This window comes from Hemitrygon akajei, chromosome 6 (genome assembly GCF_048418815.1).
Source record: "Hemitrygon akajei chromosome 6, sHemAka1.3, whole genome shotgun sequence".
Lineage (NCBI taxonomy): Eukaryota > Metazoa > Chordata > Chondrichthyes > Myliobatiformes > Dasyatidae > Hemitrygon > Hemitrygon akajei.
Window position 1 is genome coordinate 110587724 of NC_133129.1, and position 72089 is coordinate 110659812.

Consider the following 72089-nt stretch of genomic DNA (forward strand, 5'->3'; position numbering starts at 1 on the left):
ACGTTGTAGGCTAATGCCCAAGATAGAGTTGAGTAGATTTACAACCTTCTGTAGCTTCTTTCGGTCCTGTGCAGTAGCCCCTCCACACCAGACAGTGATGCAGCCTGTCAGAATGCTCTCCACAGTACAACTATAGAAGTTTTTGAGTGTATTTGTTGACATGCCAAATCTCTTCAAACTGCTAATAAAGTATAGCCACCGTCTTGCCTTCTTTATAACAACATCGATATGTTGGGACCAGGTTAGATCCTCAGAGATCTTGACACCCAGGAACTTGAAGCTGCTCACTCTCCACTTCTGATCCCTCTATGAGGATTGGTATGTGCTCCTTCATCTAACTGACATTGAGTGCCAGGTTGTTGCTGCAGCACCATTCCACTAATTGGCATATCTCACTCAGGTACGCCCTCTTATCACCACCTGAGATTCTACCACCAATGGTTCAGCAAATTTATAGATGGTATTTCAGCTATGCCTGGCCACACAGTCATGTGTATACAGACAGTAGAACAGTGAGCTAAGCACATACCCCTGAGGTGCGTCAGTGTTGATCATCAGCAAGGAGGATCTGTTATCACCAATCTGCACAGACTGTGGTCATCCAATTAGGAAATCAAGGATCCATTTGCAGAGGGAGATACAGAGGCTCAGGTTTTGCAACTTCTCAATCAGGATTGTGGGAATGATGGTATTAAATGCCATCACCAGCCAGAAGTCCCTCAATTCTGAGGCTCTAGCCTCAGATCCCTACTATATGAAACATACTCTCCATATCCACTCTATCTAGGACTTTCAATATTTGACATTTCAATGAGATCCACACTCATTCTTCTAAACTCCAGAGAGTACAGGCCCAGAGCCGTTAAAAAAAAAACTCCTTGTATGTTAACCATTTCATTGCTGGGATCATTGTCATAAACCTCCCCTGGACTCTCTCCAATGCCAGCATATCTTTTCTTAGATAAGGGTCTCAAAACTGTTCACAATACTCCAGGTGTGGTCTGACCAATGCCTGAAAAAGCCTCAGCGTTAGATCCTTGCATTCATGCACTAGTCCTCTCGAAATGAATGTTAACATTGCATTTACCTTCCTTACCACCGACTCAACCTGCAAATTAACCTTTAGGGGATGAGCTCCCATGTTCCTTTGTACCTCTGAATATTGAATTTTCTACCCATTTGGAAAATAGTCCATACCTTTATTCCGTCTGCTAAAGAGCATGACCATACACTACCCAACATTATATTCCATCTGCCACTTTTTAGCCATTCCCCCAATCTGTCCAAGTCCTTCTGCTGACACCCTGCTTCTTCAACACCACCTGCCCCTCCATATACCTTCGTATCATCTGCAAATTTGGTCACAAAGCCAACAATTCCTTCATCCCAAACATTGACATTCAACGTTAAAAAGGTGGTCCTAACACTGATCTCTGCAGCACTAGTCACTGGCAGCCAACCAGAATAGGCCCCCTTTATTGCCACAGTTTGCCTCCTGGCAGTCAACCAATCTTCTAACCATGCTAGTACCTTTCCTGTAATACCATGGGCTCTTATCTTGTTAAGCAGCCTCATGTGTGGCACCTTGTCAAAGGCCTTTTGAAAATCCAAATAAACAACATCCTCTGACTCTTCTTTGTTGAGCCTGCTTGTTACTTCTTAAAAGAATTCCATCAGATTTATAGAAAAAAACATAGAAAACATACAGCACAATACAGGCCCTTTGGCCTACAAAGTTGTGCCGAACATGTCCCTGCCTTAGAAATTACTACGCTTACCTACAGCCCTCTATTTTACTAAGCTGCATGTACTTATCTAAAAGTCTCTTAAAAGACCCTATCGTATCTGCGTCCACCACCATTGCTGGCAACCCATTCCTCGCACTCACCATTCTCTGAGTAAAAACCTTACCCCTGTCATCTCCTCTGTAACTACTCCCCAGCACCTTAAACCTGTGTCCAGGTAACCTGTCTCTCTCTTCTATATTATGTATTGCATTGAACTGCTGCAGCTAAGTTAACAAATTTCATGTCACTTGCCGGTGATAATAAACCTGATTCTGATTCTGATTCTGGTGGTGTAGTGGCATCAGCACTGGACTTCAAGGCAGATTGTGGCAACCTTTACAGCCCTGGGAAAAAGCCTCTGACTACCCACACGATCAATGCCTCTCATCATCTTATATACCTCTATCAGTTCACCTCTCATCTTCCTTCACTCCAAGGAGAAAAGGCCGAGTTCACTCAACCTATTCTCATAAGGCATGCTCCCCAATCCAGGCAACATCCTTGTAAATTTCCTCTGCACCCTTTCTTTGGCTTCCACATCCTTCCTGTAGTGAGGCGACCAGAACTGAGCACAGTACTCCAAGTGGGGTCTGACCAGGGTCCTATATAGCTGCAACATTACCTCTCGGCTCCTAAATTCAATTCCACGATTGATGACGGCCAATACACCATACACCTTCTTAACCACAGAGTCAACCTGCGCAGCTGCTTTGAGCGTCCTATGCACTCAGACTTCTAAGATCCCTCTTAGATCCCTCTTAGAAGTGTGTGTGTGTACCCTTAACTCCTGGTGGAGTGGTCAGGGTGCCGTCATGACAAGCTTTCTGCATCCATCTTTTTTTGGTGATTGCTCATCATGCGGCGTGTCTTGGGCATCTGAAACCTGGCGTAGCCTATCCCTCTCCAGGTTTTTGGAGCCGGTTGCATTCAAACTCGTGGACCTTCGCTCTGAAGTCCGGTGCTGATGCCACTACACCACCAATTGTAGGTCCGTTTAACTGGCCTATAATTTTCTTTCTTTTGCTTCCCTTACTTCATAAAAAATGGAGTGAACATTTGAAATATTTCACAACACTTTAAGTAATGTCACACTAGTGCCATTTCTTTGCCCATTCTCCTAATCTGTCCTTCTGTAGCCTCTTTACTTCCTCAAAAACTCCAGACCTGGGCCTCAATACCCCCTTGTGCAATTGGATCCTGGATTTCCTCACTTGTAGACCCCAGCCAGTTCAGTTTGGCAAAAACATCTCCACCACAATCTCCACCAGCACAGGAGCACCGCAGTGATGTGTACTATTTGCTTTACACCTATGACTGTGTGGCTAAGTAGAGCTCCAACACCATATACAAGTTTGCCAATGACACCACTGTTGTAAGATGTATCAAAGGTGGTGATGACTCAGGATACAGGAGGGAGACTGAAAAGTTCGCTGAGTGGTGGTAACGACAATTTCTCACTCAATGTCAATAACAGCAAGGAACTAATTGCAGACCAGGAGAGGGAATCCAGAAGTCAATAATCATCAGAGGATCAGAAGCAGAGAGGGTCAGTAATTTTAAATTCCTGGGTACCACTATCTCAGAAGAACTGTCCTGGACCCATCACCTAAATATTATTGTGAAGAAAGCACAACAGCACCTCTACTTCCTTAGGAGTCTGTGGAGGTTCAGCATATCATCAAAAACCCTGGCAAACTTTGATAGATGTTTGATGGAAAGTGGCTGCATTACGGCCTGGTTTGGGAACACCAATGCCTTTGAGCGGAAAATCCTACAAAAGGTAGTGAATTTGTCCCAGTCCATCATGGGTAAAACCCTCCCAACCACTGAGCACATTTAAAGTTGCCATCCATCATCAAAGACCCTCACCTCCCAAGCCAGGCTCTTTTCTCACTGTTACCATCAGCTTGAAGGTACAAGTACCTTAGGACACACAACACCAGGTTCAAGAACAGTTACTAGGGGGCGTCACGTGATGACGTAGGATCGAGACGTTGGGAATCCAGCTCCCTCTTAAAAAGTAATGAAATAGGGTTTAAGTGAAGAAGAGTTAACAAATACCTACTAGTAACTATTTATAAGCAACTCAGGATTATTTTTAGATATGGCTCCTAAACTGAAACAGAAGAAAGCTACTACTTCAAAGTCGGCGGGGAAAAAGGCCTAACCGTTTCGGCGAAGCCTCGTACTCAAGTTGGATCTCCTCCCGAAGAAGTGCATGGCACTTCTGATGGTTCAGGACAGGAAGTTGCGGCAATGTTGGCAGTCTCTAAGAAGAAACGGCAAGAACAACGCATGCGTGAAGAAACAAGTATGCATGAACAGATATTAACAAAACTACAAATCCCAACTGTGGCTGGAAGTGAATCGGAAGTGGAATCAGATTCTTTGGGAAACACAGATGAAGAAGAAGAGGAAAAGGAGGAGATTAAAGGAGACATAAGAGATATCCTGATATAAATGATGAATAAATTAAAAGCTATAAGAACAGATATAAGAAGGATGCAGATTACACTCGATAATGTGGTGGAAAAACAAAAGAAGATGGATAATAAAGTTAAAGAGATGGAAGTAAAAATGGAAGAAAACACTGAAAGAATAGATAAGATAGAAGACAATAATCTTGCCTGGACAATAGAAAGAAAACGGATGTTGGAAAGAATAGATGCGCTTGAAAATTCTAGTAGACGAAATAATATTAAAATTGTTGGTCTTTTAGAAGGTACAGAGGGAGAAAATCCAATAAAATTCTTCCAAGAATGGATTCCGAAAATTTTGGAAATGAAAGAAGGAAGTCAAGTAATTGAAATTGAAAGAGCACACAGAGCTTTAAGACCAAAACCTCAACAAGATCAAAATCCAAGATCAATTTTGATAAAATGCTTAAGGTACCAAGATAAAGAAATGGTCTTGAAGGCAGCTACTCAAGGTGCTAAAAAGAGAAATGGGCCATTGATAATAGAAGGGAAAAGAGGTTTTTTTTTTATCCAGACATAAGTTACGATCTTCTGAAGAGGCGGAAGGAATTTAATCCAGTGAAAAAGTCTTTATGGGAAAAGGGCTATAAATTTTTATTGAGCTACCCAGCAAAATTGATCATTTTCCTGGATAACGAAGAAAGAAGATTTTTCGTTGACTACCGGAAAGCGGAGAGATTTGTACAAGAATTACCTGATGTCCACGAAGAGGAGTAAAGAATTATAGAAATGAGGTGGACTAATGATGAAGACTGAAATAAGGTTCGACTTGACGGACATTTATAAGGAATAAGAAGAAAAAAAATAGTTGAGGGGTATTAATTGGAAGTAGAGACATTAATTATTTTCTTTTCTTTTTTCTTCACTAATATATTTTTTCTTCTTTTTTGCAGGGGAGCTGGAGGAGCTCCTGATCGATGGCTGTGAGTTTCACGTGTACAATCATGGCGATTGCCATGACCCGTAAAATGGGGGGGGGGGTAATGTTGTGTTTCTTTTTATTCGCAACGTTAGTGGGGGGGTATTTTGTTTTTGTTTTTTTTTCTTATACTTTAGTTACCTTTCTTCTATTTTTCTTCTTTTTTGCCTGGATGGCTGGGGAGAGACACATAGCAACATGGAGAATTTTAAAGAGTTCCCAAGGTATTATAAATGATTAATTTACTTATTTTTTTAAGTTTTAATGTTAATGGACTTAATGGACCTGTGAAAAGAAAAAGAGTTTTAACATATATTAAGAAAATGAAAGGAGATATAGCTTTTCTACAAGAAACACATTTAACAGAAACAGAACATAAGAAATTAAAGAGAGATTGGGTTGGAAATGTCATTGCAGCTTCATTTAATTCAAAATTGAGAGGAGTTGCAATTTTGGTTAATAAAACTTTACCAATTAAAATACAAAATGTAGTAATTGATTCTGTGGGGAGATATGTGATTATATATTGTCAAATTTTTTCAGAATTATGGACTCTTATGAACATTTATGCACCAAATGAAAATTATGCAAAATTCATACAAGAAGTTTTTTTTGAACTTGGCTGATGCACATGATAAAATATTAATAGGTGGAGACTTTAATTTTTGTTTAGATCCAGTTTTGGATAGGTCAACTAAAGTTGCTACAAAATCAAAAGTAATAAAACTAACTTTATCATTAATGAAAGATTTAAATCTGATTGATATATGGAGAAAAATTAATCCAAGAGAAAGAGACTGTTCATTTTATTCAAATAGACATAGAACTTACTCAAGGATTGATTTTTTTTTATTATCAAAAGATATTCAGGATAGAGTGAAAAGTGTGAATAAAGCAAGAATACTGTCAGATCATTCCCCCTTGATAATGACAATGATAATGATGGATAAGGAGGAATCGATCTATAGATGGAGATTTAATTCAATTTTATTAAAATGTCAAGATTTTTGTGATTTTATGAAAAAACAGATTCAATTTTTTTTGGATACAAATTTACATTCAGTTGAGGATAAAATTGTATTATGGGAAGCGATGAAAGCATACTTAAGGGGTCAGATTATAAGTTATACATCTAAAATTAAGAAGGAATACATGGCAGAAATAGATCAATTGGAAAAAGATATCATAAAGTTAGAAAAAGAATCTCAAAGATATATGACAGAAGAAAAACAAAGACAACTTGTTAATAAAAAATTACAATATAATACACTCCAGTCATATCATACAGAAAAAGTAATTATGAGAACTAAACAGAAATATTATGAATTAGATGAAAAATCACATAAGATTCTTGCTTGGCAGCTGAAAACAGAACAGGCTTCTAAAACAATAAATGCAATTAGAACAAGTGCAAATAAGGTTACTTATAAACCTTTAGAAATTAATGAAACTTTTAAAAAATTTTATACTGAACTATATCAATCAGAATCACAAAATAAGATTGCTGAGATAGATACATTTTTATCACAAATAACCCTTCCAAAATTAAATTTGGAAGAACAGGAAGGATTAGATATGCTCTTTACATTAAAAGAGGTTGAAGAAGCTTTAGGATCACTTCAGAGTAATAAATCCCCAGGAGAAGATGGTTTTCCTCCTGAATTTTATAAAAAATTTAAAGATTTATTAATTCCTCCTTTTATGGAATTAATATATCAAGTGGAAAGAATGCATAAACTCCCACAATCTTTTTTAACAGTGATCATAACTGTATTGCCAAAAAAAGATAATCCTTTAAAACCAACATCATATAGGCCTATCTCTTTGTTGAATACAGATTATAAAATAATAGCAAAAATTTTATCTAATAGAATATTTAAATATTTACCAAAATTAATACATATGGATCAAACAGGTTTTATTAAAAACAGACAATCAATGGATAATATAACCCAGTAACTTAGTATAATTCATTTGGCACAAAAAAAGAGAGGAAATGAGTGTGGCAGTTGCTTTGGATGCAGAAAAAGCATTTGATAGATTGGAATGGGATATTTTATTTAAGGTATTGGAAAAATATGAGTTAGGAAAAATTTTTATACAATGGATTAAAACCTTAAATACTAATCCTCAAGCTAAAGTAGTTACAAATGGTCAGATTTCAACACTATTTTGCTTAACGAGGTCAACTAGACAAGGCTGCCCATTATCACCTGCTTTATTTGTATTGGCAATAGAACCATTAGCTGAATTAATTAGAACAGATCCAGACATTGGGGGCTTTAGAGTTAATCAAGAAGAATATAAGATTAATTTATTTGCTGATGATGTTTTGATTTATTTAACAAACCCATTGCAATCTTTGCAAAGACTATCTTTTAGATTGGAAGAATATGGGAAAGTATCAGGCTATAAAGTAAATTGGGATAAAAGTGAAATTTTACCCCTTACCAAAGGAAATTATAATCAATGTCGATTAGTAACTCAATTTCGATGGTCAATAAATGGGATAAAATATTTAGGTATTAGAGTTGATAATGATGTAAAAAAATTATATAAACAAAATTATTTGCCATTATTAAAAAAATAAAAGAGGATCTTGATAAATGGATGATGTTACCAATAACATTAATAGGTAGAGTTAATGCTGTAAAAATGAATATATTTCCTAGATTGCAATATTTATTCCAAACTTTACCAATACAATTGCCTCAGAAGTTTTTTCAAGAACTGAATAAATATGTAAGGAAATTTCTTTGGAAAGGAAAGATGTCAAGAATATCATTGGAAAAATTGACATGTAAATTTGATTTAGGAGGGTTACAACTTCCAAATTTTAAGAATTATTATAAAGCAAATCAACTTAGATTTATTGCGTCTTTTTTTGATGAAGAAAAACCAGCATGGATTAGAATAGAATTAGATAAGATAGGAGAAAACATACCAGAAGATTTTATATACAAATGGGAATCCAAATGGATACGGGAAAAAAAAGAATCTCCTATATTAAGACACTTGATTGATTTATGGAATAAGGTAAATATGGACAATGAGATAAAGAAATCTTTATTAGCAAAAAGAACTTTAATTCAAAATAGGCTTATTCCTTTTACAATGGACAATAAACTTTTACATAATTGGTTCCAAAAGGGGATTAAATATATAGGTGATTGTTTTGAAGGAGGTATATTGATGTTGTTTGATCAATTAAAAAATAAATATAAAATATCAAACAACACTCCTTTCTGTTATTTTCAATTAAAGGCTTATTTACAAGAAAAGCTGGGTCAAACAATGTTGATGCCAAAACCTAGTGAAATAGAAATATTAATTCAAAAAGGAAAAATTAAAAATTTACATCCTGTATGTATAATTTGATTGAAAATCAGACAATTAAATCAGGAATTCATAAATCAAGACAAAAATGGGAATCTGATTTGTATATTAAAATTGATGGAAAAAGCTGGTCAAGATTATGTTCTGATAGTATGATAAATACAATAAATGTTCGACTTAGATTAGTACAATATAATTTTTTACATCAATTATATATAACACCACAGAAAATAAATAGATTAAATTCAGATATGTCTGACCAATGTTTTCGATGTAATCAAGAAATTGGTACTTTTTTACATTCTACTTGGTCTTGTTTTAAAATTCAATCATTTTGGATAAATCTAAGACTTTTATTGGAACAAACTACTGGAGTACAACTCCCACATAGTCCAATATTATTTTTATTAGGAGACATTGAAGGGACAATACCGAAACTTAAATTGAATAAGTATCAGAAAAAATTTATAAAAATTGCATTGGCAGTAGCCAAAAAAGTTATCGCAGTTACTTGGAAATCTGATTTATATTTAACTATGGATCGTTGGAATAATGAAATATATAGTTGTATTCCACTTGAAAAAATTACATACAATCTAAGAAATGAATATGATATATTTTTGAAAATTTGGCTCCCATATCTACAAAAGATAGGATTAAATACGTAGGTCCTTTGAAGATAAAATTAGAAAGTAATTGGGGAAAGTAAAAATAAAAATAAAAATTATTTTGAACTCCATGGAGCATGTGGGGATCCTCCAATATCCAGGCAATCTTTCTCTTCTTTCTTTCTTTTTTTTCTTTCTTTAGACAAGGGTTAAGGGGGGGGAGGGTTAAGGGGAGGGGGGAGGGTTAATATTATTTTTTTCTCTCTCTTGCTATTTTATCATTACATTTATTCTTTGTAATTTTCTAAAAATTTAATAAATAAAAAAAAGAACAGTTACTACCCCTCAATCATCAGGTCCTTGAACAAAAGAGATAACTACACTAAGACCTTTATTGTTATTTCATTCTCGTTATTTATTATCTGCATTTGCATAGTTTGTTTACAGTTACTGTTCTATAGGTTTACTAATTATGCCTGCGGGAAAAAATCTCAGGGCTGTATGTGGTGATACGTATGTACTCTGATAAAAAAAATTACTGTGAAGTTTGAACTCATTCTCCCTTATAAGTTGAAGATAGAACATAGAACAATACAGCACAGTACAGGCCCTTCGGCACACAATGTTGTGCAGATCCTTAAACCCTTTCCCCCATATAACCCTCCACCTTAAATTCCTCCATTTACCAGTCTAGTAGTCTCTTAAATTTCAAGAGTGTATCTGCCTCCACCACTGACTCAGGCAGTGCATTCCATGCACCAACCACTCTCTGAGTAAAAAACCTTCCTCTAATATCCCCCTTGAACTTCCCTCCCCTTACCTTAAATCTATGACCTCTTGTACTGAGCAATGGTGCCCTGGGGAACGCTGGCTGTCCACTCTATCTTATTATCTTGTATACCTCTATCATGTCTCCTCTCATCCTCCTTCTCTCCAGAGAGTAAAGTCCTAGCTCCCTTAATCTCTGATCATAATGCATACTCTCTAAACCAGGCAGCATCCTAGTAAATCTCCTTTGTATCCTTTCCAATGTTTCCACATCCTTCCTATAGTGAGGCAATCAGAACTGGACACAGTACTCCAAGTTTAATAGAGCTGCATCATTACCCCGCGACTCTTAAACTCTATCCCTCGACTTATGAAAGCTAACACTCTATAAGCTTTCTTAACTACCCTATCTACCTGTGAGGCAACTTTCAGGGATCTGTGGACATGTACCCCCAGATCCCTCTGCTCCTCCACATTTCCAAGTGTCCTGCCCTTTACTTTGTACTCTGCCTTGGAGTTTGTCCTTCCAAAGTGTACCACCTCACACTTCTCCGGTTTGAACTCCATCTACCACTTCTCAGCCCACTTCTGCATCCTATCAATGTCTCTCTGCAATTTTCGACAATCCTGTACACCTTCCACAACACCACCAACCTTTGTGTTGTCTGCAAACTTGCCAACCTACCCTTCTACCCCCACATCCAGGTCATTAATAAAAATCACAAAAAGTAGAGGTCCCAGAACAGATCCTTGTGGGACACCACTAGTCACAACCCTCCAATTTGAATGTACTCCCTCCACCACGACCCTCTGCCTTCTGCAGGCAAGCCAACTCTGAATCCAGCTGGCCAAACTTCCCTGGATCCTATGCCTTCTGACTTTCTGAATAAGCCTACCATGTGGTACCTTGTCAAATGACTTACTAAAATCCATGTAGATCACATCCACTGCACTACCCTCATCTATATGCCTGGTCACCTCCTCAAAGAACTCTATCAGGCTTGTTAGACAGGATCTGCCTTTCACAAAGCCATGCTGACTGTCCCTGATCAGACCATGATTCTCTAAATACCCATAGATTCTATTTCTAAGAATCTTTTCCAACAGCTTTCCCACCACAGACGTAAGGCTCACTGGTCATCGAACTGCAGCTCCAGTTCCTTAATACATTCTCTCAGAAGCTGCACCTGGTGCAGATGTGTTTATCCGGGAGACTGGTCATCTCCCAGACTTCCCACACCCACACAGAGTACAGAATTTCTGTACTCCTGTATTCAGAGTACAGAATGGCCCCAGGAGCCATTCTTATTATTCTACTATGCCCTATAGATGAAAAATGAGCAAATAAGGTCAGAGAGAGTAACTTACAAGACAATGTACCTCACCCAAAACTGATCTCGCCTAAGTCCGATGAACCAAAGCCACATTTCAAATGAATTGCCACTCCGCTGGCACTTGAATTATTCTTATCGGCCCGTTCTAATGAATCCCTCTTGCTGATTGGTTGCTCCTCAAATCAGAAAAACTGCCACAAAACTCTGCCTTCAAAATGACGATTACCATCCTGGACTAAAAGGTAGCCCTTTTCATGATCCCTGGTGTGGATTGTCCAACTCAGAGAAAACTGGCTTGAAGATCTGCTTTTTAAATCTTGCAGAGGTGACAGTGGTGGAGCCACATACAATAAGGTCCTTTAAGAGACTCTAGAAAAATAGAGGGGCTATGTAATATGGATTGTCCAACTATATCTACAGCTAATCAAATCTAATTTTGTAGGCATTTGAATTCTCTCTCTTCCGATGCAACATCACTTAATTTTCGCAATCTACTTTCATATTGAAAACCACATGGTTATCACAACTTAATCATTTTCACATGCCTTTTCTATGTCCCATTGTAATTTGTGCCCCGCATCCTTGATACTGTTCATAACTCCCATCAGGGTCTTTTTACCCTTGCAGTTTCTTAACTCTACCCACAATGATTCTACATCTTCCACCATTCTATTATTTCTTCATTCTCCCAGATGAGCTGAAGGACATCTAGCTGCAGCTCCAGTTCTTTAACACGGTCTCTAAGGAGCTACAGCTAGATTCACTTCAGGCAGATGTAGTTATCGGATAGATTGGAGATTTCCCAGAGTTCCCACATCTTACACAAGGAACATACCACTATCTCCAGGCCCATTCTTAGTGCACTAGCTATGTAAAATTACTTACTTGAAACTTACTTAGAACCTATGCCTGTGCTTGCCAAGCCTGTTGAGCCAAATCCTTAACAATGCTGGTTAAAGGTAACAACTACAGAAAAAAATGCAGTGTAGGTACAGAATAAAGCAAAAGATCATAACTAGCACAGCACACACAAAATGCTGGAGGAACTGAGCAGGTCAGGCAGCATCTATGGAGAGAAATCCACAGTCAACATCCACAGGCCAAGACCCTTCATCAGTACAGTAAAAAGGGAGAAGGCAGAATAAATTCCTTCATCCTGGGTCTGTTTGACACCAGAGGAACCTGGAGCACTTGGGAAATAGGTGATAATGTGTGTTATTGTTGTGGTTTTAACAGTGGGAAGATTATGCTAGCAATGTTATTGTAGCGGTGTGCTACACGCAGCGCTAAAATAACGACACGGAGTCGGTAAACTGCAGCCAAAGACTAAGTTTATTTCAACTCCACAGTCTTGCTTTAAAGCCTGTCTCTCCCACCAGATACCTTGAGAGGCCCTACTGAAACCCCCTCAGGCTTTCTTCCTTTGTCTCTGCACTCTGGCTAATTGTCAGCCAGTTCGAGTGTGCTAGTAATTGGGTCGCCACATAACCCCCCCCCCCCCCCAGAACCAGCGATACACCCCCCAATGTCCACAGTCTGGGCCGGACCCTGTTTGGGAGGTCAGCCTCTGCGCCGCGGTGCCGGGAACTCGACCGATTGCGCCAAGTCCACATGGGCCGGTTTGAGTCGGTCCACCGTGAAAACCTCCTCTCTCCCCCCAACGTCCAGCACGAACGTGGACCCGTTGTTCCTGAGCACCATAAATGGCCCCTCGTAGGGCCGTTGTAGCGGTGGCCGATGTCCGCCCCGTCGTACAAACACAAACTTACAGTTCTGCAGGTCTTTGGGTACGCAGGTCAGGTGCTGCCCATGCTGCGAAGTGGGGATGGGGGCCAGGGCACCGAGCCTCTCGCGTAGTCTGCCCAGGACTGCTGCGGGTTCATCCTCTCGCCCCCTTGGGGCTGGTATGAACTCCCCGGGAATGACCAGGGGTGTGCCGTACACCAACTCGGCTGACAAAGCGTGCAGATCATCCTTGGGCGCCGTGCGGATGCCGAGTAGGTCCCAGGGAAGCTTGTCCGCCCAGTTAGCTCCGCGCAGGCGGGCCATGAGAGCCGACCAGGTGACGGTGGAAACGCTCCACCAGTCCGTTCGACTGTGGGTGGTAGGCAGTGGTGTGGTGCAGCTGAGTCCCCAACAGGCTGGCCATCGCTGACCACAGGCTGGAGGTGAACTGGGCGCCTCTGTCGGAGATAATGTGGGCCGGTACACCAAAGCGGGACACCCAGGTGGCGATCAGTGCCCGGGCGCAAGATTCAGAGGTGGTGTTGGTGAGTGGGACCGCCTCTGGCCATCTTGTGAACCGGTCCACGATAGTGAGGAGGTGCCGCGCCCCGCGCGACACTGGCAGGAGGCCCACGATATCCACATGAATGTGGTCGAAACGCCGGTGGGTGGGGTGGAACTGCTGCGGCGGGGCCTTGGTGTGTCGCTGCACCTTGGCCGTCTGGCAGTGCATGCATGTTCTGGCCCAGTCACGGACCTGCTTGCGGAGTCCGTGCCAAACGAACCTGCTGGAGACCATCTGGACGGTAGTGCGGATGGAGGGGTGCGCCAAGTTATGAATGGAGTCGAAAACACGTCGTCGCCAAGGTGCCGGGACGACGGGACGGGGCTGGCCGGTGGCGACGTCACAGAGTAGGGTCCTCTCACCTGGGCCTACAGGGAGGTCCTGGAGCTGCAAACCGGAGACTGCGGACCTGTAACACGGGATCTCCTCATCTGCCAACTGTGCCTCAGCCAGTGCCTCAAAGTCTACCCCTTGGGAAAGGGCGTGAATGTTAGGGCGAAAGAGCGCATCCGCCATGACATTGTCCTTACCCGAGACGTGCCGGATGTCCGTCGTGTATTCAGAGATGTAGGACAGATGGCTCTGCTGGCGGGACGACCAGGGATCGGACACCTTTGTGAATGTAAAGGTAAGCGGCTTGTGGTCCGTGAACGCGGTGAAGGGCCTACCTTCTAAGAAGTACCTGAAATGCCGGATTGCCAGGTATAGCGCCAACAGCTCCCGGTCGAAAGCACTGTATTTGAGCTCGGGTGGCCGCAGGTGTTTGCTGAAAAACGCCAGGGGTTGCCAGCGGCCCGCGATGAGCTGCTCCAGTACCCCACCGACTGCTGTATTAGATGCATCCACTGTGAGGGCGGTAGGGGCGTCCGTTCTGGGGTGCACTAGCACCGCGGCGTTCGCCAAGGCATCCTTCGTTTGAATGAAAGTGGCGGCGGACACCTCGTCCCAGGTAATGTCCTTGCCCGGACCGGACAGCAAAGCGAACAGGGGGCGCATGATCCGGGCAGCTGAAGGGAGGAAGCGGTGGTAGAAATTGACCATACCTACGAATTCCTGGAGGCCTTTGATCGTGGTGGGTCGGGGGAAATGGCGGACCGCATCTACCTTAGCGGGCAGAGGGGTTGCCCCGTCTGTGGTAATCCTGTGGCCCAGGAAGTCAATGGTGTCGAGCCCGAACTGGCATTTGGCCAGGTTGATCGTTAGACCGTAGTCACTCAGCCGGGCATAGAGTTGTCGGAGGTGGGACAGATGCTCCTGACGACTGCTGCTGGCTATGAGGATGTCGTCCAAATAGATGAATGCGAAGTCCAGGTCGCGTCCCACCGCGTCCATCAACCACTGGAACGTCTGTGCGGCATTCTTCAGGCCGAACGGCATGCGGAGGAACTCAAAAAGACCGAACGGGGTGATGAGAGCTGTTTTGGGGATGTCGTCCGGATGCATCGGGATTTGATGGTATCCGCGGATGAGGTCTACCTTGGAGAAGATCCACGCGCCGTGCAGGTTTGCTGCAAAGTCCTGAATGTGCGGCACAGGGTAGCGGTCCGGTGTTGTAGCCTCGTTCAGCCTGCGGTAGTCGCCGCATGGTCTCCAGCCCCTTATCGCTTTGGGCACCATGTGCAGGGGGGAGGCCCATGGGCTGTCGGACCGCCGAATGATCCCCAATTCCTCCATCCTCTTGAACTCCTCTTTCGCCAGTCGGAGCTTGTCCGGGGGAAGCCGCCGAGCGCGGGCATGGAGGGGTGGTCCCTGGGTCAGGATGTGGTGCTGTATGCCGTGTCGGGGCATGGCTGCCGCGAACTACAGTGCCAGAACCGATGGGAAATCCGCCAGGACCCTGTTGAAGTCGTTGTCGGACAGCGTGATGGAACCGAGGTGAGGGGCTGGCAACTGGGCTGCACCCAGGGAGAACGTCTGAAAGGTCTCGGCATGAACCAGTCTCTTCCTGGGCAGGTCGACCAGTAGGCTGTGAGCCCGCAAGAAATCCGCACCCAGAAGCGGTTGGGCTACGTCGGCCAGTGTGAAGTCCCACGTAAACTGGCTGGAGTCGAACCGTAGCTGTACCGGACGGGTGCCATAAGTCCTTATAGTGCTGCCGTTTGCGGCCCGCAGGGGGGGACCTGGCGCCCTGCTGCGGGTGTCGTAACTCGTCGGAGGTAAGACGCTGATCTCGGCACCGGTGTCGACCAAAAACCGGCGTCCCGACTGCTTGTCCCAGACATACAGGAGGCTATCCCGATGGCCAGCCGTCGTAGCCATCAGCGACGGCTGGCCCTGGCGTTTCCCGGGAACTGGCAGGGCGGGCGACAACAGCGGGCTTCTGCGCCCCACCACTGGTGGTAGAAACACCATTGCTCATTGGGCTCCACACCCCGGCCTCTGGGTTTAGCGGGCTCTGCGGCCGGGCCTGGACTAGTTTGCTGCTGGGAGCGTGGCCGGGTGATCTGTGCGATGGATGCCCCACTCACCTTCTTGGCGTTCCACAACAAGTCCGCCCGGGCTGCCACCTTCTGGGGGTCGCTGAAATCCGCATCGGACAGCAGCAGGCGTATGTCCTCAGGCAGCTGCTCCAGGAATGCCTGCTCAAACATGAGGCAGGGTGTGTCCCCGTCGGCCAGAGACAACATCTCATTCATTAAAGCTGATGGGGGCCTGTCTCCCAAGCCATCCAGGTGCAGTAAACGGGCAGCTCGCTCGCGGCGGGAGAGCCCGAAAGTCCCTATGAGCAGGGCTTTGAATGCCGTGTACTTGCCGTCTGCCGGGGGAGACTGTACGAACTCCGCGACCTGGGCCGCTGTGTCCTGGTCGAGGGAGCTCACCACGTAGTAGTAACGGGTGTCCTCTGAGGTTATCTGCCGAACGTGGAATTGGGCTTCTGCTTGCTGAAACCATAGGTGAGGTTGTAGCGTACAGAAGCTTGGCAGCTTCAAGGAAACCGCATTAACAAATGCAGCGTCTGCCACCTCCAGTCCAAAAATGTTTGGACCGTCGGGGTCACCAATTGTAGCGGTGTGCTACACGCAGCGCTAAAATAACGACACGGAGTCGGTAAACTGCAGCCAAAGACTAAGTTTATTTCAACTCCACAGTCTTGCTTTAAAGCCTGTCTCTCCCACCAGATACCTTGAGAGGCCCTACTGAAACCCCCTCAGGCTTTCTTCCTTTGTCTCTGCACTCTGGCTAATTGTCAGCCGGTTCGAGTGTGCTAGTAATTGGGTCGCCACATTATTCAAGTTGGATCAGATGGCTCTCAGCCCAGGATTCTAGCCTCATTCAAAGAGCAACATGCGAAACACTGGAGGAAGTCAGCAGTATCTACGGAAAGGAATAAACAGTTGATGTTTTGGGCCAAGACTCTTCATCAGCATTGGAAAGGAAAGGGGAAGAAGATGGGGGTTGGGGAAAGAGCACAAGCCAGCAAGCGATAGGTGTAGCCAGGAGAGGGGGATAAAATAAGAAGCCAGGGGTGATAGGTGGAAAAGTAAAGGGTAGAAGAAAAAGGAATTCAAATTCAAATACACATGCCTTGAGTATGTTGAATGCTCAGCTCTGAAGACTAAAGAGACTGTAGATGTTGGAAACTGGAGTAACAAACAAGAGATCCAGACTGATTGTCCATTTCTCTCTGTAGTTGCTCTGTGACTCATTGAGTTCCTCCAGCATTTTGTGTGCTGCTCCAATATTCACTCCTGACCAGGTGAGAGAGGATGTATTTTATACTTGCTCCAATTTTGTAAATAAAAGCTGCCTTGTCATTTAAAAGGAATAGGTTAGACACAGACTAAACCTCCATCACAGATTTGTGTCAAATACACCCAGGCTGATCAGGCAGTAAGTAAGATGCTTCCTGTAAGATTCAAAATTAAGATGTGCGTTTCTGACAGGTCCGGGTTAAAGTCAAAGGACAAATGTGATTTAATTATGTCTAGGGACAACTGTGATTTAATTATGTCTGGGTTAAAGTCTGTAAACAAGTGTGATCAAATTATGAATGCAGAAGCCTTGACAAAATTAACTGTTTGTGGAATCATTGAAGTCCTGAGATATGGACTATTGTTTTACAGAAACGTGTAAAAAAACAACTCCAAATATGGAATGGGAAAACACTGTGTACCTCCCGGGTCAGGGAGGAGGGGTGGTAAGGAAGAAGGATAAAACCTAAGGTTCAGGGTTCCCTTCTCTGAAGGGGCCCAGCTCTGCAGAACTGTTAATAAACTTTGTTTCCTTGAATTTGTCTTGAAGCCATTATTCGGGAGCGTGGCTCATTTCTGACAACTTGGGGCGCTCGTCCGGGATCCACACTCCAGCCGTGAGGGGGGCAAGGAAGGACATCGGAAAAGGTGCACCCTGCCGAGTTCGGCAGTCCCTGATTCCTTGCTCGTCGCCCCGCGCGGCTTGAGCGAGTGATATCCGGCGGACTCAAGGAAACAAAGAGGGGTTGTCGAGGCAGTTGAGACAGTGAGCGATCGAGTAATTTCTGTGCACAGGACCCAGGTAAGAAATTGAATTCCTGTAGAGACGTAGTACACAAGAATCGTGGAACTGCGGGGTTCCTGCAGGTGATTTCTCCTGTAGAGACGTAGTACACGAGAATTGTGGAACTGCAGGGTTCCTGCAGGTGATTCTTCCTGTAGAGACGTAGTACACGAGAATTGTGGAACTGCGGGGTGCCTGCAGGTGAATTCCTGGGCGATCGCGGGAATACAGGTTCCGGAATTGGACAGGAGTGACCGAGCTAGGTGGGTCACATTCAAATTAAATTCTTGCAGAGACGTAGTGCACGAGAATTGTGGAATTACGGGGTGCCTGCGGGTGGATTGGAACCGAGCAAGTCCTCGAGATGGGGAATAAGGGGTCTAAGAGAGAAAAGGGTAAAGGAAATCCAGGCGCCAATGATGAAAAATACCCTGGGGTACCCCCTGATAGTCCGTTGGGACGGATGTTAGAAAATTGGGATTATGGGAGGCGAAAAGGGAAGTCAAAGAAAAAAATGATACAGTACTGTGAATTCTGGTCCCGCCAGCCGATCCAAGGGTCGGCTGTGTGATGGCCTAAGTTCGGGTCTAGCGAGGATTGGGTACAACAAGCCCTTAATCTGTACGTGAATTCAAAACCTAACGTTAAACCCGAAGAAAGTGATTATGCCCTATGCTGGTTACCAACGACAAATAGTTATAAATTGAAAACGATAAATGAAGGGGGACAGAAAAAGAATACATGGGAGGTGCTCGACCACCTGCCGCCCCATATGTGCCCCCTACCGCTTCGCAAATCGAAGACCCTGAGACGGAGGTTGGCCAACAGCTGATTCGTGTTGAATTTGTATCGAAAGCATGGCCAGATATAAGAAAAAACTGGAAAAACTAGAAGATTGGAATACTAAACCCTTAAGTGAACTACTTAGGGAGGCACAGAAAGTGTTTGTAAGAAGGGATGAAGAGAAACAAAAGAAGACGGCAAGGATAATGGTCCAGACAGTGCGACAAGTAACCGCAGATAGTAGAGAGAGACAGGGACCATGGTTGGATCGAGGTAGTAGCCAGGAGCAAGGAGGAGGGCTAAGGAAGGCTTTAAGATGTTTTCACTGCAACGAAGAGGGACACTTCAGGCGCGAGTGCCCCAGATACCGACGGGAAGTGCGCTCGTATGCCATGATGGAAGATGAAGACTAGGGAGGTCGGGGGTTCCACCCCTTGGGGATGAATTATCGGCAGGAACCCCTGGTAAATTTAAAAGTAGGTCCCCAAGGGTCAGATACAACCTTTGTGGTAGATTCGGGTGCCGAAAGATCTAGCGTAATCCAGATACCTCCCGGCGCCCGAACCGGAACAAAGGTAATGGGAGTATCCGGTATTGGAGGCAAAATAATACAAGTACCTGTTATAGAAAACGTGAAAATTGAACATGAGGATAGGGTAACGGGACAGGACCTACTTTTGTTACCCTCTGCGAGATTCAACCTGTTCGGGCGGGATCTGCAAGTCAGGCTAGGCATCGGGACTGTGCCCAGGAATGGGAAGATAATGGTACAGCTGTTTGCCCTCAGGGAAGAAGACGATAGGAAAATAAGCCCAGAGGTATGGTACCAGGAAGGGAACCGGGGGGGTTTGAACGTCCCCCCTTGCAAATCTCACTAGTACCTAACAGTTCGCCAGTACGGAGAAAACAGTACCCTATTTCAATGGAAGGAAGAAAAGGGCTGCAGCCGGTGATTGAAGGACTGATCGCTGACGGACTACTGGAGGAATGTATGTCACCGTATAATACCCCAATACTCCCGGTGCGAAAGCCAGATGGGACTTATCGGATGGTACAAGACCTGCGGGGCCTAAATGCAGTAGTCCAAACCCGATACCCGGTAGTGCCCAACCCTTACACACTGATGAGTAAGATCTCCCCTGACCATGAATGGTTCAGTGTAATAGATCTAAAAGACGCCTTCTGGAGTTGCCCGCTAGAAGAGAGAAGTCGTGACATGTTTGCGTTCGAATGGGAAAATCCTACGACGGGGCGGAAAAGACAACTCCGGTGGACGGTCCTGCCACAGGGGTTCACCGAATCACCTAACCAATTTGGGCAGGTCTTGGAGCAAGTACTAGCAGGATTCCAATGTGCTCCAGAGAGCCAACTGCTACAGTATGTGGACGATCTATTACTATCCGGGCCAACACAGGAAGGGGTGCAGGAAGACACCATCAGACTACTGAACTTCCTGGGGAAGCAGGGGCTACGGGTCTCAAAGAAAAAGTTACAATTTGTAGAAAAGGAAGTAAGGTATCTGGGACACCGGGTCAGTAAAGGACAGCGATGCATTACCCCAGAAAGGATAGCTGGAATAACGGGAATGTCACTACCACGTACCAAGAAGGAGATACGCACCAGTTAATTTGCGATGCACTTAATATCGAATGGAAGTACCATACCCCGTGGCATCCCCAGAGTTCGGGAAGAGTAGAACGAATGAACAGCAGCCTAAAGGCACAACTGACCAAGTTGATGTTAGAAACCAAACTACCATGGACTAAGTGTCTCCCTATTGCCCTTTTGAGAATACGAACTGCACCCCGCAAGGATATAGGAATATCTCCTTATGAGATGCTCTTTGGACTGCCATATTGGAATAAAATAGAGGGGTATCCCACACTACAGGGGGGTGATTTATTTGTAAAGAACAATTTACTGGCCTTGTCCCGTTCCTTTGCAGAACTGCGGAAAAAGGGTCTCTTGGCCCAGACTCCGCTGCTCGATTTTGCTTTACATCAGATCGTGCCTGGAGATTGGGTTCTGGTAAGGACCTGGAAGCCGGAGAAGTTACAGCCACAGTGGGAAGGCCCTTTCCAGGTCCTGCTAACAACAGAGGCGGCTGTACGGACAAAAGAAAAAGGGTGGACACACGCATCCAGGGTAAAAGGACCGGTGAAGCCCGAAAGCCGCACTGAGTGGACCTGTGTTCCCGGTGAAGAACCGTTGGTGGTGAGGCTAAAAAGGCAGCAAAAATGAACTCTATGTGGACTGTGTAACATTATTGACTGTAATATATTTGATTCTATATGTCGGGGAAATTGAAGGGAAATGTGACAAGTGCAGAACCGTGGTACGAGTGGGGCAGTGGGTGTCCCAGGATCATTTGTGTCCCACTCGCATGTGAATGATCGATGCTATGATCTAAGCAAGAGAGAAACGTGTTGGGAGAATAATAAACCTTATTACCAAGTCTATAATAAAGGATACATGGGACAGGGGGGGACCATGAGAAGTCTCAGCTGTCCCAGGAAAGACCGGAGTTCTTCCTCCTGCATCAGGAGGGTGACTGGAAGCTGGGAATTAAGCTGTTTGATTCATTAAGGAGAGAAACACGGGAGATAAAGGTGGGCGAGTGGGGTGATGAGTGGCCACCGGCTCGCATCATTGAATACTATGGGCCAGCGACCTGGGCCCAGGATGGGTCGTGGGGGTATCGCACTCCTGTCTACATGTTAAACCGAATTATTAGACTGCAGGCGGTGGTGGAAGTGATAACCAATCAAACGGCACTGGCATTGGAGCTGTTGGCAAAACAGCAGAGTCAGATGCGAACAGCAATATACCAGAACAGGCTGGCTGTGGATTACCTATTGGCCTCTGAAGGCGGGGTATGTGGGAAGTTCAATCTTACAAATTGTTGCCTTAAGATAGACGACAGTGGAAAGGCCGTGTTAAAAATATCCGACAAAATTCGGAAACTGGCCCACGTGCCAGTACAAACCTGGAGATCCCTGGGGAACATGAGTTGGCTAGACGGGCTACTGGAAGGTAGTTGGTGAGGCACCGCTCTCCTAGTAGCAGGCGGGGGTCTAATGATTCTCTTACTTTTGCCGTGTTTGATTCCTTGTATACGAACACTGATCAGGCGCAGTATATTCCAGCTCCAGGCAGTAGCGATACCCCATCATGGGACAAACGAGCTAAAACTTATGCTATTAAAGAAAAAGGGTGGTGGGCCCCCGGGAGTGAGAGAATGCTAGCTGAAACACACATCTTAAAAAGAAAAAGGGTGGTATTGTAAGATTCAAAATTAAGATGTGCGTTTCTGACAGGTCCGGGTTAAAGTCAAAGGACAAATGTGATTTAATTATGTCTAGGGACAACTGTGATTTAATTATGTCTGGGTTAAAGTCTGTAAACAAGTGTGATCTAATTATGAATGCAGAAGCCTTGACAAAATTAACTGTTTGTGGAATCATTGAAGTCCTGAGATATGGACTATTGTTTTACAGAAACGTGTAAAAAAAACAACTCCAAATATGGAATGGGAAAACACTGTGTACCTCCCGGGTCAGGGAGGAGGGGTGGTAAGGAAGAAGGATAAAACCTGCTGCCCTGTAAGGTTCAGGGTTCCCTTCTCTGAAGGGGCCCAGCTCTGCAGAACTGTTAATAAACTTTGTTTCCTTGAATTTGTCTTGAAGCCATTATTCGGGAGCGTGGCTCGTTTCTGACACTTCCCTTCATTAGATAAGGCATTAAGTTCAAGAGCTATGATGTTATGTGACTGCTTTTTAAGACTCTGGTTAAGCCAGGTTTAGAATATTGTGTTCTGCTCTGATCACCTCATTAAAGAAAGGATGTGGCAGTAGTGGAGATGGTGCAGAGGATGCTACCTGGATTAAAGGACATGTGTTCCAAGGACAGCTTGGACAAACTTAGAATGTTTCTGCTCAAGTGGCAAAGGCTGAGGAGCTTCAATAGAGGTTTATAAAACTATGAGGCAGAGATAGACAGTCAGTATCAATCCCAGGATTGTAATGTTCCAAATTAGTGTTTAAGGTGAGTGGGGGAAAGTACAAAAAGGAGAGTAGTGGGTGCCGGGAATGCACTGCCAGGGGTGGTGGTGGGGGCAGATATCATAGGAATGTTTAAGAGATATGCATAGAAGAGGAGAGTATAGTTAACATGTGGGGAAGAGGGATTAAGCTGATTAGGAGTCCTTTGCTTAATTAGTTTGACACAGTGTGGTGCGCCAATTGGCCTGTTACTGTGCTGTACTGTTCTATATCAGAAATAGCAGTGATTAAAGACAGAATCAATCCTCTATTAAACTAAGAAGCAGTTGAACTGTACAACAAATTGGTTTGTGGCTTTTAAATGTGAGTTTTGAAAAAATGAATGGGATCATTTAATGTTCTTGTGATTAGAAGAGCCATTGGTTTGTTGATTTTGAGCATGAGTTTTGAAAAAGTGAGCGGGGCTATTCAGCACATTCAAAGTTCAGAAGAAATGTATTATCAAAATTCACATATATCACCATATATAACCTTATCATTCATTGTCTTGCAGGCATTCACAATAAAATAAAATACCATAGAATAAATGAAAAACTATACACAAAGACTGAAAGCGACCAATGTGCAAAAGAAAACAAATTGTGGAAATTCAAATAAATAAATAAATAGGGTTGTAGAGTCCTTGAAGGTGAGCCTATGGATTGTGTTCAGTTGTGGTGTGGTTGAAGGAGAATAATTGCTCCTGAACCTGGTGGTATGGCACCTAAGGCACTTGTACCTCCTTCTTAAAGGTAGCCATAAGAAGAGAGCATGGCCTGGATGATGGGGTCCTTGATGATGGAAGCTGTTTTCTTATGGCAGTGCTCTTTGTAAGTATGCTCAACAGTGTGGAGGCCATTTCCTAGTATGGACTGAGTTGTTTTAGCACCAAGAAGCAGCAATCCTTCATGAATCTGCTGAGGGAATATTTCACCTCACCTTCCAAACACTTGGAACAAAGTTACAGAACCTGGAAAGGCAGAACAGGCACATCTCGCATTCAAAAGGACAGTTGAGTGAAGATCGTCACAAGCAGGATGACAAATTTGTCACCTCCTACCAGAAGCTGTTAGCAAACACTGAGAGTCTGGCGGTTTTACTGGATGAGAACATGCCTAAGCTTCCCCAAGATAAATCTGCACTGGAAGAACATGGCATTAGAATTGACATCGTCACACCCAGGAAGCCTGGAGAATATGACCTTGATGGAGGGATTTGAGAAGATGAAGATGCATGCAATTTCTATGAAAACCTAATTGACCTGAAAACATTTCTGCCTGCTACATTATTCAAAGATAATGACAAGAGCTTGCACAGTAAAGATACCAACAAAGAAGATTCAAGAGATCCCAAAGACGGGAAAGATTCTAGGGACAGAAAAGATGCCAAAGAGCTGGTAGGTATGGAAGAACTGGGGCTGGAAGGTGGTGAGGAAGGCAAATGCAATGTTAGCATTCATTTTAACAGGATGAGAATACAAGAACAGGGATGTGATGCTGATGCTTTATAAGGCACTGGTGAGGCCTCACCTTGAGTATTCTGAACAGTTTTGGGCTCCTCATCTAAGATGTGCTAGCATTGGAGAGGGTTCAGTGGTAGTTCACAAGGATGATTCTGGGAATGAAAAGGTTATCATACGAGGAACATTTGATAACTCTAGGTCTAACTCACTGGAATTTAGAAGGATGTGGGAGAATCTCATTGAAACCTTTCAAATGTTGAAAGGCCTAGACAGAGTAGATGTGGAAAGGATGTTTTACATGGTGGGGGAGTCTAGGACCAGAGGGCACAGCTTCAAGATAGAGGTGCATCCATTTAAAAAAGAGATACGGAGAAATTTCTCTATAGACAATAGACAATAGGTGCAGAAGTAGACCATTCGGCCCTTCGAGCCTGCACCGCCATTTTGAGATCATGGCTGATCAATTCCTATCAATACCTGGTTCCTGCCTTGTCCCCATATCCCTTGATTCCTCTATCCATAAGATACCTATCTAGCTCCTTCTTGAAAGCATCCAGAGAATTGGCCTCCACTACCTTCCGAGGCAGTGCATTCCAGACCCCCACAACTCTCTGGGAGAAGAAGTTTTTCCTTAACTCTGTCCTAAATGACTTACCCCTTATTCTCAAACCATGCCCTCTGGTACTGGACTCTCCCAGCATCTGGAACATATTTCCTGCCTCTATCTTGTCCAATCCCTTAATAATCTTATATGTTTCAATTAGATCCCCTCTCAATCTCCTTAATTCCAGTGTGTACAAGCCCAGTCTCTCTAACCTCTCTGCGTAAGACAGTCCAGACATCCCAGGAATTAACCTCGTGAAACTACGCTGCACTTCCTCTACAGCCAGGATGTCCTTCCTTAACCCTGGAGACCAAAACTGTACACAATACTCCAGGTGTGGTCTCACCAGGGCTCTGTACAAATGGTGGTGTTGAATTTGTGGTTGTTTGGTGTAGTTAAGGCAGACACTGATAGGTTCTTGATTTGACAAGACATCAAAGATTACGGGGAGAAGACTGGGGAGTGAATTTGTGGAGGGGAGAAAGGATCAGCCATGATTGAATGGAGAAGCAGACTCAATGGGCCAAATGGCCTAATTCTGCTCCGATGACTTATGGTATCCATCAGTTTTGCTAGGTTTTTCTGTTCTTGGGCACTGGTGTTTCCATACCAGGCTGTGATGCAATCAAAGGTTCATTTGTTACAGAATACATTAACAAAACACCTTTGATATTTGCCTACTCCAGATAGCCGTTAAATACAAAAAGACCATGGGTATTGATGAAAGGAAATACATCAACTCCTCTCCCCCTCCCCCGGCATGAAAAAGAAAAGAAGCAAAACTTGCAAACTCCAAAATCCCCATCCTGCCCACAGCAAAAAAATCCACAAAACCAATTAACGATCCTCTACACATCAACAATTCCCATCCCCTCATTCACAGAAAATTACAGCGACAGTAGCACCAAATCCCCAACACCCCCCAACAAAAAAAATTACAGATCACCCATGCCAATCCACCACAAGAAAGAAGAAAACACTGAGAAATTGTAAGAAACTAATATAGCATTCATCCCAATAATCACATAAATCTTAGAATATGGGAAACGTCTTTTTGCTGCATTCGAGAGCAGCCGCATGAACTTAGTTCTTCCATAAAGAGTGACGGCCAACCTGGATCCTAATGCCGCCGATCCACGTACGAACTCCCCTCACATGGTGCTGAATGGGTCTGAACTCCCATTTGGCAGATGGAGTTCAATCCGGACAAGTGTGAGGTGATGCATTTTGGAAGGACAATCCAGAAGACGGTATTGGGGGTATGGTGTTGATGTGGATAGAGAATTTGTTGGCAGACAGGAAGCAAAGAGTGGGAATAAATGGGACCTTTTCAGAATGGCAGGCAGTGACTAGTGGGGTACCGCAAGGCTCAGTGCTGGGACCCCAGTTGTTTACAATATATATTAAAGATTTAGACGAGGGAATTAAATGCAGCATCTCCAAGTTTGAGGATGACATGAAGCTGGGCAGCGGTGTTAGCTGTGAGGAGGATGCTAAGAGGATGCAGGGTGACTTGGATTGGTTGGGTGAGTGGGCAAATGCTTGGCAGATGCAATTTAATGTGGATAAATGTGAGGTTATCCACTTTGGTTGAAAGAACAGGAAAATAGATTACTATCTGAATGGTGCCCGATTAGGAAAAGGGGAGGTGCAACGAGACTTGGGTGTCATTGTACACCAGTCATTGAAAGTATACAGCTGGTGGTGAAAAAGGCAAATGGTATGTTGGCATTCGTAGCAAGAGGATTCGAGTACAGGAGCAGGGAGGTTCTACTGCAGTTGTATGATAGATAGATAGATAGATAGATAGATAGATAGATAGATAGATAGATAGATAGATAGATAGATAGATACTTTATTCATCCCCATGGGGAAATTCAACTTTTTTCCAATGTCCCATACACTTGTTGTAGCAAAACTAATTACATACAATACTTAACTCAGTAAAAAATATGATATGCATCTAAATCACTATCTCAAAAAGCATTAATAATAGCTTTTAAAAAGTTCTTAAGTCCTGGCGGTAGAATTGTAAAGCCTAATGGCATTGGGGAGTATTGACCTCTTCATCCTGTCTGAGGAGCATTGCATCGATAGTAACCTGTCGCTGAAACTGCTTCTCTGTCTCTGGATGGTGCTATGTAGAGGATGTTCAGAGTTATCCATAATTGACCGTAGCCTACTCAGCGCCCTTCGCTCAGCTACCGATGTTAAACTCTCCAGTACTTTGCCCACGACAGAGCCCGCCTTCCTTACCAGCTTATTAAGACGTGAGGCGTCCCTCTTCTTAATGCTTCCTCCCCAACACGCCACCACAAAGAAGAGGGCGCTCTCCACAACTGACCTATAGAACATCTTCAGCATCTCACTACAGACATTGAATGACGCCAACCTTCTAAGGAAGTACAGTCGACTCTGTGCCTTCCTGCACAAGGCATCTGTGTTGGCAGTCCAGTCTAGCTTCTCGTCTAACTGTACTCCCAGATACTTGTAGGTCTTAACCTGCTCCACACATTCTCCATTAATGATTACTGGCTCCATATGAGGCCTAGATCTCCTAAAGTCCACCACCATCTCCTTGGTCTTGGTGATATTGAGACGCAGGTAGTTTGAGTTGCACCATATCACAAAGTCCTGTATCAGTTTCCTATACTCCTCCTCCTGTCCATTCCTGACACACCCCACTATGGCCGTGTCCTTGATGAGTCCTTGGTGAGACCACACCTGGAGTATTGTGTGCAGTTTTGGTCCCCTAGTCTTAGGAAAGACGTTCTTGCCATAGAGGGAGTACAAAGAAGGTTCACCAGATTGATTCCTGAGATGGCAGGACTTTCATATGAAGAAAGACTGGATCGACTACGCTTATACTCGCTGAAATTTAGAAGATTGAGGGGGGATCTTATTGAAACGTATAAAATTCTAAAGGGATTGGACAGGCTAGATGCAGGAAGATTGTTTCCGATGTTGGGGAAGTCTAGAATGAGAGGTCACAGTTTAAGGATAAAGGGGAAGCCTTTTAGGACCGAGATGAGGAAAAACTTCTTCACACAGAGAGTGGTGAATCTGTGGAATTCTCTGCCACAGGAAATAGCTGAGGCCAGTTCATCGGCTATATTTAAGAGGGAGTTAGATATGGCCCTTGTGGCTAAAGGAATCAGGGGGAATGGAGAGAAAGCAGGTACAGGGTTCTGAGTTGGATGATCAGCCATGATCATACTGAATCAGCTTACAGAGAGGGGGTGCAGCGGCTAACGGACTGGTACAGAGCCAACAACCTGTTTCTTAATGTGAACAAAACAAAAGAGATGGTTGTTGACTTCAGGAGGACATGGAGCAACCACGCCCCACTGAACATCAACGGCTTCTTGGTAGAGATCGTAAAGAGCACCAAATTTCTTGGTGTTCACCTGACGGAGAATCTCATGTGGTCCCTCAACACTAGCTCCATAACAAAGAAAGCCCAGCAGCGTCTCTACTTTTTGCGAAGGCTGAGGAAAGTCCATCTCCCACCCCCCATCCTCATCACATTCTACAGGGGTTGTATTGAGAGCATCCTGAGCAGCTGCATCACTGCCTGGTTCGGAAATTGCACCATCTCGGATCACAAGACCCTGCAGAGGATAGTGAGGTCAGCTGAGAAGATCATCGGGGTCTCTCTTCCTGCCATCACGGACATTTACATTACACGCTGCATCCACAAAGGAAACAACATTATGAAGGACCCCATGCACCCTTCATACAATCTCTTCTCCCTCCTGCCGTCTGGGAAAAGGCTCCGAAGCATTTAGGCTCTCACGACCAGACTGTGTAACAGTTTCTTCCCCCCAAGCTATCAGACTCCTCAATACCCGAAGCCTGGACTGACACCTTGCCTTACTGTCCCGTTTATTATTTATTGTAATGCCTGCAATGTTTTTGTGCATTTTATGCAGTCCAGTGTAGGTCTGTAGTCTAGTGTAGCTTTCTCTGTGTTTTTTTTTATTACGTAGTTCAGTCTAGTTTTTTGTACTGTGTCATGTAACACCATGGTCCTGAAAAACATTGTCTCATTTTTACTATGCACTGTACCAGCAGCTGTGGTCGAAATGACAATAAAAGTTGACTTGACTTGACTTGAATGGCGGTGCAGGCTCGAAAGGCCGAATGGCCTACTCCTGCACCTATTTTCTATGTTTCTATGTTTCTATGTTTCTAAGACTGAAAACAGGATTAATGGTCAGTTACTTAAGAGTGTGGATGAACAAAGGGACCTTGGGGTTCAAATCCATACATCCCTCAAGGTCGCTGCACAGGTTGATAGGGTAGGTAAGAAGGCCTGTGGGATGCTAGGCTTCATTAACAGGGGGATTGAGTTCAAGAGTAGAGAGGACATGTTGCAACTCTACAAATCTCTGGTGCAACTTCACTTAGAGTATTGTGTTCAATTCTGGTCACCTCATTATAGGAAGGATGTGGAAGCTATGGAGAGGTTACAGAGGAGATTTACCAGGATGTTGCCTGGTTTGGAGAACAAGTCATATGAAGCAAGGTTAGCAGAGCTGGGACTTTTCTCTTCGGAGCGTAGACGAATGAAAGGGGACTTGATAGAGGTCTACAAGATTATGAGAGGCATAGATAGGGTGGATAGTCAGTACCTGTTTCCCAGGGCACCAATAGCAAACACCAGAGGGCATATGCACAAAATTAAGGGAGGGAAGTTTAGGGGAGACATCAGGGGTAAGTTTTTTACAAAGAGGGTTGTGAGTGCCTAGAATGACTTACCAGGGATGGTGGAGGAGGCTAAAACATTAAGGGTATTTAAGAGCCTCTTGGACAGGCACATGGATGAAAGAAAGATGGGGAGTTATGGGGTAGTGTGGGTTTAGTACTTCTTTTAAGGATTATATGGGTCAGCACAACATGGAGGGCTGAAGGGCCTGTACTGTGCTGTAGTGTTCTATGGTTCTATGGTTATAGCTGCTCTTTTTCCCCACTTAGAATGCTGTGACCTGATCCAAGACGTTCCTTGTCTTGTTACCTGGGAGGCAACATATAATTCGGTTGTCTCTTTTACGTCCACAGAATCTACTGCCTGCTCCTCTATCTATTGAATCCCTTGTCATGTCTGTACTCCTCTTTTCTCCCCTTTCTGTTTGAGCCACTGAGCCAGAATCAGTGTCAGAGAGCTGATTGCTGCAGGTTTCCACTAATAGGTCATCCCCACAACAGTATCCAAAGCAGTATACCTGCTATTGAGGGGAATGACCACTGTCTGTCTATTCCCTTTCCCTCTCCTGGCAGTTTCTCAGCTACCTGGCTCCTGCAAATTAGAGGTGACTACCTTCCAGTAGCTCCTACCTATAACCTCTTCATTCTCCTGTACAAACTGTAGATCATCCAGCTGCTGCTCTGAGTAAGTCTCGCCCATAATCCAGCTCCATATTGGTATATTTTGATACCAATAACAAATGTAGGAAAAGGGATAAAATCCTGAAGAAAGAATATAAGGAGCTAAGGAGGAAGCTGGAAAACAGGTTTGTGATCTCTGGATTGCTGCCTGTGCTACGCATCAGTGAAAGGAATGATTCAATGATTTGGTAGATGAATGTGTAGCTGATGATTTGATACAGTGGGCAGCGTTTCAGATTTATGGATCATTGGGATCTCTTCTGGGAAAGGTATGACCTGTATAAAAAGGATAGATTGTGTCTGAAAATTCTGGAGACATTCAGCAGGCAGGATCTATGGAAAAGAGTCCAATCCTCTGACACCTCACCTGTCACTGAGGATGGTTTAAATATCTCTGTGAGGGCCCCAACATTTTCTGCATTTACCTCCCATGGTGTCTGAGGGAATGCCTTTTCAGTTCCTGGAGATTTATCCATGCTAATTAGCCTCAAGAGATCAAACACCTTCTCCTCTATAATCTGTCTAGGGACCATGAAGTTGATGCTGCTTTGCCTCACTTCTATAGACTCGTAAGTCTCTCCTGAATAAATACAGATGCAAGAAAATCATTTAAGATCTCTCTCACCTCTTTTGGCTCGATACATGGATTACTATTCTGATCCTCCAGAGGACCCATTTTGGTCTTTGCAATCCTTTTGCTCTTAATCTGAAGAATCCCTTTGGATTCTCCTTAAACTTGTCTGCCATTGCAACCTCATGCCTTCTTTTAGTCCTCCTAATTTTTCTTCGGTGTTTCCTTGCACTTCTTATACTCCATAAGCACCTCAGTTGTTCCTACCTGCCTATACCTGCCATGCACCTCCTTTTTTTTAATTTTAACCAGGGCCTCAATATCTCTTGAACCCTAAGATTTCATAAACCTGTTATCTTTACCTGACAGGCACATACAAACTTTGTACTCTCAAACTTTCACTTTTGAAGGCCTCCCAGTTACCAAGTAGACCTTTACCAGAAGACAGCCTGTCCCAATCCACACTTGCCAGATCCTTTCTCCAACTTAGAATCTGAACCCACAACCAGACCTATCTTTTTGCATACTTACTTTGAAACTAATGGCATTGTGATCACCAGATGCAAAGAGTTCCCTTGCACAAGCTTCTGTCACCTGCTGTGTCTCATTCCTGAACAGCTGCAGAACCCAGCGACAGAGAGCTGGTTGTCGTTGTTTGCAACAGGACATTGACAGGATGCAGAGGCATGTAAAACCATAAGATATAGGAGCAGATTTAAGCCATTGGCCCATTAGATCTACTCAGTCATTTTATCATGGCTAATCCATTTCCCTCTCAGCTCTAATTTCCTGCCTTCTCCCCATGGTCCTTTATGCCCTGACTTATCAATAATCAATCATCACTAACCAATAATCTATCAACCTCTGCCTTAAGTATACCCACAGCCACCTGTGGCAAATAATTCCACAGATTCACATCTCCCTGGCTAAAGAAATTCCTCCTCACCTTCGTTCTCAATGGATGTCCCTCTATTCTGAGATTGTGCCCTCTGGTCCTAGACCTCTCCATATTCACTCTATCAAGGTCTTTTAACATTCAATATGTTTCAATAAGATACCCCCCTCATTCTTCTGAATTCTAGTGAATACATGCCCAGAGCCATCAATCATTCCTCATATAGTAACTGTTTCATTCCCAGAATCATTCTCATTCTCTGAACTTTCACCAATGTCCGCATATCCTTTCTTAGATAAGGAGCTAAAAACTGCTCACAATACTCCAAGTGATGGATTAACAGTGCTTTATAAAGCCTCAACAATAAATCCTTACTTTTATATTCTGTCCTCTGGAAATGAATGCCAACATCGTATTTGCCTTCCTCACCACTGTAAGTTAACCTTTAGGGAATCCTTCACAAGAACTCCCAAGTCCTTTTCCACTTTGGATTTTTGAATTTTCTATCCATTTAGAAAATAGCCAACACTTTTATTTCTTCTACCAATGTGTATTGTATAACCATGCACATTGTGACACTGTATTCCATCTATCAGTTCTTTGCCAGTTCTCCTAAACTAAGTTCTTCTGCAGTCTCTTTACTTCCTCAACACTCCCTGCCCTTCCACTTATCTTTATATCATCCGCAAATTTGGCCACAAAACCATCAATTCCATCATCCAGATCACTGATATATAATGCGAAAAGAAGCCCAACACAGAACTCTATGGAACATCACTAGTCACCGGCAGCCAACCAGAAAAGGGTCCCCTTTGCTTTGCCTCCTGCCAATCAGCCTATGCTCTATTCATGTTAGTATCTTTCCTGAATGTTGACCATCATTAGTCAGGGGATTGACTTCAAGAGCTGCAAGGTAATGTTGCAGCTCTATAAGGCTCTGGTTAGACCACATCTGTTCACTTCTGGTCACCTCAGTTCTGGAAGCTTTAGAGATTTACCAGAATGCTGCCTGGGCTAAAGAGCAGGTCTTAGGAAGATAAGCTGAACAAGCTCAGCCTTTTCTCTTGGAGCAAAGGATGAGAAGTGACTTGATAGGGATGTACAGGGTAAGAGGCATAGATTGAGCGGATAACCCAGGGCGGAAATGGCTAACACCTGGGGCATAATTTTAAGGTTACTGAAGGAAGGTATAAGGGAGATGTCAGAGGTAAGTTCTTTACATAAGGATTGGTTAGTGTATGGAACACCCTGCCAGGGTTGGTGGTAAAAGCAGATACAAGAAACTCTTAGATGATAAATTTATCACTAATAGATGATAAGAACAATGGATGGTTATGTAGGAGGGATACATTAATTGTAACAGGTTAAAAGATTGCCATCATACTGTGGGCTGAGAAGCCTAACACAGACTGTAGTGTTCTACCTTCTATGTTCAAAGTTACCCGCAGTTTTATCCCACCAGATGCAAACAAATCAATCTAAGTTCACCAGATCCAGACAATGATCATCCAATTCATGAGGCTCAGCTGATATATCCAGGGAGCAGAAACCAGGCTGCACATCGATTTCAGTGTGAGGCAAGGTTCACCTTAAAGATAAGCTGCATCTTTTACAGGGAAAATGAATTCTCATAATGACTGACACTGACAGTTGCCCTATGGCAAAAGCTGACTGACATTAGTATGAATGATAACTGCGGATCTTGGTACAGAAGGTGAGAGGGACTGAGTTGTGAGTTGTTATTGTCACAAACTTAGAAAATTGTTACTGCTTAATAAAGTAATTATTGATTTAGAGTCAGAATCAGAAATCAGATGACATGAAATCTGTGCTGTATAAGCACTACAGAGCAAAGTGATAAATTTATTACAAACTACAAAATAAATAAATTCTGCAAAAAAAGGAAATAAAAAGGTCATGTTTATGGGTTCCCTCCAAGAGGACCACAACTTTGTCATGGTTTGGAGACTTGTGTGACTCAATGACCCAGAGAGCTATGCTGGCTGGAGTCAGGGTCTTATGCTTTCGCTCTTGGTAGGGTCACCCATGCCAAACAGGTCAAAGGGTGGAAGTCAGACTAAAAGTGGTCCGCCGGTCCTGACTGGTTAAATAAAACTGTTACGAAAATGTAATGAAGAATCATACTACATCTGTAACAATCAAGAAGATGACCAAGAATGGACAGAGGAGGCAGACCTTCATCGATTCCCTATATGCCAGCAGGTGTAATGGACAGTAAGTTCGTGGGTTCATGGACCATTGAGAAATTTGATGGCAGAGTTGAGAAAGGTGTTCCTGAATCATTGAGTGTGAGTCTCCTGCCTCATGTACCTCCTGCCCGACAGTAACAATGAAAAGCCTCATGAATATTAGAATTAGGATAAGAATTTACTTTATTTCTTGCATCCATCTCACAACATGTGTGAGTAAAAACCTTTATGTTACATCTCTGTTGCAATGTACAAGCGATAAGGAAGGGAAGTGGGGGGAGGATATTGCCCAAACACTGAGATTGTATACATAATTGTTTTGTATACATGAATGTACAGTCAGATATGCGATTAGATCAATGTGTATTGATAAATCTGATGACCTGGTGAAAGAAGCTGTCCTGGAGCCTGTTGGTCCGGGCCTTAATGTCACGGTACCATTTGCCAGATGGTAGCAGCTGAAACAGTTTGTGGTAGTGGTGGCTGGAATCCTTGATGATACTCCAGGCCTTTTTTACACACCCGCTGCTGTAAATGTCCTGAATGGAGGGAAGTTCACATCCACAGATGTGCTGGGCTGTCCGCATTACTCTGTAGTGCCCTGCGATTAAGGGAAGTACAGTTCCCATACCAGGCAGTGACACAGCCAGTCAGGATACTCTCAGTGGTTTCCCATGCCAAACGGCATCAGTCCTGAGGATCTGGAGACTCATGCTGAACCTCTGAGGTGAAAGAGGTGCTGTTATGCTTTGTTTCACCACACGGCCAGTATTTACAATCCAGGTGAGATCCTCCGTGACGTGTACGCCAATGAACTCGAAACTACCCATCTTCTCAACTACAGTCCCATTGATGTCAATAGGGGCTAGCCTGTGTCTGTTCCTCCTGTAATCCATGATCAACTCCTTCGTTGAGGGAGAGGTTGTTTTCTTGACACCACTGTTTCAGGGCTTTGACCTCCTCTGTAAGCTGACTCATCATTGTTGGAGGTATTCAGATTCAGATTCAGTTTATTGTCATTTAAAAACCACAAATGCAATGTAGTTAAAAAATGAGACAATGTTCCTCCAGAATGATATCAACAAAGCACATGACAAAATAGACTACACCAGAAAATCCACATAACGTTTGGCAATCCCCAATCCAGAGTCCGGAGAGGCTGCTGCGTATTAATATCGTGCTACCATCTTAGCACGTTCCCCAGAAAGGAGCTCCAAAACCACCAGACAAAACAAAAACTAAAGCTACAAGACCTGCACAAAGCCACATTGTTACAACATATGCCCTTGATAATGGAGGACATTGGGCCCATGATGGGTCTAGCTGAGCCTACAACTCTCTGCAGCCTTGTTTGATCCTGTGCATTGGAACCTCTATACTATACAGTGATGCAGCCAGTCAGAACTACTGTACAACTGTAGAAATTTGCAGGAGTCCTTGGTGACATACCAAATCTCCTCAAACAGCTAATGAAATAGAGCCACTGCTATGCCTTCTTCATAAGTGGATCAATGTGTTAAGCCCAGGATAGCTCCTTCGAGATGTTGATGCCTAGAAACTTGAAACTGCTCACCCTTTCGACCTAGAAACTTGAAACTTTCGACCCCCAGAGCAGAGGTTGTGAGGTGCTAATGGTGACAACCAAGGGCTGCTGATGGTGGTATGTGGGAAGGAAGGAAGGTAATCAGTGGAACCAGAATAAGGGAGGGATAATGGATAAAAGGCAGAACAGTGGAGTGATGGATAGGGACTGAGTGGTTGAGTGTGTCGGTGGTAGGCAGACAGAAACAGACTGGCAAGTGGAAAGAAACTAGGAACCTCCCCTGCCTGCCAAACCCCCTCATCTGAATTCCCCCTGTCAGCTCAGCCCCAGCCTGTACCCTCCTCTTCATCTCTTTATACCTGTTCTTTTCCCTCTAAACTTAAACCCCTGATACAGGATCTTGACAGATGTTTCCTCTACCTCCACAGATGCTGCCCGACATGCTGAGTTCCTCCAGTGACCGTGTTTGTCCCTTACTCGGATGATAAAGAGATCAGTGAGTGAGGTGGACAACTGAGGGGCCATGAAGCCTTCTGTGGTTCCTGCTACCTCTGTTTTAACAACTCAAGACTGATTCAGAGCTTCCAATGAGGTACAAGTAAACATCACAGATGTATAGGCTGTTGGTATTGTGGTTCAGGATATTAACATGCAAAGGGGCTAGCAGAACCCGTCTTGCCTTTGTGATAAGATAAGATAAAACTTTATTTATCCCAAAGGAAATTATTGTTGCAAGGATTTTTAGTCAGAAATAGATATATTAAAATACAAAATGTAAGCATTGAGGTACAAAGAAGTACAAAATGTGCATTAAAAAGTAATAGAGCAAAATACGGATGTTCAATGAAACCATCTACTTATATACTTAATGAGGAGCTGTTGAGTCACCTTGCCACAGGGAGAAAGGATCTCCTGTGGCATTCAGTGGTGCATCTCAGTGGAATCAGTTACTAAAGGTGCTCCTCTGTTTGTCCAGTATGTCATGGAAAGGGTGAGAGGGATTGTCCATAATGCTCTGTAGCCTCTGCAGCACCCCCCTCTCAGACAAAACCACCAGGGAATCTGTTTCCACCCCAGAACAAACCAAGCCTCCCTGACAAGCTTATCAATCTTCTTGATATCAGCTGCTCTCACCCTGCTGCCCCAGCAGACTACAGCGTAGAACTACTGAGTCATGGAACATCTGCAGCATAGTGCTGCAGACATTGAATGACCAGAGCCTCCTCAGGCAGTACAGTTGGCTCTGTCCCTTCTTGTACAGAGCCCCTGTAGTTTTAGTTCAGTCCCGTTTATCGCCCAGGTGAATTACCAGGTATTTGTAGTCCCAGATGACTTCCACATCCGTTCCCTTGATGGAGATGGGAATGCAGGGTGTTTTCACCTTCCTGAAGTCCACCACCAACTCCTTTGTCTTAGTGATATTGAGCTGCAGGTGAGTCAGCCCACACGACTCAACAGAGTTATCCACCATTCTCTGTACTGTGATGGAGATTTACTTTCCAGGGTCCAAGAGGCTTATTGCTAACCTCAGCTTTCTGGCACAATAGCATGACCTTTCCAAAGGCTCAGAGCTGTTTGTGACAAAATTAAACTTCTACCCGACATTCCTTGCTCAGCTTCTTGTTGTAAACAAGAAACAGTCTTCAGTTCTTATGTAAATTGTAATTTTACTAAGAAACTGCACTGTCTACAGAGCTTGGCTGCTGGCCCGTAAGTACCAAACTCACAGCTCAAGATATATGGTTTGCAAACTTAACTGACCATGAGGTGTTCTTGTCTGCATCAGCCAATCACAGGACAATGTGATTGTGTTAATTTGCTTGCATCAAGCCTGATAGCACTAGCTAAGGCAGTTTCCACACCAGACTTATTTTGTCACTTAGCACATAAAACATGATCACAGGTATGATCAATCAATAGTTGTGATGTTTATGTACCCAGAATCAGCCATCACAGCATTAATTTTGGGTATCTGGGATCTCTGTACCTGAAATCTATGGGAATTATTTTGTCTCAGCAAAGGTTTCTGAAAAATATCATATGCAAATAATGTAAACTTGTAGCAAAACATTATAAATAATAGAAAGCATTGGAGATTGTTAGGAATGACAAGGAGAATGACAGAAAAGCAGGATGACAAAAATAAGAACTAGAATTCATTCCTCAACCTTAGATTTCTGCAACAGATAACTTGTTCATCTGCAACTCGTTGGTATGTTCTTTTAGTTCATAAGAATTGTATCTAAGTTAGGAATTCCTTTGTAGTTTATAAATCTTGGAATTTGGAAATCTTTTGTACATCAGATACAGAGGCATGCAAAAGTTTGGGCACCCCTGGTCAAAATTTCTGTTTGGTGGAGCAACAGGAGAGGCTGGCTCTGCTTTCCTTGGAGCAGAGAAAACCTAGGGAACCTGACAGAGTTATGCAAAGTTTTTGAAAGCCAAAGATAAGATACTGATTTAAGAATTCCTTCTGGATGTCCCAAACAAATTCTGCCCTGTTTAAACCTCTTGCTTTAAGGAGGCCCCAGGATATGAGGGAAGTTGAAATCTTGTACCACAACACTGCTTTTACCAACTTCCCTAAACTGCATGCATACCTATTCCTCAATGTCCCAGTGGCTATTGCAATCAACATGCTCTAGCACAATTGATGATGTTCTTGTAAAAGACCTCGGGGCATTTTATCCTGTTAAAGGTGTTTTATGCTACATTAAATGACTAGTCTGATTAGCTATATCTGGTTCAACTTCAATCATATTATCCCGGGCTTGAAACCACAATGTACAACCTGTATACCTGCTATTCTTCAGCTCCCTCTGCCACCTACTGGTTCAGTAATCAGTTCCCAGCAGTGTAGGTAATGGATTCGTCCTCAGAAACACACAGCTGCACATCAGACATGAAATCCCACATGTGCCACAGTTACTGGGTCTTTTCTCTGTGAGCCAAGGTGACTGATTGAACACATAAATAATCTTATACTGCTTTAGAGATGCAAGGGATTCAAAGGCATTTTCTCAGTACATGAAAAGCTAAATAATACCCATGGATAGAGAAGTGAATATGGGGTCAATGTGTGTGGAGCCAGATTGCACAGGTGGGGTCCTAAATGAAAACTTTGCATCAACAGTCTCAAAATAAACTGTTTTTTAATTTGAGGATTCACTGCAGAGCAAAGTACCCGTTTTACACAGGTCTCCATAATGAAAAGGAAGTACGTGATGTGATTTGGACATAGATATAGGAGGCATGATCAGTAAGTTCACAAAGATTGACAGAATCACAAACAGTGTGGAGGGTAATGCACAGGGTACAGTGTGATAGTCATATATTGGTGAAATGGGCTGAGAAATGGTAAAGTGTAATTCTGATAAATTTGAGGTGATACAATTTGGGAAAATTACTGAGGCTGGAAGATACACCATGAATGGTGGGGTCCTAGAGAATATTGATAAAAAGAAGGAACTTGGTGCAGAAGTCCAAAGAACCTTCAAGGTAGCAATACAGGTAGATCACATGGTTAAGAGGGCATGTGCAGTACTCACCTTCATTAATCAGGGCAGAAGAGCAGTGAGGTTATTCTCAAACTTTATAAACCTTAGATCAGTCTTGGTTGGAGCACTGTGTAGAATTCACCACACAGTGAGGGGAGATACAGTGCCAGAAAGGGTGCAGAGGATGTTGCCTGAATGGAACCTTTTAATTATGTGGAAAAACTGAGAGGCTGTATCTGTTCTCCCTACAGCAGAAGAGGGCACATAACTGAGGTGTATAAAACCTATTTTATTTAGAAATACAGCATAGTAGCAGGCTCTTCCAGCCCAACAGACCAATCCCATCGAAATTCACTCATGTAAACAATTAACCTACAAACCTGTATATATTTGGAATGTGGGTGGATACTGTCGCACCCGGAGGAAAACCATGCACACAGGGACTTAAAGAAGGAAGATATAGAGAAGCAGGAGGAGGAAGACAATGAGGAAGTATAGGAGGACAATTAGCAGGAAGGGGAAGAGGATCAAGTAGATGAGGAAAGAAGAAGAGGGGAAGAGGGGGAGGAAGAAGTAAAGGGAGAGATGAAGATGACAAGGAATGTAGGAGGAGGATTAGGAAGAAAATGGGGAGGATCAAGAGGATGAGGAGCAGGAAGAGGAGTATTCTGCTATGTCTTATGGTCTTATAGGCAGAGGAGGAGGAGGAAAAGGAGTGGAAGAACAGGATGAGGAAGATGAAGAGTAGGAAGAGGAAGTGGAGGAGGAGGAGTATCCTCCTCCACATGAGACATGGGTCAAGAAAGTTCAGTCACTCAGCATTCAAGATAAGGTAGTACATTGGATTAGACTTTGGCTTTGTGGGAGAAGCCAGTGAGTGGTAGTAGATGGTTGCCTGTGACTAGTGGGGTGCTGCAGGGACTAGTGCTGGATCATTTGGTTTGTAATCTAGATCAATGATCTGGATGATAATGTGGTTAACTATTTCAGCAAGTTTACAAGGTGTTACACTTCAGTAGGACCAGACAGTGAACACAGTGAACACACTGACGAGTGTTGTAGAACAAAGGGATCTGGGAATACAGGTCCATAATTCATTGAAAGTGATGGCACAGGTTGATAGAGTCGTAAAGATAGCTTTTGGATATTAGCATTCATAAATCAAAATACTGAGTACAGGAGATGGGATGTTATGTTGAAGTTGCATAGGACATTGGTAAGGCTTAATTTGGAGTATTGTGTGCAGTTTTGGTCACCTATCTACAGGAAAGATGTAAATTAGGCTGACAGAGTACAGACAAAGTTTACAAAGATATTGCTGGGACTAGAGGACATGAATTACAAAGAAAGGTTGAATAGGTTAGGATTTCATTCCTTGGAAAATAGAAAATTGAGAGGAGATTTGACAGAGGTATACAAAATTATGAGGGGTACAGATAGCATAAATGCAAGCAGGCTTTTTCTATTGAGATTGGTTACAACTAGAGGTCATGGGTTAAGGATGAAATGTGAAAAGTTTAAGGGAACTATGAGGGGACATTCTCACTGTACGAACTGTGCTCAAACATATCGGCAATGAAGAAGAAAAAGAAACTTAACCAGGTACTTAACCTCGCCCAAGTCTGATGAGCCAAAACCACTCCATGGTCCACTCAATGTCAGTAGGACCAAGGAGCTAATTATTGCCCAGGAGGATGAAACCAAAGGTCCATGATCCAGTCCTCATCAGAGGATCAGATTTGTCAGCAACTTTAAATTACTTGGTGTTATCCTTTCAGACAATCCGTCCTGGGCCCACAACATAAGTACAATTATGAAGAAAGCATAGCAGTACCTCTGCTTCCTTAGGAGTTTCCGAAGATTCAGCATGACATCTGAAACTTTGACAAACTTCTGTAGATGTGTGGTGGAGAGTATATTGACTGGCTGCATTACCACCAGGTATGGAAACACCAAAGCTCTTGAATGGAAAATCTTGCAAAATGTAATGGATATGGCCCAGTGCATTATGGGTAAAGTGCTCCCCACCAACTACATGAAGCACTGTTGCAGGAAACCAACCATCATCAGGGTCCCCAATCACTTAGGCCATGCTCTCTTCTCGCTGCTGCATTCAGGAAGAAGGTACAAGAGCCTTAGAACTCACACCACCAGGTTACTACCCCTCAACCATCAGGCTCTTGACCCAAAGGAGATAACTTAATTCAATGTCACTTGCCCCATTATTGAGATGTTAACGAATGGATTCAATTTCAAAGACTCAAGTTCTTGATAATTATTGTTTATTTATTATGATTATTTCGTTCCCTTTGTATTTGCAGTTTGTTGTCTTTTACACACTGGTTGAACACCGTTGGTGCAGCTTTTCATTGATTTATGATGGATTTATTGAACTTGAACACTACCTCATTATTTTTGTTCACTTAAGCAATATTTATTTAATTTTTATTTCACACACACACACACACACATGCACACACGCATACACACAGACACACAGATACACACTCACACACACACCCACCTTCCCACACACACACATGTTTTTTTTTGTACTGCACTACAAAACAACAAATTTCACAACGTACATATGTTAGTGATATTAAATCAGAATCAGGATCAGGTTTAATGTCATTTGCATTTGTCATGAAACGTGTTGTCTTTCAGCAGCAGTAAAGGTAGTAAACCTGATTCTGATTCTGAGCAGAATGAGGAAGCAGAGTCTGAGGAGTAGTGTTAGGAGGAGGATTAGTGAAGAACAGGGAGGAGGAGGTGTTGAGATGGGTTAAGAGGAGGAAGATTTTGAGGAAGAAGGAGGACTAGGAAGAGGATAAAGAAGAGGATAAGGAGGAAGTTGAGGAGGAGAAAGATGAAAAGGAGGAAGAGTAATGGGAGGAGAAAGAGGATGAGGAGGATTAGGAGCATGTGAGGAGGAAGAAGAGCATTATGAGTAAGATGAGGCAGGTGTTGAGGAGCAAGAGCAGAAGGAGTTAGAGTAAGGCAGCTGCCAATGATGGCTGATCCATGGCTCCATTGGCCCACAGCTCCATGAACCAACATAAGACTTGACCATTCCTGGAGATTCAGTGTTAACCCCATCCCTATGTCCCTGACCATCAACTCCTGGATCATAAACTTTCCTGGATCAGATGCCTGGTTACTGTCTTGACTTATGGTAAGATGATTCTGAGACCTGACATCTGCTCACAGGCATTTCATATCGCCCTCTGCACCATGTCCTTACCATGGAACTCATTCCCCCGGACATCTTATCTGCACAAACTGCAGTCTCCTGGTTCCCCAACCCCACATGAACACTTTTGCCTACTCCCCAAGACTCACTGTACAGACTGTTTGCAGTCTGCTCCTGCCCCACGGAACTTATTTTTCCCATGGTCCAAACCCATTCTACTCACATCTGTGACACCGTCACTGTAACAGTCCCTACCTGATCTTCATCCGCATGCTGTTATACATACATCAACAATATTTAAATGCCAAGTGGCATTTGTAACTAGGATCTTTGTAGGTTTCAGAACTCAGTAATGGTCTTTATATATGAGGATCAGAGGGTTCTTGGGGTCCAAGTACATAGGACACTCAAAGCTGCTACGCAGGTTGACTCTGTGGTTAAGAAGACATACGGTGCATTGGCCTTCATCAATCATGGGATTGAGTTTAAGAGTCGAGAGGTAATGTTGCAACTATATAGGACCCTGGTCAGACCCCACTTGGAGTACAGTACTGTTTTCAGTTCTGGTCACCTCACTACAGGAAGGACGTGGAAACCATAGAAAGGGTGCAGAAGAGATTTACAAGAAAGTTGCCTGGATTGGAGAGCATGCCTTATGAGAATTGGTTGAGTGAATTCGGCCTTTCATCCTTGGAGCAACCAAGAATGGGAGGTGACCTGATAGAGGTGTACAAGATAATGAGAGGCATTAATTCATGTGGATAGTCAGAGGCTTTTCCCCAGGGCTGAAATGGTTAGCACAAGAGGGCATAGTTTTAAGGTACTTGGAAGTAGGTACAGAGGAGATGTCAGAGGAAAGTTTTTTTTATGCAGAGAGTGGTGTGTGTGGAATGGGCTGCCAACAGCGGTGGTGGAGGCAGAAACAATAGGGTCTTTTAAGAGATGGCTCCTGGATGACTACATGGAGCTTAGAAAAATAGAGGGCTCTGGGTAAATCCTAGGTAGATCTAAGGTAGGGACATGTTCGGCACAACTTTGTGGGCTGAAGAACTTGTATTGTGCTGTAGGTTTTCTATGTTTCTTTCTATAGAGGAACCACCTTCTACGCCTCCATGGGGCAAAGACAATATACAGTACAGCTGGCACTTCCTAGAGGGATTAGTCTTGTTGATGAAGTGTAGGCATGAACAGGCACAGAGTGCTGCGATGTTATTTACTAGCCCCATCTTAATGACATTACCTTTAGTGTTCTAGAGGAAGAGAAGTTTACATGCTAGACATCAGAAGACTGTAAGACGATAAGCTATAGGAGCAGAATTAGGCCATTCAGACCATTGAGTCTGCTCCACCATTCCATCATGGCTGATCCCGGATCCCACTCAACCCAAACACTTGCCATACCCTTCGATGCCCTGACTGATCAGGAAACTATCAACTTCTGTCTTAAAAATACCATAGACTTGGCCTCCACCGTAGTCTGTGGCAGGGCATTCCACTGATTCACTACCCTCTGGCTAAAACAATTCCTCCTTACCTCTGTTCTAAAAGGTTGAGGCTGTGCCCTGTAGTTCTGGATACCCCCACCAAGGAAAACATACTCTCCACTTGTACAGTGAAGGAACAGTGCTGTTTAATCTTGTTTACTCATGTTCATCTGTGAAGCACTGATGTGTGTCTATAGGGATTAAAAGTAGGACACTTGTTCAGAAATCATGATGTCTTAGTTGAGTACTCTGCACAGGAAAAAAATTTGGACATTTGCCATTCATCAATATTAGACCAAGAGAAATCTCTTCATGGAGAAGACCCGTGAGTCAGCATTTGTAGACAAATATTTCAGGGCACTCAAGCAAACTCAGGAAGTCCTACACCAAGGAAAGAGGCCCCTTGGCCCAACTAGTCCATTCAAACCAAAATGCTCATCAAAGCTAGTTTCATCTGACTGTGTTTGGTCCATATCTTTCTAAACCCTTCCTGTCCATGTACCTTCTAAACGTTGGTAAAGAACCTACTTCGGCTACTTCCTCTGGCAGCTAGTTCCATAAATTCACTACCCTCTGCATGAAAAAGCTGGATCTTTTCAGCCTGCCCCTTTTCGCTATAAACCTATACCCCCAAGTTTTGATCTCCCCTACCCTGGGGAAAAGACTGTTGCTATCCAATTTAACATGATTTTAAACACTCTGTAAGGTTATATTTCATTCTCTTACATTCCAAGAAATAAATACCAAGCCTGGACAATCTCCCCCTATAAATCTGGCCATCAAGTCCTGGTACCATCCTCACTCCTCTCAGCTTAATCATGGCTTCCCTATAACAGGGTGATTAAAACTCTACATTGTGCTCCAGGCTCCAATGACTTATAAAACTGCAACAGAATGTCCCAATTTTTAAGTGCCCTGACTGATAAGGCCAACCTGCTAACAAAATGTTTCAACATGCTAACTAGCTCTTTCAACAGACTGTGTACTCCTAGTTCCTTAGCTCCATTAGTGCCCTACCATTCTGATTCTGTAAGTTGAGTGGTTTGGTGGAGAGCTTGATGCTTTCCATTTAACTTCTCCCTTCTTAGAAAGATAATAAAAGAATGATTTTGCTTTTAACAGTTGGTGTACTTGACTTATTTATAACAGAAGCATTGCCCATATTTAAAGATCCATCATTTTGCAATGTTGTAACGTGAATTCCTTTCCCTTCTTTTTGGATTATCCCAAAGGATTACCCCAATGGAAAAACAGAAGAAGGGAACAGTTAAGGGATGTCAAGTTGGTTGGACAACACTGAAGATACTGGACTCATGCTCCTACCCTCACACCAATGTTTCCAGGTAATCACTCTGTCCCTGAACTGCATCCATAGAGATCCCAGTTCACTAAATGAAGCCCTCAATCAGTTATGAAATAAAAAATACACAACAAGAAATATGTGATAAATGCTTTTTAATATTATTGTGGCAATAAAAGACTTGTATTATTTTGGTACCATCTGGTTTAATGATTCACACATGAATGCTTTTGTAAGTTTTTTAACAGTGACTTAATAATTCTTCTGTTAATAATTGATGAGATGGAAACAATACAAACTGTTTCTCAGGCCCTGAATATATTGCAAACACTCCATCATTTCAGGGAACACGATTCCTTGAGAGACTTGTTCCAGATCTATGTGGCCACAGTGCTGTTGACCTGGAGACTGCCCTGAAATGGCCAGGGGCTTTCCTTTCTCTATCACGCAGGCTCAATGTATGCCTACATGGGTGGATGCTTAACTCAGGCACAACTTGTTAATGCTGAAAGTGGGTGCAGGTGAAATCTTGTCCCCTCAGCAGCTGGTTCATATCAATAAGTAGCTACCATTGGTTCATATTCCAGACAGGAAAACCTAGGATAGACACACTTGCTAAAACATTCTACTGAGTTTCAGCACGTTATGAACATTTTGCTTGAATTTATTCAATTGCTTCACTTGTTGTTGCACATATACAATGCCAGCAGTTGTTTTCTAGCATATCTCCTTTATGTGTAGTGTACCACTGTGTATTGCCACAAAGCACACTGCAAACGTAAGACACTTTGTTTGGCTTGAAAAAGTCCCAGTTGTGCTGCTGGAGCAAGGAGACAAAAACTGCACATAATACCTGAGTTGTAGTTTCAGCAAGGCACTGTAGAACTGAAGCAAGATATCACATTTCTGTACTCAAATCCTTTTGCTCGAACAACAAGCAAACTTCGACTTCAATATCACCTACATGGTTACTTTTAGCTACTGGCGCCCAGTAAGAACAGGTCTGAGGGTCACAGAGTTATACAACACAGGAATGGGCTAGTTGGCCCAATTGGTGGTCCCAATGAACCTCAACCCATTTGCCTGCTTTTGGCTCATATCTGTCTAAACCTTTCCCATCCAAGGACCTGTAAAATACCTTTAAATGTTTTTAATTCCTCGTTCCATTGATGTGCTACCGCTGCACAAAAACCTTGCCCTCAGATTGATACTGATGATCATTTATTGCTTGTGGAACTGAAAACAAAACAAGGAAAGGTATACCCAGCCAGCACCTTCTTTTCCCAGGGTGGATATCAGAGGACATCCATTTAAGGTGAGTGGGGGAAAGTTTGGGGAAGTTGTCAGAGGTAGGTTCTTTACAGGGAGTGCTAAGTTTCTAGAATCCACTGTAGGAGTTGTGGTAGAATTAGGGGCTGCATAGTAGAACAGCTGTCAGAATAACCCTATTTCTGCATCTACTTTGAGAGTGGGATATATTTCCCACCACTGCCTGCAAGGTGTATGTATATTCCTCCCATTACTATGTGGGTTTCCTGCGGGTCTTCCGATTTCATGTTATGCTGGCGATGGAAGTGTGGTGGCACCTTGCCTGCAGATTCTTCACTTTGACACATTTCACTTCATTTAACAATGGACATGTGACAAATAAAGCTATTCAATCATATATATAGGGACATTTAAGAGAGTCTTAGATAGGCATGTGGATGTAAGAGAAATGGAGAGTTATGGGCTGTGTAGAGGGAAGGATTAGACTGATTGTGGACTAAGTTAAAATATTGACACAACATTGTGGGCTGGAGGGCCCATACTGGGCTGTACTATTCTATGTCTATGCTCTTGCCTTGGTTATTCAGGACACTAATTAGATCACAACTGGAGTATCTTCCACAGCCATGGTCTCCTTAACTAATAAAGGATATTGATGCATGGAAACACTTCAGAGAAGGTTTACAACAGCAACAGGATTGGGAACCAGTCTTCTCTCCTTTCAAACCTATGCATCATCCATCAAAGTAAGAGCTGATCTACCTCAGCTCCATTTACCATCTCCCACATCCAGCAAATTAGTACCTCTTGTTCTGCATGAGTAAGATCAGTAGTACCACAGACCTTTCCTGAACTGCATTCCAAAGGTTCTTCACCGTCTCTACAGGGAAATATTTCCTCTTCTTAGTCCCACTCAGTATCAACCTTATTGTTAATTTGTACCCCCTAGTGTGACACTCCTCAGTTTTTGGAGTCATCCTCCCTGCACTTAGCCTATCAAGTCGTCCAACAATTTTTAAGTTTCAATTAGATCTCCTCTTATTCTTTGAAACTTGGTAGAAAGTATACCTCTTCACCATCTACACCTCGGACTTCAACTACTGCACTGCGTATGTGGCCTTCAGATTACAATGCGCGATAGAAAATGCATCGCCATAAGGGCGATTTTACAATAGTCATGGGGTACTCCATATGCAGATATATTGGGAAGATCAGGCTGGTGCTCAATTACAGGAAGGGGAATTTCTAGAGGCCTATGAGATGGCTTTTCAGAGCAACTCATAGTTGAGCCCACTAGGGAATCAGTTATTCTAGTCTGGGTGTTGTGCAAAGAAATAGAAATTATTAGAAAGCTTAAGGTAAAACTCACACTGAAATTTGAGAAGGAGAAACTAAAGTCAGATGTATCAGTATTGCAGTGAAGTGATTCATTGCTTGTATATGAATTGCAAAAGATTGGTTTACAGGTGCAGGAGGCTATTCATTGCCTGGCATCTTGGGAGGAACACGTTCTCATCAATATATCAATATACCTTCAACTACAACACAGAGTCTCACCATCTTCAGATGTTTTCTGATGACTCTGCTATAGTTGGATGCATCAGCAAGGGAGATGAGGCTGAGTACAGGGCTACGGTGGGAAACTTTGTCACATGGTGCAAGCAGAATCATCTGCTGCTTAATGTAGAAGAGACTAAGGAGCTGGTGGTGGACCTGAGGAGGGCTAAGGCACCGGTGACCCCTGTTTCCATCCAAGGGGTCAGTGTGGACATGGTGGAGGATTACAAATACCTGGGGATACGAATTGACGATGAACAGGACTGGTCAAAGAACACTGAGGCTGTCTACAAGAAGGGGCAGAGCCGTCTCTATTTCCTGAGGAGACTGAGGTCCTTTAACAACTGCCGGACGATGCTGAGGATGTTCTACGAGTCTGTAGTGGCCAGTGCTATCATGTTTGCTGTTGTGTGCTGGGGCAGCAGGCTGAGGGTAGCGGACACCAACAGAATCAACAAACTCATTCGTAAGGCCAGTGATGTTGTGGGGGTGGAACTGGACTCTCTGACGGTGGTGTCTGAAAAGAGGATGCTGTCCAAGTTGCATGCCATCTTGGACAATGACTCCCATCCACTTCATAATGTCTTACTGGTTAGGCACATTCAGCCAGAGACTCATTCCACTGAGATGTAACACTGAGCGGCATAGGAAGTAATTCCCACCTGTGACCATCAAACTTTACAACTCCTCCCTCGGAGTGTCAGACACCCTGAGCCAATAGGCTGGTCCTGGACTTACTTCCACTTGGCATAATTTACCTATTATTATTTAATTATTTATGGTTTTATATTGCTATATTTCTTCACTATTCTTGGTGCGGCTGTAATGAAACCCAATTTCCCTTGGGATCAATAAAGTATGTCTGTCTGTCTAAACACCCTAATCCTGAAGGCTTAGTGGGGCTAAGGTCCAGTGTATTGCTACAGATCGAGAGAATTTATGCTGGAGCCATACTTGACACAGGCTCTCAAGTTACTCAGCTGTACCGTTCATTTTACAACCAGTATTCGACACATTTACCATTGATACCACTCAGCGCGCGAGAGATCTGGGGTCTTAGCACAGATAACTATCCGTATGATGGTTATTATTGAAGCTGGAGTTTTCGAGGCAGATGTGAAAGTAGCTGAGGTCCTTGATACATTAGTGTTGGTTTGTCCGGATCCAGTCGAAATGGGCGAAGCTTCAATTCTTGTGGGAACAACACTCTATTGTAAGGAGGCTAGTGGGAGCCTGCAAGGAGTAAGTTGGAGAGAGATTCTGAAAACAATGTCCATTCACCCTGTGTTCTGAGCTGCTTTTGAGGAAGTGAGTGGCTGTACTTGGCTGGATGATGAGCATAAACAAGGGACTGTGTTACACCTTGTCCAAACCAGTCATATTACAGCCTGGGGAAGTAGTTAGAGTGATGGGAACCCCTAAATTTCCTGGAATGCCTGATGCTGAGTTTCTCTTGGTAGATGCTCCGAAAGACCACGAAGAGGGGACATGCTTGCCTGCAGGGATACTGCTGTGTTTCAAACTGCAGAAGCTGTCATTTGTGTGGGTGAACAGGATGACAGCAGAAGGTGGCTGGCCGCTGGACAGCTATGTCCTATATAGTGGAGAGTCAGATGCCAAACATACCAGTTTTCCAGGTGAAACTAGAGGATGAGAATGAACCTGTCAAGATTCTCCATCAGAACTACCTACTACCTCTGGAACAAGAGGTACATGTTGACCCAGAGCCTGACCTGGACCCTACACCTATTAAGAAGACTATAGTGATGTGCGTAACTGAAGGACAAGCAGCAGAAAAGACTGGACCGATCCTCTCTACTAAATGTGATACAGACACAGAGGATGAGGAAATAGGGGTGTGGCATATGCTGCCCTTCGAAAACTCCCCAATAATTGATGAAGAGATTCCCAATCCTTCTTGTTGAGGCAGGTGAAATAGGAGGAACTAGTAGTGTACAGGTAGGTTTGCAGTTTGACAATGATGGGAGATTGGACTCTGAAGTAACTGGGCATGAAGCCGAGCTCAGCCAAGTGTCAAGGGGACCTGAGTTGTCGGGAACACGAGTAATGGACAGATAGGGGCTTTCCCATGTAGACAGGAAAGAGCCCAGGGAGTATCCAAAGCTGAAGATATAGATGATGAGGTAAGGAAGAGTCAAAGAGCCAGGAACCCCGCCCCAGACAGACTGGCCAGTGGTGCACCAGGGAACAGACTGTGGCACCTATCCCCTTGGTGAGATATATCACTGTCATTGTAAATTACACCTGGGTTGGAGGTCCTGACACCACAAAATTTCTTTGAGACTTAGTGATATTTATGAAGGAGTGAATCTCAAAGTCATGAGGACATGACTAATATTGGAGGGAGGAGAGCGTAACGCCCTGGTAAAGGTGTCACTGCTAATGTAATGGTCTTTCTGTAGAAGCAGTGTTTGGGTTATGGCTAGAGAATATGTGTGCTTTGGAATGTGAGCCATTAATCTGGGGGGCAGGTTTTTTTGTGTGTGCCTGACACCAGTGTGAGGTGGAGAGAACTAGTCGTTGGATTTGACCCGGTGGGGACTGTGATTCGATGAAGCCAGGTGCAAAGGTCTGCTGAGGATCGGTGAATATGATCTTTGGAAGAGTTGAGCTCAAACTTGTACACATTTGACTGTTTAATTATAATGGGCCCATATTGTTTTTCCTTTTCCGTTTCTTTAGTTAACATTCATAAATATAATTCCTTCAATTGTATGCAGTGTACTGTCTGTTATTTCGTTGCACTAATTTGTAACGGGGTAGCAAATTACATAGCATCCATACAAACTGGGGTTTGGGGGCAGCAGAGCTGTCCCATTCTCATGGATTTGCTGGGACTGGAGTGTGTATTCACTAGACTTGTGCAGTCCAAGGAAACTGGGGGTTTCTTAGATAATTTGGATGTGGAGAGGATGTTTCCTCCGGTGGGGTAAACAGAACTAGAGGGCATAGCCTCAGAATTGAGGGTCGACCTTTTAGAACAGAAGTAAGAAGGAATTTTTTTCACCAAAGAGTGATGAATCTGTGGAACGCTCTGTCACAGACTGCGGTGGAGGCCAAGTCTGTGGGTATATTGAAAATGGAAGTTAATAGATTCCTGATTGATCAGGGCATTAAGGCATATGCTGAGAGGGCAGGTGTATGGGGTTGAATGGGATCCAGGTTTAGCCATGATGAAATGGTGGAGCAGACTTGATGGGCTGAATGGCCTAATTCTACTCCTATGTCTTATGGTCTTATGGTATCACAAGAAAGATTCTAACATGGATAAAGCAGTGGCTGATCAGCAGGAGGCAAAGAGCAGGAATAAAGTGAGGTTTTTTGACTGACTGTCAGTGTTATTTCTGGTACTGGCCCCTGCGTTATTGCCATTCATTACTGTAGTACAGTGTTAGCTAGAACAATTCCCATACTCCAGTCACACAGTGATGCAATTCCTGTGAACTAGGGTGTGGCGTTTAATGGGATAAAGTTCAGAATCTGCACTTTTGAATAGTCTTGACTGCATTTCTCTAGCCCATGGCCCAGCCAAGATATCACTGCCTCATTTTATGTACCATCAGGTGGTGAGTCAGGTTTTGCCTGAGCTAGGATAACGTTATAATTTTCCCCTTTGTTGATCACAGTGCTTGAAGTTGGATTTAAACAATAGGTGATTGACTACGGTCGTTAATCCATAACTAAAATGGCAAATGCAGACCAAACAAAAAAGAAGTGTAGAGTATCTCAAATATGAATTTATACCAGCACCAAGCAACCAATAGCAGCTTATGTGTTTCTTTTGTGATTTGTTTTTTAAATGAGGCAATGCAACCACCCAGGCTCCTTGAACAAGAGAATACACTCTGATAAAGCAAACAAGAACTCGGCTTATATTCAGTCACTTCATGAAAACTTTCAGAAACAGAAAACTCTTCAAAACACATTTGCCAGCACTTCACAACAGAACAGTGGTGAAGCCTCCTCAGTACAACATTTCATTGCTCATTGCTGAATCTGAAAAGCCTGGTACAATTGGGGAAAACCTGATTCTGTCAGCAGTAAAGCTTCTGTGTATGGTTTTACCTAAGTTAATTAACTAAATAATTAAAGCAAGTCTGCTCAGCAACAACTTTGTTCAAAGACCTATAGGTGAAATGTCTGAGAATATGGAAGACATATTGTGCAACATTCTTAGGACAACAGAATTTGCTCTGCAATTGGATGAGTCAACTTTGTCAGGCAACAAATCTTTGCATCTTGGTTATGTTTGCTTCATAAAAGATGAAAGCATGGTTCAAGGATTGTTATTTGCAAAAGGACTAGAAACTGATACAAAGGGGATTTGCATTGTTGAGCAATTTTTCAAATAGGATATTTCGTTCACTAACATCCTTGATTGTGCAACAGATGGGGCATCATCAATGACAGCATGCCACCACCTTGTGGGATTATTATTTGCTTGAAAAAAGCTGAATCTAATATATTTACCATTCACTGTATAATTTACAGACACCATTTTGTTGCAACAATTTAAGTGATTGGCTGCACAAATGATTAGATGCTATTATCACAGTGGTAAATAAAATCAAGTCCCATACTCTCGATTCTCAACTATTTGTTTAGAGAATTATGAACAATTTGAACACTTGCTGTTTAACACAGAAGTCTGATGGTTCTCAAAAGAAAATTGCCTGACACACTTCTATGTACTTTTTGAAACTGTGATAAAATTCTTTGTAAGACTTGAATGCTTCAGTAATCAACTCAAGAATATTAGGCATGACATTGCTTATTTGTCAGAGTTACTCACAAAGTTTAATGAAATCAGTCTTTAATTGCAAAGAAGTGATGTGAATCTTAGGGCTTTACTCTCTGGAGAGAACGAGGATGAGAGGAGACATGATGGAGGTATACAAGATATTAAGAGGAATAGATAGAGTGGGCAGCCAGCGCCTCTTCCCCAGGGCACCACTGCTCAATACAAGAGGACACGGCTTTAAGGTAAGGGATGGAAAGTTCAAGGGGGATATTAGAGGAAGGTTTTTTACTCAAAGAGTAAATGGTGTGTGGAATGCACTGCCTGAGTCAATGGTGGAGGCAGATACACTAGTGAAATTTAAGAGACTACTTTAAGAGAGGTATTTGGAGAAATTTAAGGTGGAGGGTTATATGGGAGGCAGGGTTTAAGGGTTGGCACAATATTGTGTGCCGAAGGGCCTGTACTGTGCTGTGTTGTTCTATGTTCTATGTTTGTCAAAGTCAAACTAATCATCTCCACATTTCTGTCCAATTTAACTCTAAGTGCAATGTTGGCTCTTGCGACGTTATCCAATTTCTGAGCCTCTTTGTGTTGGAAGAGAAAGAAGGAATATCAGATGATGATCTCTAAGTATACTGTGCCCATCTGAGCGAGCTCCAGAAAGACACATCAGTGATTTTTCAGAATCTTCTCTTGATCCAAATTCCAGATTGGCTAATAAATCCATTCCTGAGCACTTACAGTGACGAATTAACAGGAAGGATGGAGGAAGAACTGATCTCGCTACAAAATGTCTTTGAGCCGAAGCCAAGGTTCAAAAAATCATATTGAGACTTCCTGCACTGAACACAATCCTGCACTGTGGACAAGGTCAAGATGTTCTTTATTACCTTTCCAACATCATATTTAGAGAAGCACAGTTTTAGTGCAGTTGCCCAACTTCTTTCAAAGCAACAAAACAGACTGCAAATTATTGAATGTAGGGATCTGAGACTCCTAAGTAACATTCAGCCTGATGTTGAGAAGCTGATATCACTGCACCAAGCCATTTCATTTAAAGGTGAAAAAGCAATGAAGTAGTGAATAGTTTGACTAATGCACACTAAAATTGCTGATGAAAATTGTTTTACAGTAAAAAAGTAAATAAATAATTTAATTTGTAACTTTAAATAGATTTGAATATTTTTGCAATTACTTTTCTCCACTTTGAATTTACAGTTCCTATTTTCTTTCACTATGTATCATAAATTAAAATTCTTTATAGTTTTTATGTAATAGCTGAAAGGGAGAAGGGGCCACTGTGGATGTGGACTCAGATCCAAAGGGGCAGTAATCCAAAACAGTTTGGGAACCAGTTGTCAAGAGAAAGATGGAAGCATATTTAAGGTTTAGGAACCAAAGATCAGACAGGGACCTTGAGTGTTACAATAAAGTCAGGAAGGGGCTTAGAAGAGCTAGAAGAGGTCATGAGAAGACCTTACTGAGCAGGAAAACCCTATGACAGACATACTACAACTATGTGAATAACAAGAGGGCAACTAGAGTCAGGGTAGAATTGCACAAGGATAAAGGAGGAAACATGCCAGGAGTCAGAGAAGGTAAGGAGGTCTTTAATTAATATTTTACTTCAGTATTGACCACGTGATGAATATGAAGTCAGCATAGAACAGTCCAATATGCTGGAACATGTTGAAGTTAAGAATGAGGGAGAATTGGAGATTTTAAAAAACATTAAGATAGCTAAATCCCTGAGGCTGGAAATGATATACTCCAGGTTACTAGGGGAAGTGAGAGGTGAGATTGCTACCATGTTGATTATGATCTTTGTGTACTCACTGACCCCAGAAGTAGTAATAGAGTTTTGGAGGATGAATTGGTGAAGAAGGGAAATAGAGAGAATTCTGGGAATTATGGACCAGTGAATCTTACATCAGTAGTTGGCAAGCTAATTGTAAGGAGACTGTACATTTCTCATGACCTGCCCGTGTTCACTCCAGGCGCTCCAGTTTCCACCTGCATTGTAAAGACGAATGTCATACATTTCAGGAAGTTAATTGGTCACATGATTGCAATTGGACTTGGCGGGTTCTTTAGACCGGGATGTTCTGTTATCATGCCATGTCCATAAATGAAAATATAATTGATGAAAGCAGGGTGGTGGATGTGGCATTACTGTATTTTAGTAAAACATTTGATGAAAGGTTTATCCAGAATGTAATGTGGTCTGGATTGTGGATTTGCAAGTGGCTAGTCAACAGAAAGCAGAGAGTGGTAGTAGATGGAGTATTTTCTGTCTGGAGAGTGGTTACTAGTGGTGTTCTGTGAGGGTCTGTTCTGAGAAGCTGCACTTGGTAATTTTTATTAAAGACTCGGATGAGGAAGTGGAAGGGTGGGTGAGTAAGTTTGGAAATGACACAAAGGTTGGTGGAGTTGTGGATAGTGTGGAGGGTTGTTGACATCCTTTTAGGTGACTGGCAGTAGTTTTTGGGGAGATGTCAGAGGTATTTTTTTTACACAGAGCATTGTAAGCATCCGGAATCCACTGTTGATAGGAGTAATTCTGGCTGGAGGTCTGTGACAAGTGGGGTTGTCAGAAGGCCATAAGACCATAAGATATAGGAGCAGAAGTAAGCCATTTGGCCCATTGAGTTCTTGTCAAAAGGCCTTTGAGCCAATGGTATTACAAGAAAGACTGTAGCATGGATAAAGCAGTGGCTGATTGGCAGGAGGCAAAGAGTGGGAATAAAGGAAGCTTTTTCTGGCTGGTTGCTGGTGACTAGTGATGTTCCACAGGGATATGTGTTGGGACTGATTCTTTTTACGTGATATGTCAATGATTTGGATGATGGAATTGATGGCTTTGTTGCAAAGTTTGCAGATGATATGAAGACAGGTGGAGGGATAGGTAGTTTTGAGGCTACAGAAGGACTTAGACAGATTAGGAGAATGGGCAAAGAAGTGACAGATGGAATACAATGTCGGGAAGTGCATGTTCATGCACTTTGGCAGAAGAAATGAAAGGGTTAACTGTTTCCTAAATGGACAGTAAATTCAAAAAAAAACTGAGGCACAAAGGGACTTGGGAGTCCTTATGCAGGATTCCCTAAAGGTTAATTTGCAGGTTGAGTTTGTGGTGAGGAAGGCAAATGTGATGTTCACATTCAAGAGGACTAGAATATAAAAGGAAGTAAAGTTGAGACTCTATTAGCACTGGTGAGGCCTCATTTGGAGTATTGTGAGCAGGTTTGGGACCCTTTTCTTAGAAAGATGTGCTGAAACTGGAGAGGGTTCAACGGAGGTTAATGAAAATGATTCCAGGATTAAATGGCTTGTCATATGAAGAACACTTGATAGCTCTGAGGGTGTATTCACTGGAATTCAGAATAATGAAGGGTGACCTCATTGGAACCTATCGAATGGTGAAAGCCCTTGATAGATGTAGATGTAGAGAGGATGGAGAGTCTAAGACCAAAGGACACATCCTCAGACATCACTTTCTAATGGAGATGAAGAGGAATTTCTTTAGCCAGAGAGTGTTGAATCTGTGGAATCTGTTAGCAAGTCTTTATGTACATTTGAGGCAGAAGTTGTTAGATTCTTAACTGGTCAGGGTATGAAGGGGTACAGGGAAAAGGCAGGAGATCGGGACTGAGAGGGAAATGGATCAGCCTTGATGAAATGGCGGAGCAAACTCAATAGGCCAGATGGCCTAATTCTGCTCCCTTATCTTAAGATCTTATGGTCTAATATCTACAACAATGCCATTTTTATTTTTATAAACTCTTGAATACTTTTTTGATATATTTCTGATTTAATATAAAACAAAACATTAGTCTTATATGAAGGCATTTTTACTGTTGACTGCTGTATTAGAGAGAGCATTGAAAAGTTACCATTGCAAGCTCCACTAACTTAGAATGATTGTAGTTGAAATAGTTATAAGTCTACAGGGAAAAAGATTTCTTTATAATGTCACCATGCCCCACAAAAACTATTGTTAGCAGCAACTGTGCAGTAAATCTTATTTCTACAAACTTCAGAGCATAAAAACAGCCAAATAAACCACCCTGATCCGAATAGATTTATGACCGAAATACAGATGGTGGTAGTCTATGAGAAAATGGGTGTACAATATAGCATATGTGAGAGCATTTCAGGGTTCATCAAATCTATTTGAAAATCTTCAAGTTGCATTACAGCTATGCAGCTCCTGCATAGAAATATTCTTTGTCTCTCTTGTTATTGTGGTAGACCTTTACTCCATGGAGCATAAGAGACTGAAGGGTGATATGTCATGAGAGTCATAGGCAGGTTTCTTCAGGGATGGATAATTGAAAACTACGGGACATAATTTTAAGATTAGAGGTGAAAACTTTAATAAGAACCTGAGGAGCTGGTTAAGCAGCTACAGTAGGTCCTGTTATAAATCAACAGGAAAAGACTCTTTTGTCTCAAAGTGAAAGCAGATCTCTACAAAATGATCTAAACTAATCACAAATATAAAACACAAAATAACTGATTGCGTAAGTATTGACCCTTCTTTAATATGACACACCAAGTCATCACTGCTGCAGCTAATTGATTTTACAACTCTCATAATTAGTTAAATTTAGACCACCTGTGTGCAGTCAAGATGTTTCAATAGATTGTAGTAAAAATACACCTGTATTTGGAAGGTCCAACTGCTGGTCCCGGCTGGGGAGGAGGAAGGTGGTTGGCTGGAGAGTCTAGTGAGGGTGGTTTTGATGTTTGATCTGTGGTGGTTTCCCTTACTTTTGGTTGGCCAGTTTGTTTAATTTTATGTACTTTATTAATTTATTTCTTCCCCTTTATTCAGCCTAGTAGTTTGAAAGGGTTAGCTTGTAGCCTGTGGCTGCAAAGGGAGGGGAGGTGGGGGCTGAGATTGAAGGAGGAGGGAGGGAGACTGTGTGATACTCCAGAAATAAAGGTAGCCTAAAAAGAGGTGCATCAAGTGAAAGACCCGATGTAATACGGGACAACAAATTGAGGAAAATGGGTGACTTGAAGGAATTTATAGTTCTGTATAAAATTAAAGGTCAGAAGGAAGGGGAAGGAGGATTTAGAGCCCTTAATCCTTTGAAAATGGCAGCAGCATTAGAGAACCAAATAGGTAAAGGATTCCAGGCCAAGATTTTGTATAATAGATTGCTGAAAATTTGTTGCAAAGATGTTGACCAATACAACAGTGCTAAAATGGTGGGAAAATTGGTTGTGAAAGAACTCCGAAAGAAAAGAAGGGAGTTAGGGGGGTAGTGTATGGTATTTGGTCTGGCATGACTGAAAAGGAAATTTTGGACAATATTAAAGGTGGTCGAGTGATTGAAGCCAAGCAATTAAAATGGAGAAAATGAGGTGATTGGGATTCTCCTGTCTTACTGGTTTTTGCAGGTGATGTTCTTCCAACTAGAGTCTATCTTGGGAGCATGTCTTATCAAGTTAGAGAATACGTTAGACCTCCCTTGCGCTATTATAATTGCCAGAGATTTGGACACATTGCTAGTTTGTTTCGAGGTAAAAGAAGGTGTGAAATGTGGAGAGGATCGGGATATTAAAACGTGTAAGGCAGCGGCACCTAAATGCAGTAACCATGGAGGGGACCATGTAGCGGCGTTCAGAGGATGTGAGTATTTTATTAAGGCAAAGCAGATTCAGGTTGTTAGTAACCAACAAAAAATATCATATGCTGAGGCAGTAAAGAAATTTGATAGAGAGCAAAGGATAAGTAAAGAAAGGTTTGGAACGATGGGAAGTCAGTACGTTCCACGTTCTCCAACTATGGTTCCTTCAGACATGTTGTTGATGACTAAAGAGTCTTTTTTGGTGTTTGTTGTTGATGTACTGGTCGGGGCTAAAAGTGCAACCAGGAGGTCGGATATGATAAAAGTAGTTGTTGGAGCTGCAGAGAGATTCCTTGATATGAAACAGGTTTTACCAGAAAAATTACATGAGTATACCACAGACAAACAATCACTGAATACTTCGCAGTTGTCAGGGTCAGAGTATGGGGGAGCTTTATGTGGATGAAGATGCCGATAATTAGTATTTGGATGTTTTTAATATTACAATGGAATGTAAGAAGTTTAATTGCAAATGGTCAAGAATTTAAAAGATTTGTTGGAACTTTTAAAAATAAGCCTGATTTGATCTGTATATAGGAGACATGGCTAAAGCCTCATTTAGATTTTGTGATCCCTGGGTATGATAGTTTGAGAGCTGACAGAACGGGTAAATCTGGTGGAGGGTGTGCAACTTTCATAAGAACAGGACTTCAGTTTAGAAAACTTGATTTTAAATCTAACCTTGAAATTGTGGCTGTGGAAGTTTGGAGCTCTTGTGTTCAAACAACTTTGATTAACTTCTATAATCCATGTAATATGATGATATTATCAGATTTTGATGGGATTATGAATACGGTGAAATCCCCAGTAATCTGGATTGGAGATTACAATGCCCATAATCCTATGTGGGGTAGTAAAAGTAAAGATAGTAATGGAGCAGGGGTAGAGGATTTTCTAGATAAATACAACATGGTACTTCTAAACGATGGAAGGCCTACAAGATTTAATATTGTAAAGAATACTTGTAGTCACTTAGACTTATCAATCACTTCCTCAAACTTAGCCAAGATTTGGGAATGGGATGTTATGGACAGGTACACACTAGGAAGTGATCACTGTCCTATATTTTGTAGATTTAGTAGAAATTTGATAGTAGAAGTTGAGGAGAGGGCTGCTAGGTATAACTTTTCATTGGCCCATTGGGATGAGTACCAGGAGAAAGCTGTGGATATAATAGAAGAGATTGATAGCGAGGGCTCCATAGACGAATGGAATGAATTCCTCTGTTCTATAATTCATAAAGTTGCTCAGTTGACTATTCCGCTATGGAATGTTCCTAAAGCTCGAGCAGTAGTTCTGTGGTGGAATAAAAATTGTGATATAGCAGTAAGAAACAAAAATAGAGCTTACAGGAAATTAAGAAAGTACCCAGTGTTAGATAATGTTATGGAGTATAAAAAGGAAAAAGCAGTAGCAAGGAGAGTAATTAAAAATGCGAAGAGGGATAGTTGGAGAAGATTTTGTGGAACCCTGGGCCCTGAGACACATATAAAGCAGCTATGGATGATCATTCACAGAATGTCAGGGATATATAGAAAACTATCTATCCCAGCTTTGCTGAAAGGAGATATTGAAGCTGTTACCAACAAGGAAAAGGCTGATATGTTTGTAGAGGTGTTCCAAGTGTTACACAGTTCTGGAGAGCCAGGTGATTTGAGAAATGAAATTATATTAAAGGAAAGTTGGAAATTGGACAGGAGCTTGGATGATAACAACTCCATTAATTTGTTTTTCTCCCTTCAGGAATTGCAGGAAGCTGTCCAATCAGGTTCAAACACTTCTCCTGGTAGGGATGGATTGTGTTATGAATTGCTTAAGCACTTAGATGACTTTGTATTAATTGAAATGCTAGCTTTGTTTAATTCAGTGTGAAAAGAAGGAAAATTACCAGTAGAATGGAAGCATGTGGTGGTAGTTCCAGTTTTAAAGCTGGGTAAAGACGTATCTAGTCCTAGTTCGTATCAGCCTATAGCTTTAACATCAGTGCTTTGTAAAACTATGGAACGAATGATCACCAACAAACTTGTTTATTTTTTAGAAAATAAGGGACATTTTGCTGCCTATCAGAATGGTTTCAGAACAATGGAATCTGTTGCCTTTTTAGATCAGGATATTAAAAAAAGCATTTCAAAATTGAGAAGTAATGGTAAGTGCATTTCTAGATATTGAAAGAGCATATGACTCACTCTGGAAGGATGGTTTATTAATTAAACTCTATGATGCAGGAATTAGAGGTAGAATGTTTAATTGGATCAAAGATTTTCTTAAGGAAAGGACAACTGAAGTAAGAATAGGCGGAACAAGCTCCAAGTCAGTTAAAATAGGTAATGGTACCCCTCAAGGAAGCATCATTAGTCCAGTTCTTTTTAATGTTGTGATAAACGATACATTTGAGCAGATAGGGACAGGATTTGGTAAATCGTTGTTTGCAGACGATGGTGCAATCTGGAAAAGAGGAAGAAGCGTCAAGTATATATTAAAGCAGGTAGAAAAAGGCTTTAAGATCAGTTGAAAACTGGGCAAATAAATGGGGTTTCATGATTTCTGCTTCTAAGTCCAAATATATGATCTTTGGCTTTAGAAGAAAGATTCCTGATTGTGAATTGTGTCTATATGATTCTCCATTAGAAAGAGTCAAGGTATTCAAGTTTTTAGGTGTCTGGTTTGATGAAAGACTTGTAGTGTTCATATAGATAAAACAATTGGAAAGTGCGAGGAAGTTTTAAATGTTATGAGAAGTATTGCTGGATGTGACTGGGCAGCAGGGTGGGAAACTATGTACTTAATATATCTAGCTATGATTAGATCAGTAATTGATTATGGTTGTATTGCTTATGGTTTCACTGCTATGGCAGTGCTTGGAAAATTAGACACTGTGCAGTCCAAAGCACTTAGACTCTGTTGTGGAGCTTTCAGAACAATATCAGTTCCTGCATTATGTGTGGAGATGGGAGAAGCACCTCTACATTTAAGATGAGTTAAGTTGGACCTGCAGTATTGGGCAAAACTAAATGACTTCAATCACAACTGTCCATCAAAATGTCTTTTGCAGGAGACGTCAGAGCGCCAAAGTAAAATTAAAAGATATCCATTTTTAGATTTGGGTTAATATCTGGGCTGTGAAATTGAAACTGATTGAGGCTGACCAAATTTGCTTGCCACCAATCCTTTTTGGCTTTTGCCAGAACCAGAAGTAGACCTATTCCTCCTTTCTCAGCTTCAAGGAAGCAGAGCAATTTCAACAGTGTCGATCGTAAATGAAAATTTAAATAATAAATGGGGATCTTATCTGAAGACTTGTACTGATGACTTAATGCAGAGAGCAGTAAGGCAGAACATGGGATGTACATATCTCAAATTGGAGTTGAGATTGGTCACCGGGTTTCAGATGGTGTTTCTGTCTTTGCAACAGAATTATTAGCAATCCTCTGGGCCTTACGACTCTCGACCATGCAGGGTTATTATCTGTTCGGATTCTGCTGCTGCCTTAGAGGCTATAAAAGGGAATAAATCAAAAGCACGTCCTGACATAGTTATTGAGATTCTCTTAGCTTTGTTTAGAGTAGGAAAGATGGGTTGTGAAGTCAGACTTACATGGATACCTGGGCATGCTGGGGTAGAGGGAAATGAAATTGTGGATGGCACAGCAAAGCCTTCCTTACAGAGCGGGCAAGTAGGAATTAGAATACCCCTAGGCAGAGCAGAATTGAGAAGTAGAATTTTAAAAAAAGGATAGAGAAGAAATGGCAGGAGGATTGGAAAAATGAATTAAAGGGAAGGCATTTCATTTCTAGTCACCCACTAGTTAAAAAGGCCTCAGACTGTTACTCATTAAATCGTAAAGATATGGTGAAATTAACAAGACTTTGGTTGGGACATTGTGGGCTAAACTATTGCTTAAAGATAATAGGAAAACATCCAACTTGATTATGTGACTGTGGTAGCTCAGAGACAGTTCAGCATGTTTTGCTGAGTTGAAACTGATATAAAATTGAAAAAAGCATATTGTTCAAGAGGCTGTCTGACTTAAATGTATTTTGTTTTTCTATTAAATCTTTGGCCACCAAGAGAACCACCATCTGATTGAAAAGTTTATTATTCTGTTTCTACGTGCGACTAGTTTATATTTGAGTTTCTTGAAATTCTTTAATTAATTGTACATCCTGCGGAGGGCAGTAATACACCTAGATGCGTCTAAACTGCCGGAAATAGAAAAAGAAGCAGAAGAAGGTCCAACTGCTGGTGAGTCAGTCTACCCCATGAAGACAAAAGAACACTCCAAGTGACTTTGTGAAAAGCTTATTGAAAAGCACAATTCAGTAGATCCATACAGGAAAATTTCCAAGTCATTAACTATCCCTTGCAGTACAGTTGTCAATCAAGAAATGGAAAGAATATGACACAGCTGTAAATCTGCCTAGAACAAGCCGTCCTCAAAAACTGAGTAACTGCAAGAATTGGACGAGTGAGGGAAGCCACCAAAAGACCTATGATAACTCTAGAGTAGTTACAAGCTTCAGTGGCTGAAATGGGAGAGACTGCAAATACAACAACTGCTGCCCGGGTGCTTCACCAGTTGCAGTTTTATGGAAGAGTGGCAAAGAGAAAGCCACCGTTGAAAAAACTCACATGAAATCTCAACTAATATTTGAAGAAGGCATGTGGGAGACTCTGAAGTCAGATGGAAAAATTTGAGCGTCCTATGGACTCGGACCCCAAGATCCCTCTGATCCTCCACACTGCCAAGAGTCTTACCATTAATATTATATTCTGCCATGATATTTGACCTACCAAAATGAACCACTTCACACTTAACTGTGTTGAACTCCATCCCCATTCCTTAGCCCAGTTTTGCATCCTATCAATGTCCCGCTGCAACCTCTGACAGCCCTCCACACTATCTACAACACTCCCAACCTTTGTGTCATCAGCAAACTTACTAACCCATCCCTCCACTTCCATATAACCATATAACAATCACAGCACGGAAACAGGCCATTCCGGCCCTCCTAGTCCGTGCCGAACTCTTAATCTCACCTAGTCCCACCTACCCGCACTCAGCCCATAACCCTCCACTCCTTTCCTGTCCATATACCTATCCAATTTTACCTTAAATGACACAACTGAACTGGCCTCTACTACTTCTACAGGAAGCTCATTCCACACAGCTATCACTCTCTGAGTAAAGAAATACCCCCTCGTGTTTCCCTTAAACTTTTGCCCCCAGCTCTCAAATCATGTCCTCTCGTTTGAATCTCCCCTACTCTCAATGGAAACAGCCTATTCACGTCAACTCTATCTATCCCTCTCAAAATTTTAAATACCTCGATCAAATCCCCACTCAACCTTCTATGCTCCAATGAATAGAGACCCAACTTGTTCAACCTTTCTCTGTAACTTAAGTGCTGAAACCCAGGTCATTTATAAAAATCACAAATCAGGTAATTTATAAAAACCAAGTCTTTATGTATATTTGAGGCAGAGGTTAAACAAATCTTGATTGATCAGAGAATGAAGGAATACAGGGAGAAGACAGGAAATTGGGGCCGAGAAAAATTGCATCAGCTATAATGAAATAGCAGAGCAGACTCAATGGGCCAGATGGCCTAATCCTGCTACTATATCTTAGGGTCTATTAATGGAGGTGGTTGAGTCTACAACTTTCTGTAGCCTCTTTTGATCCTGTGCATTGGAACCTCCATACCAGATGATGATGCAACCAGTCAGAATGCTCTTCACTCAACATTTGCAGATATTTTCAAGTATTTGGTGGCATATCAGACCTCCTCAAGCTCCTAATGAAGTACAACAGTGTGTGTGCCTTCTTTTTGATTACATCAATGTGTTGGGTCCAGGATAGATCCTCTGAGATGTTGACATATTTCTAAGTGTGAAGTCTATCCAGTTGATGTAGACTGGTTAGTAAAGGAGACTATAGTAAGGTTGGTTGATTGTGTTTCATGAATTTGCTTATAAGTATTTCAAATATCCATCTAAAAGATTGTTTCATTCAACATCTTCACAGATAATGCAAGGCATGGTGTCCTTGAATAATCAGGCCCAGAGGCTGTGCCTCCTGAGAAGTAAAACCAAGCATTAAGTTGCAGTGAAGGAAGGAGCAGACTGCTGTGGCAGATGGAGAATCATGAAGATGATTTAAATAACTAACTTCAGTGGGACAATAGGATATTGAAGATCCAGGGAAGATGGTCAAGGTGGATTCAGAATTGGCTTGCCTGCAGAAGGCAGAGGGTCATGGTGGAGGGAGTACATTCAGATTGGAGGGTTGTGACTAGTGGTGTCCCACAAGGATCTGTTCTGGGACCTCTACTTTTTGTGATTTTTATTAATGACCTGGATGTGGAGGTAGAAGGGTGGGTTGGCAAGTTTGCAGACGACACAAACATTGGTGGTGTTGCAGATAGTGTAGAGGATTGTCAAAGGTTGCAGAGAGACATTGATAGGATGCAGAATTGGGCTGAGAAGTGGCAGATGGAGTTCAACCAGGAGAAGTGTGAGGTGGTACACTTTGGAAGGACAAACTCCAAGGCAGAGTACAAAGTAGGATACTTGGTAGTGTGGAGGAGCAGAGGGATCTGGGGGTACATGTCCACAGATCCCTGAAAGTTGCCTCACAGGTAGATAGGGTAGTTAAGAAAGCTTTCATAAGTCGAGGGATAGAGTTTAAGAGACGGGATGTAATGATGCAGCTCTATAAAATTCTAGTTAGGCCACACTTGGAGTACTGTGTCCAGTTCTGGTCGCCTAACTATAGGAAGGATGTGGAAACATTGGAAAGGGTACAGAGGAGATTCACCAGGATGCTGCCTGGTTTAGACAGTATGCATTCTGATCAGAGATTAAGGGAGCTAGGGCTTTACTCTTTGGAGAGGAGGAGGATGAGAAGAGACATGATAGAGGTGTACAAGATATTAAGATTGTTGGGCTTTAAATTCTGCCCTGTGTTCGTTTAGGAAGAGAGACAACCAACACCGGAATATTACAAAACTTGGCTTTAATGCAGAAGCATAACTGGCACAGCGAGGAGACAAGACCCCCGCTGGAGAAGGCGCGTTCTGGCCTCCCCTTACATTCTTTTCTTATTTATACCCTTTTCCCTTTGCCCAACCCCCCGCTACACATATTTGATAATGCTGAACTTTGTTATACATATTTGGTAATATTGGACACTTTTGCCCTTCTAATTGGTCTGATATCATTTTTTCACGAATTCCCTGTTTTACTGAATCACGTGACACTAGCAGTTTGGAGACAAAGGATCCCTTGTTTCGCTCCCTCCCTTGTATTTCTGTCTGCTAATATCACGCTGACCTGAACTGGCAGTCGCAAATTAACCCTAACAAGAGGAATAGATAGAGTGGACAGCCAGCGCCTCTTCCCCAGGGCACCACTGCTCAATACAAGAGGACATGGCTTTAAGGTAAGGGGAGGGAAGTTCAAGGGGGATATTAGAGGAAGGTTTTTCACTCAGAGAGTGGTTGGTGCATGGAATGCACTGCGTGAATCAGTGGTGGAGGCAGATACACTAGTGAAGTTTAAGAGACTACTAGACAGGTATATGGAGGAATTTAAGGTGGGTGGTTATATGGGAGGCAGGGTTTGAGGGTCGGCACAACATTGTGGGCTGAAGGGCCTGTAATGTGCTGTACTATTCTATGTTCTGTAAACTCAGAGACCCCTCCCTAACCTATAGTAGGTTTGTTGTTGGTTGGGCATTGTCAATACTTACTCTCTCCTTCAGTTTTAGAGGTAGCCGACCCGCTCTGAACATTCTTTCTTCAAGCAGAAGATACAAAAGCCTTAAATATTATGGACAGCTTCTACCCCACTGTTAGAAGACTTTTAAATGCTTCCTTAGTATAAGATGGATAATCTACCTCATTGTGACCTTGCACTTTACTGTTTACCTGAACTGCACTTCCTCTGTAATTGTAGCTCTTTAATCCGTTATTGCTTCACCTTGCACTATGTTACTGTACTGTTGTAATGAAAGGATCTGTCTGGAAAGATCAGAGATCGGAAGCCTGAGAAGACGTAGCTCACTCAGGATCCACGTCTGCATAGAAAAGACAGTTATTTGTGGTAGTTTGGTGCTTTGAGCAGTGTATGATCAATGTTCTGGATTGATTAAGATCAAATTAAAATAAGGCAGAGGCAAGTGGAGCGGCCATTGTTGGAACAGCCACTGTTCAAGTGATCAGAGTTCAAGTGCAGATTTTTTAGGCTTTAACTCTTTGAAAATTCAGCTGGAGATGGCAAAAAAGCTGTAAGTTATGTTGCCCTGCACCACACACACACACACACACACACACACACACACACACACACACACACACACACACACACACACACACACACACACACACACACACACACACACACACACACACACACACACACACACACACACACACACATTATTGTTCTTCCTTCTTTATATTTGCACAGTTAGAACAGTAGGGATGCCAGGCAGGATAATTAAATTCTCCTCTTGCGGTATGTGAGCAGGCAGGGAGACCTCCAGTGTCCTGAATAACTACACCAGTGAGCTGCAACTGGTTGAATTCTGGAGCAGTTGGGAGGCTGAGGTGGTGATAGATGGGACATATAGAGAGGTTAGTTACAATCAAGGTGCAGGACACAGCCAGAAAGGGGAAAGGGGTTGAACAGCCAGTGCAGAGTACCCCTGTGGCCATCCCCCTCAACAATACATATACCACTTTAGATACGGGCTGGCCGAGTTGGGGGGAGGGTGGGTGCACGGGAAATGACCTAGCAGAGGAAAGTCACAGAAGTTAGTCTCTGGCACTGAATCTGATTCTGTGACTCAGAAGGGAAGGGGAGAAGAGGCTAGCTGTGATAGAAATACATAGATAGATACTTTTTGATCCAAAAGGAAATTACAGTGTCACAGTAACATTAACAGTGCACAGATATACAAATATATAAATATTAGAAGAGAAGGAAGAAATAATAAAAAAAAGTTACCTCTAACAGTCTAACAGGAGGGGTCATCACTTTCCCGGCTATAGGTTGACTCATTGTAGAGCCTAATGGCCGAAGGTAAGAATGACCTCATATAGCATTCATTGGAGCAGCGCAGTTGTCTTAGTCCATTACTAAAAGTGCTCCTCTGTTCAGCCAAAGTGGCATGCAGAGGGTGAGAAACATTGTCCAGAATTGCCAGGATTTTCCATCGGTCATTTGTTCTACCACAGCCTCTACTTGTCCAGTTTGACTCCTATAACAGCACCAGTCTTTCTAACCGGTTGATTGAGCCTGTTGACATCACTTGTGTTAATGCCACTGCCCCAGAACACCACCGTATAGAAGACTGTACTGGCAACAACAGATTGGTAGAACATGTGAAAGGCCTGCACACTCCAAAGGACCTTAGTCTCCTCAGGAAGTAGAGATGACTCTGCCTCTTCTTGTACACATCTTCTGTGTTGATAGGGGATTCGTTAGTTAGGGGAACAAAAATGAGGTTCTGTAGACAAGAATGAGATTCCCAAATGGTATGTTGCTTCCTGAGTGCCAAGGTCCTGAATTTCTCAGATTCAGTCTTCAGCATTCTTAAGTGCGAGGGTGAACAGCCAGAGGCCATGGTCCATGTAGGTTCCAATGACATAGGTAGGAAAAGTGATGAGGTTTTGCGAAATGAGTTCAATGAGTTAGGTGGTAAGTTAAAGGGAAGTATCTCCAGGATTGTGATCTCAAGCTGGCTACCCATGCCATGTGCTCATGAGGCCAGAACTAGGAAGATTATACAGTTTAACACATGGCTAAGAAGTTGGTGTAGAAGTGAGGGCATAAGACTTTTGGATCCTTGGGCTCTCTGCCAGGAAGGTGGGACCTGTATAGAAGAAGAGACAGTTATCAGCTAGTGTGTCTGACATCAGTTCTGTGTCAGTTATTGTAAGGTATTCTAAGGGACCAGAGAGATAAATATTTAGATAGATAGGGACTAATTAAGAATAGTCATCATGGCTTCATGTGTGGTAAGTCATGTCTAACCAATCTTATAGAGTTTCTCGAGGAAGGTACCAGAAAAGTTGATGAAATCAAAGCAGTGAATGTTGTCTACATGGACTTTAAAAAAGCATCTGACACGTTCTCACATGAGAAGTTGGTTAAGAAGGTTCAGTCGCATGGTTTTCAAGCTGAGGTAGAAAATTGTATTAGACATTGGCTTTATGGGAGAAGCCAGAGGATGGTACTAGATGGTTGCCTCTCTGACTGAAGGTCTATGACTAGTGGAGTGCTGCAGGGATCAGTGCTGGTCTATTTTGTTTGTCATCTATATCAACGATCTGGATGATAATGTGATTAACTGGATCAGCAGATTTGCAGATGACACCAAGATTAGGAGTGTGGTGGAGAGCGAGGAAGGCTATTATGACTAGCAGTGGGATCTGGGCCAGTTGGGAAAATGACAGATGGAATTTAATGCAGACAAGTACCGTAGATTCCGGATTATAAGCCGCTACTTTTTTCCCACATTTTGAACAGCTTTGAACTCTGCGGCCTATAATCCAGAGCGGCTAATACATGGTTTTTTTTCATGCCGCCTCGTAAACATTTTGCCTCGTAACAGTAGACCAATAAAATTGATGAGTAGTTCACAGAGGTCCAATGAAATTGTACGATAAATCAAGCGCACTTTCACAATTAAATTATTGTAAATCAGTCATTTGTACTCATCCTCATCAACATGGAAAATACTCGAAGAAAAGCAAGACCCGAGCGCGTCAGACCCGATTAGACCCGATCGCGTTACGTAAGCGCGTCAGACCCGATTAGACCCGATCGCGTTACGCAAGCGCGTCAGACCCGATTAGACCCGATCGCGTACGCAAGCGCGTCAGACCCGATTGGACCCGATCGCGTTACGCAAGCGCGTCAGACCCGATTGGACCCGAGCGAAAACGCTGCTTTTAAGTTAAAGTCGATCAATAACTTTTCCTGGTAGGCTGCAGTATATATATTTTTACCAGTCGCTAGGAGATATTGGAATGTTGTTCGTGCTGTTCAGTAAAAAAGTATATGCAACGTAATTTGTGTTACCGATACGTATGTATATTTAAAAGTAGCGGTGCGGCCTAAAATCCGGTGCGGCCTTTACAATTAAAAAATTGATTTTATTTCTAAAATTAGAGCCTGCGGCTTTTAATCAGGTGCGCTCTGTAGTCCGGAATCTACGGGTATGTGGTTTTGCACTTCAGTAGGACCAACCAGGGTAGGTCTGACACAGTGAATGGTAGAGCACTGGGGAGTGTGGTACAACAGACGGATCTGGGAATACAGGTCTATAATTCATTGAAAGTGGCATCACAGGTAGATAGGGTCGTAAAGAAAGCTTTTGGAACATTGGCCTTCATAAAACAACGTAATGAGTACAGGAGATAGGATATTATGTTGAAGTTGGATAAAATATTAGTGAGGCATAATTTGGAGTTTTGCAGTTTTGGTAAGTACAGGAAAGATGTAAATAAGGTTGAAAAAATACAGAGAAAATTTAGGTTAGGCCTTTATTCTTTGGAACGCAGAAGACAGGAGATTTGATGGAGGTATACAAAAAATATGAGGCATATGGAAGTAAGTGACTTGGCTGCAGCAGCTATGTCCTTACATTATTAGAATTATGGAGAATGAATGGGCGTGGTCCACGGGTTAATATTCTTAATTGGATAAAAAGCCACTTCTGACAGCATCACAAGGCATCTGGTAGATGTGGATTGGGACAGGTTTTCCAGCAAAGAGTTGCTTGTAAGGTGAAAGGCCTTAAACAGTAAAATAGTGAGGGTACAGAGCAACCTCTGACCATGAGAGTCTTTAAGAGACATGAGATTGCTTTGACATACAAGGTTAAAGAAAATTTCAAGGGATTCTATAGATGTATTAAGAGCAAAAGGAGAGCAAGGGGCAAAATTAGTTATTTTGAAGTTAAACATGGAGCCAAAAGATACAAGGGAGACTCTAAATTAATTTTTTGCATCTGTACTTACTGAGGAGACATATATAGAGTTTACAGAACTGAGACAAAAGAATATTGAGGTCATGCATTGTTCAGATTATGAAGAAGAGTTGTAATTTTTTTTTATTGTTTTCAAATAGTTACAGAATAAATGTGTATGAAAAAAAAATGTTACCCAGCCCCCCTCCCCTTAACCCCTCCCCCCTAACAACCTTATTGAAAAAATAAGAAAGAAAGAAAAAAAAAAGAAATGCCTGGACATTGGAAGATCCCCACATGCTCCACGGAGTTCGTAATAACTTTAGTATATATATTTATTTCTTTCCCCAAGTAACCAATTGTTTCCATTAAAACTTTAAAAATTTAGTAGTTTAGTCATTTTTTTTATTATATTACTCCAATCTATAATAATACCTAATCTTTCAACTTTCGTGGTATCCTGGGATATCTTTATAAAAATCTCCATGTTGCTATGTGTGTCCCCACCAATCATCCAGGCAAAAAGATAGAAGAAAATTAAAATATAAAGAAAAAAAACAAAATACCCCCCTACTAATGTTGTGGAAAAAAAACACAACATTACCCCCCTCTGCTGTACGGGTCATGGCAACCGCCATGATTACACACGTCAATCCCGCAGTAACCGATCCAAAGTTCCCCAGCCCCCCCGCAACATAAAAAAGTATATGTATAAGAAGAGAAAAAAAAATACTATTCTCATTTAGTATTTCTAAAATTTTGCTTTTCTCTTCTATAATATCCATAAATGTCCATCACTTCTGTTCGTTGGGTCTATCTTCATCTTTAATCCATTACGTTTGGAAGCCTTTATGTGTAGTTAGTGAATAGATGGAAGTTTTTGTACAAACTCCTCCGCTTTTCGATAATCGGAAAAAAAATTTTTTCCCTCCTCCAAAAAAATCAGTGTTGCTGGATGACGCATTGTAAACTTATAACCCTTTTCCCATAAGGCTTTTTTCGCTGGGTTAAATTCCTTCTTTCTCTTCAACAGGTTGTAACTTATATCAGGATAAAAAAGAACTGGTTTCCCTGCTATCATCAGTGGCCCGATTCTATTTTTGGCACTTTGGGCAGCGGCCTTCAGGATCTTTTCTTTGTCTTGGTATCGTAAGCATTTTATCAAAATTGATCGTGGGTTTTGATCAGCTCGAGGTCTTAACCTTAAGGATCTATGAGCCATTTCGATCTCAATTGGAGTTTCTCTTTCCATTTCCAATTTTTCAGGGATCCATTTTTGAAAAAAATTTATTGGATCTTCTCCTTCTATATCTTCTTTAAGTCCAACAATTTTAATATTATTTTGTCTACTGAAATTTTCAAGCTTATCAATTTTTTCCATAAATTGTTTTCTTTCTGATGTCCAAGCAGTATTTTCATTTTCCATTTTGTCCATTCTTTCAACCATGTCCTCCGTTGTAGTTTCCAAGTCCGTAATTCTTTTTTCCATTTTTTCCTGTCTCTTTGTCATTTTATCAAGCATAATCTCCATATTGGTAATTTTTTTTCGAGTATTTTTTGATTATTTTTAATTACTTTTAATGTGTCTAATTTACGCATTATTTGCCTCAAAGTCTTTTCTATATTTCTATAAGGACTTTTAACTCCCTCTTCATCTGATCTTTCCAGAAGATCTGACTCTCCCTCCGATTCGCTATCACTTTCAGTTGCAGTGGTAGCTGGGCTTTGTAGTTCTTGTTGCTCCCGTTTGCGCATGCTCCATCCTTTGCGTTTGCGCAGTTCACGATGGTTTTTTCCTTTAGAAATGACCGATGTTGCCGTAGTCTCCCGTTCCGTATCGCCGGTGGTATAATGTACCTGAGACCGCGGTTCCTCGGTAGACATGGGCCTTGTTCTTGTTCCAACTTGCGTAGTTTTCTT